Here is a 72,089-nt window from a genome sequence, read left to right as displayed (position 1 = left end):
AATCATTAATCTGAGCAATATTTCTTATGAAGAGGCTAAAGCAAATTGGAGTGTCAGAAATCTGGAAAGTGAATGACATTTTGAAATTTTCATGATTGATTTTACTGTTACGGAAGAACAAGTAATAAAGCAGCTCTAATTCTGACAAAAGAGTGGGGAGGGGAGGTAAGAGGAGATTGAGTGACTGTAGTAGAAAGATGGTGGCAGCAGAAAAGCAACTTCACATATTCAACTTTGGCTTGTAAGTAACTGATTTATTTCTCTATTATGAGAAGAGGGTTAATATTAGAATAGTGGCAGAACCTCATCTTTAAAATGAGAAAAATAATAAAATCTGTAGAGTGTTGATTTATCAAGTAAATGCAATGACTTCTCTAAAGGATAAAGGAGCTTTAAAAAATTTCTGCCTTTTTGTTTGTGAATTTTAAACTCATTCTTTATGGGTCAGTAATTCTAGATCTTCCTCTTAGGATCCAGTTATTTGATTTCTAATGAAATATTAGGTCTTAACTATTCATAGAAATTTCAGACATTCTAAAAGGTTTTAGAGATCCGATAGATTCTAAGCTATGGTATCTCTTCATTTTTCCCTTCTGAGCTGTTCTTTGCACCTGTCCCAGCCCCCTTCTTCCTCAGGACTCCCTGAGGTAAGAAAATCATTATCCCTACTCATTACCAGTCTCATTTTTTTTTAATTTAGAGGTAACACAGGATGTGTACATATGTCAATAAGATACCATTTGCCTTACGGGCACACATACATCTTTTTACCATAGTTATTCTGGCTTAGGAATCCCTCGTATTATGTTTTTGGTGGTTTGCCTATATTCTATCTCATGGGAACCACACTTGTAATAAAACAACCATATAATTTATAGTGGCAAATGTTACTTAAGATTGAGAAACATTCTTAAATTAAGGTAGATCATTATTTTAGTTGCCTAAGGTAAAGAATTCTTGCCAGAACTCTAAGATGTTTGGTTTGGATGACTTTTTTTTCTTTAGACACATGATTAGTTCACTGTTTCAATACAGTAAAAAGAGTTCTTTTTCCTAAGGATTATAGATCCCTGCTTATTCTCACAACCTCTTTTTCTAAAAATATAACAGAAGAAAACCAATAAAGCAGTATTGGATTTACTGAAACTTTTATTAAATTTTATTTGTTAAATCTTAAGGCATGAAATTCTAAAATAGAATTATTTTACTCTTTTCAATTTACTGTCATTGTTGCAATAAAACAATTGGGAGAAATAATTTTCTAAACTAAATGCTTTGTTTTTTAGTTATCCATGATTATTTTGTTGTTTGCCCTAAAGTAAATACTATTTTGTTTTGTTTTGTTTTTAACTATCAGTGATTATTTTTTTGCCTGTCCACAACTTTTAAAGCACTGTACTTCATTAGGGGTGGGAATAGGTAATCTTCATAAAAATATTTTTTCACAATTTAAAAGTAAATTTTGAAGTGCCAACTAAATGGTTTATGAATTTCAAGAATACGCTTGTAGAGCCAAGTATATTGCTATGGTAATAATAAAGTACTGTAACTTCATAATAATTGCTGTAATAACATACTCACTCTTGTCAGAACAAATGAAGGTAGTTCCTATAACCTATCAAATGAAATCATTATAGTTGTAGATATTAAACATAAGGTTTCTTATAAGTTGATTGGTTTCTATTTAAAAGGAACCATCTTGTTAACCTGAACATGCTTACATCATAATAATTATGATCCTTATTTATTTTCTAACATATCAGTCAATAAATGAATTACTGGTCACAATATTAGACAGGCAGATAATACAGCTCTTAAATTCAATTAGTATTTCTGTGGGCCCTTCTGCTTATAGTGTTTTAATTTAATTTAATTTAATTTAATTTAATTTAACTGAGACAGAGAGAAAACAGGGGAGGGCAGAGACAGAGGGAGAAGCAGACTCCCTGCTGAGCAGGGAGCCCGATGTGGGACTCGATCCCAGGACCCCGGGATCATGACCTGAGCCGAAGGCAGTTGCTTAACCAACTGAGCCACCCAGTCGCCCCTGCTCATGTGGTTTTAACATAGAAAATCTGATCACCATTTCCCTGTTGGACTTTTCCCTTTCTTCTTTAGATGATTTCCACAGTCCATTTCCACATAACATGGACTCAGATGTTAGACCTCTCTGATTCTTCCACTGGCTGCTTAATTCTTCCATCTCTTTATTCTCTGAGCTGGGAATTTCATTATTTTTCTCTCCTCATAGCCTTTCCTTCAGTAAGACGTGGCTTTTATTTTTTTCTGAGCCCGGTTAGACATCTTCATAATTTGGTGCCAGAAAAATGCCAACAACACTGTTTTGTTTTGTTTTGTTTTGCTGTAGAAGTTGCACTAGACAAGAAGTGTATAGATCTGATTCCCACCCACAACGTCTATTACACTTTGGTTGGATGATCATACTCTTGTTCAGGGATTTAGAATTGTCCTGTTAAATGGAGGAGGTGACATTGGTTGTCTTTAAAATCTTTGCAGCTTTATGTTCAGTCTACCAGTATCAGTAGGCCTCAATAGATTCCCATTTCGTCAAAGTGAATGTAATGGAACAAAGATTATTTATTCCTTGGACCACGTTTACTCTATGATAAATGAGTCTTTTAGGAAAATTCTCTAAATAGGGCTTCAGAACTGCTCCTCAGCCCCTACTCTGTAATTGTATTTTTCTTCTATTAGGCAGTCCTGGGAACTATATATATATATCACCACTTCAGCTAATTACCTTATTTCATGAACTACTACTATTCTCTCATAGCCTACTAAATAACATAAAAATCTTTCCTCTCTAAATTGTGAAGAATCATCTTTCCTGGCTTCAATAATTTCCTGGAATTTGTTTTTTCACACAATGCTGCATTTCATGCGACACTACATAGGTAACACTCACTCCTCACTCAACTTAGACTTCAGCATTTCTCAATTACAACATACAAGACCCAAGTTAATTTCATATATAAAATATGCAACAGAAAAAAAACTTGGTTGTTACTTATTCCCACTTGCCTCCTAAATAGATTATATTAATTGGATAAGTGTGACTAACACTGACATTTAAGTACTTCAGCATTAAAAAGTGGGCATATGGGAGTTAGTCAGTTAACGTTACAACTTGATGCAGTTAGTATTCTAATCAAGAACCCGGACCCAGGGGTGATGGGTTACCATTTTATCAGAAAGGTCTTAATTCATATTAAATTTTTATCCTGATGAAGCCAGATGCTTTGATAATTAGCATAATAATATTAATAGTTTGTTGAGCTATTATTAGCATAATGAATGTTAAAAATGGGTTTCCACGGGTGAAATTACAAGTATTCAAGATCTGTGGATTTGCTAAATTCTTTAGAGACACTTTCTTCGAATGAACAGTGTATAAGACTCCAGCCAGGTCTGGGGCCTTTGTCTAGGAAGGGAGGCCAAGGTTTCATTTCCCAAGTGGTTTTATGTCCTGCCATCATTAGAAGGACTCCTGGTTGCCTGGTGACAACTAGGTTAAAAGATTTCTCCTTCTGGCATAATTCTGAGTGAACTCTTTGGAATGATGTCAAGTGAACATGTCATGGAGACGACCTCTGAAAAAACAGGGGTATATCATGAATCTTGCCAAACAGTGTGAATGAAAGAGTTTTATGCCTGCACAATAATGCATGATTGTTTACCAAACGTCTATATGTGGCAGATATGATCCGAGAATCTGTTTACTTTCGTTATAAACTGGTCGTGATGCTACATGGCAGACTGAATTCTGACTACCACAAACTTCTTTGAGAGCGACTAATAAATGAACTAAGAGCTGTTGATGACTTTTTTGGCTTGGGTTGCTTGGCCACAGAGCCTCTGTGGGTGATCACCTTGAAAGGTGTGGCTGCAAGTTGAAGACAGAAGTAAGAAACATGAATTATACTGCAAAAAAAGGGGGAGCGTTTGAGAGTGGGAATGTTTAGAAAGAAAGAGACAGGGACAAGAGAAGTGGCCGCATGTGGCTATTGAGCACTTAAAGTGCAATTAAATTGTTTCCCTACTTCACCACTCATATTGAAATGTGAAATATACTTATCAGTATTAATAATTAAATGTTACTAATGAAAAAATTAAAATGCTGGAAGAATACTTTGTTGAATTAATAGAATTTTAGAGCCAGGCATAGCTTTTCCAAGCAAAACAAAACCAGATAATAATTTTTGACATTTTCAGTACATAAAAACATAAAAGAAAAGATACACAGTGTTTAAAAAAAAAAAAGGAGAAAATGTCAATTTGTATTGGCAGCATTGAGCAACCGAAATAGCATATAGCTCATTTTCTAAGTTAAATAGTATATATACACAAAGCCACAATAAAATAATATGATGCATACTGTAATTATAATCAGAAAAGACTAAGAAAGAGTAGCTTTCAAAAAAAAAAAACTATAGATGTACAAATAGATTTTCAACCTCATTCATACATAAAGATACAAAAATAAAGCATGAGATTCTATGTTTTTCCCATCAGATAGACATATATGAAAAGTGGTCTAATACCCAGTATTGGTGAGAGGGTAGGTAACTAAGAACTGCCACAAATTTTGGGTGGGGATGTAAAAGGATGTAAGGAAAGAAATTTGGCCATATCTATCAAAATGTATAATGCAGGTACTCTTTGTTCCAGCATTTCATATCTATTAATGTGATATTGGACAGACTCAGAAGAATTATCAAAACATATGTTCAAAACTATTCATTGCAGCATTATAATTTAAACAACTAGAAATAAAATCAATAACCAGTATTAAGTAGAAAACTGGTGAAATGAGTTATATGTGTCAATACCATGGCATATGATAAAGTTTTTATGCAGGCAAAAAAATGACTATCTATATTGACATAGACAGAGCTCATGTAAAAATTAAAACAGAATCATTGTAAGCATATTTGTATAGTTTTTTAAATATATTAATTAAATTATTTTAGTAGAATACATAAGAAACTCAATAGTGGTTAATTTTTTTAAAGATTTTATTTATTTATTTGAGAGAGAGAGAGAGTGAGAGATAGCATGAAAGCGGAGAGGGTCAGAGGGAGAAGCAGACTCCCCACTGAGCGGGGAGCCTGATGTGGGACTTGATCCTGGGACTCCAGGATCATGACCTGAGCTGAAGGCAGTCGCTTAACCAACTGAGCCACCCAGGCACCCAATAGTGGTTAATTTTTGAGAGAAGTCAGAGTAGGGCCAGGTAGGTGAAGTACTTTTACTTTCCATTTATAATGTCTGAATCACCTGAATGATATATGGTACTTTTATTTTAAAATAATAACAAACATGTGGTTGTTCTTTAAGTGTCCAATAATATAAATTACGAAGAAAATTTTAGGCATGAATACACATTTGATGAGCTTGAGGAATAATATTATTACAGGTAAATGTTTTAGGAGCTCTTATAGCCTGTTACAGCGTAGGCATTAGTTATCTGAGATATCAAATTACTTATTATTTGAATATTATCCCTAGTTAAAATAATAGTAAATATAAAAACGTATGAATTTTGGCCCTAAAATAACTTACAAAGACTATAATTACAGGAGTGGAATTTAGTGATTCATCACTTACATATAACACCCAGTGCTCAAATTCTACTCCCGAAGCCAATATTACACTATATGTTAACTAACTAGAATTTAAATAAAAAGTTGAAAAAAATATTAATATATACATATATATATTTTTAGAGGGGGGGCAGAGGGAGAGGGAGAGAGAAAATCTTAAGCAGGCTCCATGCCCAGCATGGAGCCTCATGTCACAACCCTGAGATCATGACCTGAGCTGAAATCAGGAATCAGGTGTTTAACTGACTGAGCCACCCAGGTGCCCCTAAAGTATTAATATATATAAAAAGAACTATAGTTACATGGTGGTTTAGGTGATTGGAAGAGATCTTTAGTTACTTTAAGAATAAAGTAAGTTGCTATTTATAAAATTACAAATCTTTCTTCATGGCTTTCATATTAAACAAAACTAAAACATTGGTTATAGTGAATACACATGAGAATTTTTTTTCTAGGTGTACAGTAGGTATAATTCAAGTTACACAGTATTTAGAAGAGAGAGAACCAGCAATTTTCTTTCATGGGACCATTGGATTTCTGGGACAGAGAAACCAATTTTTGGTATATTACTAATCTGGATTGGATTGTATAATTTGATTTATCAGGAGGAAAAGAGAATTATAGATATCTTTTAATTAGATTTGAATTGAGATGGGAATAATTATTTATTATCACATGTTTAGAAGATAAAAGGCATTCAATAAATATTTGTGGAAGGAATTAATAAATTACTGGGTGAATATATGACCTATAATACAAAACAGCAACTTAAAATTTCTTATTATGGATGACAAAAAAGGTATTTTATTCTAAATAAAACATTAGCACTCATCCATCTCCATTTAGGCCTAATAAACACACACACACACACGTGGGATGGACAAACAGGTTAGGTAAACTTGATATCATTATTTAGAATAAAATTAGCACATATAAGGTGAGTTGATGACCAAGTAGAGGATATACTAAAGATCTAAAGAATATAATAAATGGATAAAGAAGATGTGGTATATACATACAATGGAATATTATGCAGCCATCAAAAAAATGAAATCTTGCCATTTGCAATGACATGGATGGAACTAGAGGGTATTATGCTAAGCAAAATAAGTCAGTCAGAGAAAGACAAATATCATACGATCTCACTGATATGAGGAATTTGAGACACAAGACAGAGGATCATAGGGGAAGGAGGGAAAAGTGAAACAAGATGAAACTGAAGAGGGAGACAAACCATAAGAGACTTTTAATCTCAGGAAACAAACTGAAGGTTGCTGGAGTGGAGGGGGGTGGGAGGGATGGGGTGGCTGGGTGATGGACATTGAGGAGGGTATGTATTATGGCGAGCGCTGTGAATTGTGTAAGACTGATGAATCACAGACCTGTACCCCTGAAACAAATAATACATCATATGTTAATAAAAAAAATTTTTTTAAATAAATTGCTAAAAAAATAAAGAATACAATAACTGACTAAAAAATAAATAAATGATAAAATAGATATAATTTACTATCTGTCTCTATCTAAAAAAATGATGACTTAGCAATAATCATATTATTTTTGTCAATTTAGATGCAAAATTTAAAAAAAAGTAGAACCAACAGTTTCATCTGAATTTTTCCATATTGAATCTTTCAGGGATCAGATTAACTAAATTATTGCCATATATCCATTTACCCTGTGTAGAAAAGTTTATAAGTCACATATTTAGAGTTTTCAACCATATTTTATATAAAAATAGATCTATTTGGACAGAATTCATAATGCCACACTCTTTAGAAAGAAGACCAATGTGAATAAAAATCACATATTTGTACCCAGAACTCTTACTTAATTCCATGAATATATATTTCTTGAATGAGTTAGAAATATTAATTCAAATGAGTAGGCATTTTTTTTTTTGCTTTTTGTTTTCATTCCTTAAAGGTGGTATACCTCCATTAACATTCATCCTGATATCCTGCATGTTATAACAAGACAAGAACCATTGTTCAGCTGAATAAATGTTATCAAGGAATAATAATATTTTGATAAGCCTATATATGTTCTCTAGGGAAGAAAACATGTTTGAAGAAAACATCCCCTGTTTTCTAATTGTTAATAACTTATAACCTAAATCAGCTTTCTAAGTGGCTGCTCTGGAATAAAAATTCCCATAAAATACCTGTATAATCTCAGAACAGAGTATCACCGTCAGCCTAAATTAAAATGCAAGCAGCAGATTTAGTGTGTTAAAAATAAGAAGAAAAAGTAAATATGAGGATCAGAGCAGGCGGGGAACACTGAAATTTCATTTGTCTGGGCCATTTTCATCATGTCTGCCGGCCTTAGCAGTAGGAGACAACTTTTAAATCCAAGGTGTATACCTGCATACTCATTTAGGGAGATGTCATCACCTTTTCTTAATTGAAATACTTCTCTATTTAAGCTCAGTTCTTAAAAACTGAAATTTAGGAATTCATCTACTTGTGTGTTTAGCACATATTTGGATTTAGAAGGATATACTTATTTGTGAAAATATGACATGCCCAATCAGATGTGTGTTGAAAACAGATTAACAAACCATTCTAACTCTACTTATAGTTATATTACCTTCAAAAACTTATTGTTAGACCATTCTAAAACTTCCATAACTTAGTTACTACAGAACTGCCTAAGGGCATATAAAACAATTTACCAAATTGTGCAATATAGTTATTTATAATAAAATACAATTCAGGCATTTATTTAAATATCCAGGATACAAATCTAATTGTATTAGACTGTGATCAGGCTAAATGACTATTGGTATCAAACGTGGAGTATAATAAATGAGTATAATCAAGGCTAAAATAATAGTATAGATGAGGAAGGGAAATTGTACTGAATTATGTTGGGAAAAATCAGAGTGGTAACATTTGAGTTGTGTCTTAAAGAAATAAATTTGACTTTACTTTAAAAAACTATTCTAATTTTTTAGAAAGGCTTTTACCTTTTCATAGGTACTTATAGCCTTTATTATGAAAAGTAACTTTTAACATATTATGTTAAATATACCTATAAATAGCTAAACCTTTCAAGAGAGCACTATCTAGTTTTTTTCTAAATAATATCAACCCCGAAAAAAAAAGATGTTTCTCAAGATTCAACAAGATTCATGAAGGAGCATGTGTTTATTTCAAGGTCTATCATTCCTGAGAGATACAGGCCCAAGCCTGCTTGGTCTGTGACAGCTAATAATATCTCAGAATTGAAAAGAACTATTATTTTTATATTAGTTATGCCCTGTACCTGTACCTGTTTGACGAATTAAGTCCCAAGCTTTGAAAGTCTGACTTTACGAGCAAGTTCAACTTCTGGTCATCGAAGGCAATTTAGCTGCCGCACAACTAAAACAGCAGTGGTTGTCCTAAATCTGTTGGTGCCTGAGGAAAGGAGAATGAGACAGTTTCTAATCTGAATGGGACGTAGGTGGTGGGTGGTGGGCAGGCGTGCCGATGTCGAAGGATGAAGCTCTTTTGAAAATGTCATGTACACAACAGGAGTCTTAGAGGTTTTATTTGAGAGAGTGGAGTCTTAACTTGAAGGAGGGGCCAAATCACCTGTGTGCAAGAAGCCCATCTTCTGACTGTAGTCCTTCTTCACAGGAGAGCAACGTATTCATCTTCAAGGAAAGCCCAGTTGGGCAAGTTTTTTGGGAACAGTGTCCATGGTGCCCTAAAGTACCAAGGCATCCAGGTTGGGGAGCCCTGGCTTAAATCAGTGAGGCGGTTTCAACTGGAGAGGAACATAAAGAAAATGATGATCTAGTCCCTGGTGGCTGTTCAAAAGCTCTTTAAAGTTCATTGACATTATAAAACACCAAAGGCAAATTCACTCAGTTCATTTTAAACTTGAAAAGAAAGATGGGTGGGGGGGATAATTTGAGCACCTTCATCTCAGTGGGGAGTTGTAAATCACTCTAGTCCTTAAAACATGAAAGGAATTTATTTCACTGCAGAATGTCTCTTAATTTTGTCGTTCTGTGGATGAAAGGACTTTCCATAGAAACTGAAAAAGAATATTGTAATAGAGCCGCCAGCATAAAAGCATATAAAGTTAATTCTTTCATATGGCTTTTTAAACATACCAATAAAATTCTGTAGCTTTTGACGACCTTGTAAGCAACAGAATTACAAATGGGAGTAATTTGAGTTTTCATTATCTAGTCCTCCTGATCCTGAAAGGTAATAAAGGAGTAAGTTTTAGTGAAAAAGCCTATCGTAATAGGCCAGGCTTGAAACTTGCAATAAACATGATGGGACTGCATTGATGGCAAAGGATTCTTAGCAAGACGTAACAGGGTGGAATTAGTGTTGGAGCAATTATTTTAGCAGTATGCTCATTTTCTTTATGTAATGTATGACCTTAATCACTTGTAGGCAAATTCAATCATGAGGCAATGCTCCTGCTATTTACACTTAGTAACATGGCAGTGCACGGTGGATGAAAATTCTTCACACATGGCTTCTTCTTCCACAAAGGAAGTTTCCTATAGCTTTTTATTTGTTTTCAATTTTTCAACTCAACAAAAGGATGGGGATCTGGCTTTTGAAAATAAGCCCTTGGAAAGGAGCCACAGATAGGTGTCAACAAGCCTAGGCTTGCTTTCTCCTCCACAAAGCAATGCATTTCTTTTCTTTTGTGCTAAACAATATATGTGGGGAAATAGACCCCAGGTTCATGTGCAATTGAGACTGAACTTGATTGTTATTCAGCATTCTGAGTTATACCCAAGAATGTTCTGACCGTAGTGTACTAAGCCCAAGAACACAACCACAACAAAAATATAAAAGAAGGAGTTGATGAATATGGGTGTGGGTGGCAGTTTCATGTTGGTGGGCCAAGACGGGTCTGATGCAATGCTTCATGGAAGTGTTTGCCTCAAAACAGACTTTTCTATAGAATAAAAAAAGTTTCAGATAAAACTCTATATAAGTAGTATTAATTTGAGAACACTATAAATTTCTTTAGATTTAAATTCCAGCTGGCACATGCTTCAGGTCTTCTATATTCTCATAATATTTTATTTATATCTCTTACCATTCAGTACTACCTATTTCTGTTATTAGATGCTTACTTAGCTCCTTTAGGATAAGAACTAATTAGGGTTTATCTTTGTATCTCCAATATCTGCCCTATGCCTGGTACATACAATAGTTAACAAAAAATGACCTTAATATATGTAAGACATAATGAGTCCTTTGTTTGATAAATAAATGACTTAAGTCTTGAGAGACAGAGAGATATTTATTGTCAGACCATTCATAAATTAGACACCAGCTTTTATGATTATCCCAAACCTTCCACAGACTCTCCAGTTAAAGATACTCTAGAAACCTTATATTAAAACCGTTAGTCAAAATACTCGTCTCAACAAAACTAACTGACCAAAGATTTAGAGTTATGTGTTGAAGGGATTGGGGGAAATAGGGAAACAAGAGCATTCAGAGGATGGATTTAGCAAAGTATTTTCATCATACCTAAAGTATCTAGGTATGATATATAAATATCTAACATATTAGACATTTAATATATATGTGTATGTATATATATATATATATATCTAAAAATTCTAGAACATGCAGATTTATGGGATTATTGGACTCAAGTAAAGAGACTGCATAGCACGAATGGAGCAATCTGCAACATTGTTTATGGGATACTTACAGATAATACGTAAATGTGGAAAAGATGATAGTGCAGTTAAATGTAAGTGAATCAATCACTATACATAATGGATGTCAATTTGAAAAGAGGTTTCTAACATCATGACACAGGCTCTATCTTTGTTTTATTTCACATTTGTAATTATCATCGGTGATTCTAACTTATCAACATGCTTGAAAACACAATATTGGAAAGGATTGTAAGTACAGGATTTATGATGACATATAATATTGACTGATCAAACCTAACTATATTTCTCTCTCACACACACACACACACACACACACACACACAATACATATTGAAAAAGAAAATTAGGGTTTTATTGGAAGTTACTTCAATTTAAGTCGATAGTATGATGTCAAATGAGCTAACCCCGGTATGCTCCTGAACTTATACTCATCTATCCATTGGGGATATCTTAGTCCTCTTATCTAGTTAGGTTAGGATACCACTGCGTACACTATTTCTGAGTACCACACCAAGAAAGACATTGAAAAAGACAAATCTTGCTCAAAAGAGAGAATCTTGGATGAAAAGGAAACCATGCTATAGGAGATCGTTTAGTGGAGAAAAGGGGAACATCTAAAAGCTGTTCATAAAGGCAAACACTCTACTCTAGACTAGAAGCGAGAAACTCCCTCAAGTCTGACTCCAAAAGAATTAGAAGCCTCCAAGCCCCTATCTGAGCTTCTCTTGCTGAGACACCAGGAGATTCTGTGCCCAAGTTGATATTAGAGTTCAAACTTTACAGTCAGATCATTGCAACTTTACAATCCTGATCTTTACATCTTGATCACCACTTATTATGGAAACCTCTCGTTTATATACTATTTACCCAGTCTCACTCTCATACAAAGCTGTTCTTTCCTTCCCACCCCCCTTGCCACACCTTTTAAATATGCCTAATGAATTACTAGTCTAATATTTAAAAATATTTATAAAACAAAATAAAATGAAAAGCCAACTCTTTCTACCTCTCTTACTAGAAGAAAACTCTTAAATCTTTCCCCAAAAGAAAATATTTGTTTTTCCACATGCTCAAGGTCTGGAAGGATCATAGTCATTACTGATTCCCAAACGCTTATACTCTACTCTCATGTAATATCCTGAAACCTCTGTTTACAGAGATGCTGTTTACAGAGATGCTGACACCTTTGAGTCATCTTAGACCCTGCATTCGCCCTCACACCTAATTCATCACATCCTGCTAAATATGCTTTTGAACTATCTCTTCTTTTCTATAGCGACTGCCCTAGGTCCAGACTATCATTACAACTTAGGTGGACTATTAAAGTAACTATTTAATTGGGCTCCTTGCCTTCATTCCTACCTGTCTTTACTTCACCTTTGATACCCCTGCAAGTAACAGCACATGAAAGCATGTTTAATTTATATCAGTAGAGTGTGGTTTGACTATATTTGAAAGTAGCTTCAAGGAGCAATTAATCATATTGTTATACTTGGTGAATAATCTGGAATGTCATTCTTCAGGTCACCAAATATAGAATCTGATTTGCTTGTAAAATAATTAGTTCCTCACCCCCATAGCTATAGTCCTACAGACTGAGTCCTTGGAAATCTAGCTCTGTACAAATGCTCCCTCTGACTTGAAGGGGGGAGATACTTTCTGAGGTGTTTTTTAAAGGGTTATCATTATCTATTTGGCTAAGGCATGGCTCTAAGTGCATGTGTCCACCCCTCACCACCACTCCTGCAAGTGCAACTACTCCTGGCTTTCATCAGGGAATAAGTGATCCACTGACACAGAAAATCTGTTTAAACTCCCCTTCCACTCCCACCCTTGACTCTCTTTGACAGTAAAGAAATTTGTCCTGGCCCACGTGTCATAGGACTAAAAGAACTTCCGGGCATGGAAGTTAAGGAGGAAATAGAATGAGTTTCTGATCTTCAGAACTGGAAACAGCTTTGAATTTAATCTGGGCATTGGGCTCATAGTTGAAAACAGATAACGAATCCTTGTTTAGTGGTTAGAGAAGCAGAGAAAGGAGGTACAGCTTTGACTGGAAAGGACTGAGCTCAGGAAAGACACAGAATCAGAAATTCCTAAGTGTTCCCTCCTAAGTTGAATGAGTCTTGTAACTAGCTAAATCTTGAACCAGTATGTTGCCCATCAAAAGTTAATACCCTTAAAAAAGCAATCACATTGTTGAGTACCAGTGTGTTAATAAACTGCAATAAGCTGTACTGCTGAGAAAAAAAATCCTGAAAAAGATTAAATATCAAGGTCACATTCCAACACTAGATAAACTTTCAGGAAAAAAATTGCCCAAACTGACAAAGAAGAGTATTGGATATGCTTTTAGTGGACCCTCTGGGTTTTAACAGATTCTACCAGGGTGTGTAGCTTTAACTGGCTTTCTACACACCAGGGTATGTAGTTTTAACTGGCTTTCTGCTGATTAGGGCCATTTTAAATCTCTGTAAAAGTAGAAGATAACATTAAAAAAAATGTTAGTAGTACAAATCAGTATGGCCCAGAAAAAAAGATAAAATTTATTTCTGCCCTCTAGAAAACATAACACCAAATATTACCCATTATTGCTGTATGGAAGATTAAGCAGTTTTGCATCTAATTAATCTTGCAGGTTAATTCCAGCATTTCTGAAGGCCCAATTGCCAAAACCTCCTCTGAATTCATTATAGTATCTTATTGGTTCCCTCATCAATTCATGAGTTAAATAAAATTTTTGGCTCATATTCATTTTATGTGAGAGTTATGATTTTGCATTTTTGTATATTATAAATTAATAGCTGTATAGTTAGAAGGAAACCCTGGGAAGACCAATCAATAAATTCAGTGAACTCTCTGATAGGAAGGTACAAAGATTTTGTCACCTAGCCAACAAATAGTGGTTGACTGACTTATTTCATGCAGATGAAATCAAGAAGATGAAGTAGGAAAATCTTGCCAAGCAAAATAATTTTACACTTTAGCTATCTAGATGTGTAGTATGTCTAAACATAGAAAGCTTTAATTTAGAGTTGCCTAAAGGCAGCAGGTGCTGGATATTTCTCATCATTTGGTTTCTATGTGAATGTTTCTTGCCAACAATGAAACTCCCCATTTTCTACTAGAGTGGTGAAATTTTGGTAGAGGAATTTTTGTTAATCAAGGGTAATGTTGCTTGGCATATTCATTTCTAAATATAAATTGCTTGGACCTTTTAATGAATGTTGCAGTGTATAATCACAAAACAACAATTCCAATAAATACATCTTCCCTCTCTTCAAAATAGCTATCCTGTCATGAAATTTAATCAAATACAATTTGACTCAATAAACATTTTTTATGTACCTACTCTGATGAGTAAAGCAATGTATTATGTTCTGTCAGTGCTGAAAGAAATAGACAAGGCAGGTATTTAATCTACAGGAGCTCCAGATCAACTAGCAGAGAATGAAATGCATAACTGTATGTAGAATGCAAGGTAGAATATAAGAATCCCAATGCTATATACCTGCCTTTCATTTATGGATGATTAATTGATATGCTTTTTGAAATACTGTGGTGAGGGGTGCCTGGGTGGCTCAGTCGGTTAAGTGTCTGCCTTTGGCTCAGGTCATGACCCAGGGTCCTGGGATCGAGCCCTGCATCAGGCTCCCTGCTTGGCTGGAGCCTCCTTCTCCCTTTCCCTCTGCCCATGCCCCCCACCCTGCTTGTGATCTCGCTCTCATTCTCTCTCTCTCTCTCTCTCCCTCTGTGTCAAATAAATAAATAAAATCTTAAAAAAAAAAAAAAGAAACACTGTGGTGAGATGAGATGTATTCCTTTCTTTAAAATGTGTACTCAGATTAATAAGAGAAATTCAAAAACTAAGAGATCCCATCATTTGAGTATTAAGCATTTGTCCTTTGTAGGAACTCATTTCAGTATCCCTGCAAATAAAGGAAGCAAGATAAGTACTGAGCAAGATGACAGGTGACTTCCTAAGTGGAACTGACCTTCCCAAATGACACTGAATTCACATTGTTCAGATGCTTGGTTTATGAATGTAGAGTTATCCCAAGTTATTTTTTTCTTTTAATCTTTATTTTAGATTAAATCAAAACTAAAAAAAAAAAATCCTTTCATTTCAAAAGAAGATCTCTGATAACTGTTAAAAGGCCATCAACACAAAGGAAAAATGGGGCTCATCATACACAAAGCAAACAAGAATGTGTTGTTGCTATCGACTTGCTTCACCATAGTGAAAACACAACCAGATCAATGCCAGTATAATGTGAGAAAAAACTAAATATGAAAAATCATGGCAGTCATTTGAATATAAAAAGAAGTTTATAATGGAGAAGCAGGATAATAAATTCATGGTTATAGACTAATGCTGTCTGAAGTTTCACTTTTCTCTGTAAATATTAATATTTTATTCAGATTCATGTAACATGTAAAAAAACACAAAGGATTTTTTTCTTGGATTTCTATCATTTTTACTTCTTTTGACAAAATTCAACTTGATTAAAATTTTTTAATCACTTTGCAATTTTCAAGAATGCCTGTCATCTAAAAATTAATGAGTGGAGATGGCTTGTGATCAGAACTATGCTTTAGGTAGATTATATTGGCCAATTTTCAAAGGAGTTGTTATGGTAAGTCAAGATTAAAGCTGGAAAAGGAGAGATCGAGAAGGAAGGAGAGAAAAAGGTGTCCACAGATTACAGTACCTACAGCCAAGCTGCAGCCCAGCAAGGCTGCAGTGGATACACTGCCCAGTCCACTCAAGAACATGCACAGACCACCCAGGCATATGGGCAGCAAAGTTATGGAACCTATGGACAGCCCACTGATGTCAGCTATACCTGGGCTCAGGCCACTGTGACCTATGGGCAGACCACCTATGCAACTTCTTATGGACAGCATCCTGCTGGTTATACTACTCCAACTGCCCCCCTCCACCCACCCTAGGCATACAGTCAGTTTGTCCAGGGGGACGGCACTGGTGCTCATGATACCACCACTGCTACAGTCACTACCACCCAGGCCTCCTAGGCAGCTCAGTCTGCATATGGCACTCAGCCTGCTTACCCAGCCTATGGGCAGCAGCCGGCAGCCACTGAACCTGCAAAACTGCAGGATGGTAACAAATCTGCTGAGACTAGTCAACCTCAGTCTAGCACAGGAGGTTACAACCAGCACAGCCTAGGATACGGACAGAGTAACTATAGTTATCCCCAGATACCTGGGAGCTACCCCTTGCAGCCAGTCAGGGTACCACCATCTTATCTTCCTACCAGCTGTTCCTCTGCACAGCCAACTAGTTATGATCAGAGCAGTTACTCTCAGCAGAACACCTATGGACAGCCCAGCAGCTATGGACAGCAAGTAGCTATGGTCAACAAAGCAGCTAGGGGCAGCAGCTGCCCACTAATTATCCCTCCCAAACTGGATCCTACAGCCAGGCTCCAAGTCAGTATAGCCAACAGAGCAGCAGCTACGGGCAGCAGAGTTCATTCCAACAGGACCACCCCAGGAGCATGAGTGTTTATGGGCAGGAGTCTGGAGGATTTTCTGGACCAGGAGAGAATCAGAGTATGAGTGGCCCTGATAATGGGGCAGGGGAAGAGGGGGATTTGATTGTGGAGGCATGAGCAGAGGTGGGCAGGAAGGAGGATGCAGTGGAATGGGTGTTGGAGCAAAGTGGCTTCAATATGCCTGGTGGGCCCTTGGTTGAAGGACCAGATCTTGATCTAGGCCCACCTGTAGATCCAGATGAAGACTCTGACAACAGTGCAATTTATGTGCAAGGCTTAAACGACAATGGGACTCTAGATGATCTGGCAGACTTCATTAAGCAGTATGGAGTTGTTAAGATGAACAAGAGAAACGGACAACCCACGATCCAGATCTACTTGGACAAGGAAACAAGAAAGCCTCAAGGTGATGCTGCAGTGTCCTGTGAAGACCCACCAACTGCCAAGATTGCCATGGAGTGCTTTGATGGGAAAGATTTTCAAGGGAGCAAACTTAAGGTTTCTCTTGCTAGGAAGAAGCCTCTGATGCACAGCATGCAGGGTGGTATGCCTCCCCGTAAGGGCAGAGGGATGCCGCAGCAACTCCGTGGAGGTCCGGGGAGCCAAGGAGGTCCTGGGGGCCCCAGTGGGTCACATGGGAGGCCATGGAGGAAACAGGGGTGGCTTTCCCCCAAGAGGGCCCCAAGGTTCCAGAGGGAACCCAGCCGGAGGAGGAAACGTCCAGCACCGAGCTGGAGACCGGCAGTGCCCCAGTCCAGGGTGTGGAAACCAGAACTTCCCCTGGAGAACAGAATGCAACCAATGTTAAGGCTCCAAAGCTTGAAGGCTTCCTTCCAACCACCCTTTCCACCCCTGGGTGGTGACCATGGCAGAGGCAGCCCTGGTGGCATGCAGGGAGGAAGAGGTGGCCCCATGGACTGCGGTGGTTGGGGTGGGATGTTCAGAGGTGGTCATGGTGGAGACAAAGGGGGCTTCCATGGTGGCCGGGGCATGGACCGAGGTGGCTTTAGTGGAGGAAGATGGGGCGGCCCTGGTGGGCTCCCTGGACCTTTGATGGAACAGATGGGAGGAAGAAGAGGCAGTCATGGAGGACCTGGAAAAATGGATTAAAGTGAGCACTGTCAGGAACACAGAGACCAGCCCTACTAGACACAGAGACCCCGCACAGCTGTTTTGACTACAGATTTATTTTTAAACCAGAAAATGTTTTAAATTTATAGTTCCACATTTATAATGTTGGCCACAGCATTATGATTATTCCTTGTCTGTACTTCAGTATTTTTTACCATTTGTGAAGAAACATTAAAACAAGTGAAATGGTAGTGGGACAAGTTTTTTCTTCCTTCTTTTAAAGATGGTTGTTTAAGACTAAATAATGGGAACCCGTTGTGAGCACGCTCAGTATCATTGTAGAGACCCAAGAGGGCCTCTAACTGTAACAGTGGTGTTTGTGATGTTTTGTTTTGTTTTTAAATAAAATTCCAAATGTTCATAAACAATAATAAAAAAAATTGAAGCTGGAAAAAACCATTAGGAAGCTATTCAATGTATAAGTAAAAAGTAAAGAATATCCACTGTAGGAGAGATTTTGTGGAAACGAATAGACTTGTTTCCGAATGTGCAGTTGCTAGTATTTTTGTCTTTCAGAATTAAATATAATTGGTTACTTTTTACCTATAGACATTCTCCCAATAGTAAACTAGTATTTTTGAATGTCATTGTTCACTTAAGCCTGCTTCAATTTATAACACATCAAAAAGTTTGTCATATTTGGTTCTAAACAACTATACTGATTTTTACAATGGCCTTTTGAAATTGCAACTGCCATGTGTTTTGATTAAGGAACTTGTCATATGAACATCCTAATGCTTCCCTTCTACCATTTCATAGATCTGAAAATTAATGGAAGAGTAACTACCTGTAAAAAAGGCTTTGGGTCTCATTAAACTCTAAAAATATTCTTAATTAGAATTTTTATTTTTCATACTAACTTTCCCACTCTTCTGCATATAAATTTTAGTCATAGCTCAAATATCCCTCACATATAAATGTGCTGAAAGGCTAGTAAAAATCTTTTGTAGGTGAGGTCTAAAGTACGGCAAGCTAAAACTAAAAAAGATTTAAATAATCTACCTCTTACTTCCTCTTAATCTTATCCTCACCCCAGGGATACCTTGCTCCCTGGTGGTAGAGGTGCTCACTTTCATTATTCAGTAACCATTTCCTGAGTACTTACTAAGCATTAGGCACTTGATTTCATAGACGACCTGGTCTCAAGGACCTTATGGTCCAATAAAAGCTGCCATTTATTGGGGGCTCACTCTGTGCCAGCCTAACTGCTAAGCACCTCAAATGCATTACTCATTTAATCCTTACAACCACCCTAGGAAAGGGAAATTTTGCCCACTGACAAATGAGGAGACTGAGGTTTAGGATCCTTAAATAACTTGACAGAAAGCACACAACTTGAAAGTGGTAGAACTAGGTTCACACCAGTCTATGTGACTTTAAAGCCTGTGCTCTATCAGCTACCATCTACAGAACTGCATCATTGGTGGGAAAGAGAATTGAGTAGGAAAGAGGGCCACAGAGGTTAGGGCTGGATTTCCTCAGGATAGGTAGGATACTTGAGCTGAGCCTGACCCTTAAAGGTGAAGAAATTTTCTTCCAAACTGGGCAGAAATTTTGGTCATTCCAGGAAGCAGCAAGAGCACACTAAATGTGAAATAGTAACTTCTGGGAACTTTATGGAGCACCTCAGGAGACTAGACATGAGGAGCTGTGTATCCTGTTGAGCCTGGAGAGAAGTCAGAAGCTTCATATCCTGTTCTAAGGCATTCTCACTTTATCACAAAGGCCCTGGAAGTGTTCTGAGCAGGAAGTTATATGGTGAGATTGACCATATCCCTACCCTGTAAGAAGTTGTCATATAAGGGGGGAAGCATGCAAAAGAGGTTTGAAAATAATGAGCACTAATATATCAACAACATATTAATATGTTTGATTTAGTGTGCATCACACTGGGTACTTCAGTGCTCGAGGGAATGCATAGAAAGGATTGATTAAGGTCAGGTATGATTAATAAGGAAAGGTTACCTAGAAAAGCTTTGTTGGGAGCTTGAGTTTGATATGAGAAACACAAATAGATAAAATAAGGACAGAAAGAAACATCTAATTGGAAAACCAAAAAGTAAGAAGGAGCAAGTTACATGTGAGAAGGGGAGTGGGTTGTTAAAATAGGAGTTGGAATATAAGAATGCAAGATAAAATTATTTCCTGGTATCTAATTCATTGGGGAATGATGGAGAAAATGGTTGTTATTTCAATACAGAAACAGCAATGTTTCCAGAGAGATTTTAATTAATCTTATAATCACATTACTATATCAGTTAGCCCCTTGAGAAAATTCTCACTTAAAATGCACATGTAAGGGTGCCTGGGTGGTGCAGTCGATTAAGGGTTTGACTCTTAGTTTTGTCTCAGTTCGTGATCTCAGGGTCGTGGGATCCAGCCCCCTGTAGGGCTCCACACTCAGTGCGGAGTTGGCTTGACACTCTCTCTCCATCTCCCTCTGACCTTCCCCTTCACTCCCCTCCCTTTACGCGTGCAGGCGCCTGGGCGCACTCTCTCTCAAATAAATAAATCTTTTTTTTTTTTTTTTTTTTAAAGATTTTATTTATTTGACAGAGAGAGACACAGCGAGAGAGGGAATACAAGCAGGGGGAGTGGGAGAGGGAGAAGCAGGCTTCCCGCTGAGCAGGGAGCCCAATGCGGGGCTCGATCCCAGGGCCCTGGGATCACGACCTGAGCCGAAGGCAGACGCTTAACGACTGAGCCACCCAGGCGCCCCAATAAATAAATCTTTTAAAAAAGATGCATATGTAAACACATTAACAAAAACCTGTTAAGTGATTTCAGTCCTTTGTGAGATGTAAGATGATTAAAACAGATCCTGATTTGTACAGAAAAAATAGTATTGTTTCCTGGAGAAAAGACTTATAATTAGCACTAGGGATTTTCTTTGAAGTACAGAGAGTTGGTTATATAAACTTTCCCCACAGCTTATTGGGAAAGGTGTTATCTTCTAAGAAATTCTTATCTGAGATAAGGAGGAATCTGCCAAAACCTAGAAAAAGCTCAAGCTGTTTCCTTCTGCTGAGTCATGAGAAAATGGGTGATAGCTCAGAAAGGAACATGAATTATATCTCTAGTAACTTTAAGCCTGAAGGATTTGGGGCAGGGGGTTTGGATCATACAGGTGCAGTTGTCATCTCTTTAACTGAAAAAATAATTTTGGAGACAAAGATACACTTGGAATTAAGTCCTTCTAGATGATATCAAAAAGCTTAATTGTGTTTTCTGGGCTACAGCTCCTCATTTCAGAATGATGGACGTGAGGGAAGGAAGAGGGAACAAGAGAAAATGAAAAGATCTAAAGTTCAGGTTTTTCCATACGCTGCTTCCTATAGAAAGGCATTCAATTCATTTTTATCATCTTTACCATTTTAGATTATTTTTAGTTTGAGTGAAAAGAGGGAAAGCATACATTTATACCTGAAAATACCACAAACACAAAAATGGAAAGAGTTGATAGGCTATGGATTCAATTGTATTGTTTGAAAAGAAGAGCTTAATTAATAGGATGGAATGTAAGAGGTATTAATGTAAACTCTTACACCTAGGTTCAGAAATTAGTTGGACAAGCACAGAATGATCGAAAACTGGCTTAACTGCTTTTTAGGTAAAAACAAACACCTGGGTGGATAAAGTTGGTTTCACAATTCTATGCAAGCCAACTGTGTGATGTGGCAGCCAAAAATATCTAATGAATCCTCAAACTGTACTAGCAAAATTATAGTGGCCAGGGAAAGAAAATTAATAATTCTCTGACTCCTTGCTTTAGCCAGACCACATCTGGAGTTACGTGTTAATGTCTAGACCCCATTGACAGTTAATTACAGTACAGCCCAGGAATAAGATCAGTTGTTAAAGACTATGGAAACCCTCAGATATGAACAGTTAGAAGGAACTGTGTTCAACCTAGGAGAAAAGACACTCGCAGAAGCTTCCTTAAAGTCTGAATGACTGTCATATGGCAAAGGGTTCCTATTTACATTGTATAGCTTTTGAATTGTGATTAATGCCAATTCAGGGACAGATTTTGTGGGAAAATATGTTGGGCCAACATAAGAGATTTTTTTAAAAAAAAAAAAACTTGAACTGTCCATCAATACATGGGCTACTCCGTGAAGTAGTTACAGGTAATTTAAAATATTCCAAATAGAGATAGTTGAATATCTGCGGCATGTGCCTGAGTGAGCAGCTACCAGCGTGTGAAAGCCTATTCTTAAATATTCAGGAATTTTGCCAGCTGGTTTGGTAACTTGAAATCAACAAACTGGGAATATTTACACTAGAGAAATTGGCAAACAGTATAAATTAGTATTTTTTTTTTCTTTTGAGATCCAGTATACCAGCACACCACTGGATTTTTATAGATGATGTCAGTGTAATAGATAAGAGTTTTCACTCTTCTAAATCTAAAAGCTTATGGATGTATTAATATGTAACAGAACATAAGATGAATTTAGAAAAAAAATAAAAACAAAGTCATATGGGTAGTAAACTCAGGGAAATTTGTAAAAGAGGTTGGAGGTAAAATGTCAAGAATAAAAGAAGAATAAATACTAGGGAAGTGGGTCATATTCTATTGGGACAGGGAAAAACAGAGTTAGCGAAAACTTTCCAAATATTTTGAATTTATGAGATTTGTCATACTGGGGAGAAAAGCATATCTTAGGCATATCTGTTTTTTTTTCTCTTCTAGAAATAGATATTTTAAGGAACAAATGAATAAAATTTATACTCAGAAATTGCCAAGTGGATTAACTATGAATTTTGAGTCAAGAATAATTAGACCAGCTTTCAAAAATGCAAATGTATTTCACTGTGTTTTTTATAGTTAAATGTAAATGCTACCTGGGATCATTGCTTCTGTAACATGAATTTATATTCTTCATTCTATAATTTAGGGATGGGCTAATTATTCCTACATTTAATCATAAACAAAAATTACCTTAATTCCCGGGGTATTTAAGATTCTTTTCATATGGATGACCCTTTTGATATATAGCTAATTAGTGTTTGGTTTGGATGTTTTTTGTTGAAATAACCATAATACAATGTTCAATAAAAACAAAGTTCTGTAGTCCCTCATGTTATAAAAATTTAACCATTTCATGTTAAAAGTGAAATAGCTTTGAAATTAAAAAAAGATACCTCCAAAATGTCCTTAGTTGCCGTATGAAATTTTAATAGACTCTTACAGATACTTTATTTCAAAACAGAAAGAAAACTTTTCCAATTTGAAAAAAATTTCCTTTCTCTTCTCACAGCAGTACAATAAGGAGATAAAAACACAAAACTCTGTATTTCTCTCTCCTTTCTTTGAGTAGCTATGACACTATGTATATGCTCCTGGTAGACTAATGACTGAGCTAACAGTATGACTCACATATTATAATTATTTTTACATTAAATAAAATTCAAATATTTATTAGGGCTTTAAGAGCAATGTCTGTGTCTCATTCATTTTTGTGTACATACAAACACACAGAACAATTTACAAAAACATGCACACAGTACATATTTAAAAAATATTTTTGAATGAGGAGGTTAGTCTACTCAAGTTTCTGTTAAATAACACAAGCAACATGCTGGGTTTTTTTTGTGGATATATTCAGAGGCAACATAAGTCCATTCCTCTCTTATTTCCTCAAAGTCTTTCAGTGCTAATTTTCTGTTGTCTTCATTAAAAGTGCTGATTTAAATTTTTTTTTTTTTTTTTAAGAATTTATTTATTTATTTATTTATTTGACAGAGAGAGACACAGCGAGAGAGGAAGCACAAGCAGGGGGAGTAGAAGAGGGAGAAGCAGGCTTCCCACTGAGCAGGGAGCCTGATGTGGGGCTCGATCCTAGGACCCTGGGATCATGACCTGAGCCGAAGGCAGTTGCTTAACCAACTGAGCCACCCAGGCGCCCCAAAAGTGCTGATTTAAAATTTATAGATATAAGTTAAGCCATGATTTTTTTGTAGAATGGAATTTTGAAAGAATAAATATTATGTTTTTTTTTTTTTAAAGATTTTTATTTATTCATTTGACAGAGAGAGAGTCAGCGAAAGAGGGAACACAAGCAGGGGGAGTGGGGGAGGGAGAAGCAGGCTTCCCGCGGCGCAGGGAGCCCGATGCGGGGCTCGATCCCAGGATCCTGGGATCATGACCTGAGCTGAAGGCAGATGCTTAACGACTGAGCCACCCAGGCGCCCCTAAATATTATGTTTTTAATAAGATCCAAAATAATATATTTGCAATCAGTCCACCAAAAGAATAAATTGTAATACAAATAATGCACATACATACATACATGTACACATATATATGTATGCATATGTATACATAACCACACACATACATATATATATAAAAGTATTTATTCATTCAACGAATATTTAAAGAGTGCCTACTGTAAGCCAGCTTCTGTTTTGAGGAACACTGATACATAAGTCAACAAAAAAGAGAGAAAGATGCTGCCCTAGTGGAACTTTCATTTTGGTAGAAGAGATAGCCATTGAAGAATAAAATATAATTTTTAGAAAGTGACTAATATTTTTTTTGTAAGAAGGTAATGTTTATCATGAAAGAAAAAAGAATGGTAAAAGGGTAAGGTAGAAATAAGAGTATCAATTTTGTAACTCTTTCAGATAGTAGTTTGGACCTAGTAAAAAGGTCAGATTCCACATATATTTTTGGGTAGAGTGAGCAAGATTCCTGGCAGAATAAATGTGAAGTGTGGGCAAAGGACTCATGAATGATGCTAATGTTTTTGGCCAGAACAACAATAAAGTGATAGTGTTACTGTCAACTGAGCTGTGGAAAGCTACACTCGTAGAAAGTTTGGGAGGGAAGTACATTGAGAGCATGAATTAGGAAATTCCAAAATAGATGTGATCAAGAATAAGCCCACTACGCAGGGAAAATGACTCAGACTTTAGACCACAGAATGAATTTAAGAGCTAACAGACTTTGTCCCAGTGAATTTTTAAAGAGTGTTCTTCTCCTTGGTTACCACAAAATAGTAACTAACATGTATTTAATATTAATTTACAAAAATTATAGAATGTCTGACAACATTTCTCTTTGTAGTTTTTAAAATATGACACATATTACACATGCAGTTAAGAAGCTATTCTTTTTATCGCATAAAATTCCAAGAGGAAAGCATTCTTCAGAAGGGTTGAATATTTTTATGGTGTTAGAGTTAAGGATTCAGTGTATCTACCATTTAACTGTGCTCTTTCCAACTTCTGTTGGTTTTCAGGTTTGTATGAGCTGTGAATTTTCCACACTGGGTAATAAAATGTCATTAGTTTTCGTCTTAATTGAGTGAAATTTGTGACTTTATTGACTGAAATTGGGATTAAGCTGACCTTTATACTGTCAACATAAAATGACTTGTTGAGCAAATGAATTCCATACCAAGAACAAAGAATCTTTTCAATCTACTGAAGGGAGCAAAAGTTTCTCGAGTACCTTACAGTCCACAACTACATACAGGTAAAAGTATACCTTGTTCCAAGCAGTGCAAGGATACGAAAAGTAAACACACCCTGATTCTAACCCCCCTAATTGCTCACAGTCAGAGGAGATTAGGTAGTCAAGAGGAAACCCAAGGAAGACTGTGCTAAATAAGAGCTTTATAGGATGAATAACCTACACTGGGGGGTCAGAGGGAGTGATTAATTCTGACAATGTGATTGTAATAGCAGAGCATAGCTCAGGTAAGCCTGGGCTTTTCTTTATTAAAATTATATCTCTGCTAGACATTTATTCTTGCTTGAGTTCCTATATTATAAAACCAATGAATTGAACCAGGTAGACTAGGCTGGGCACAGGTCGCACAACTCTATTCTTTTTCACCTCTACCAAAAGGTGAAAGAATTCTTTTCAGGTTTGAAAAGAATCTAAAAAGAATTCCAAAAAGAATCCAAAAAGAATCTAAAAAGAATTCTTTTCAGCTTGAAAAGAATCTAAAAAGATTTTTTTTTTTTTTTAGATTTTTACTTTCTTTTTCTAAGTAATCTCCACATCCAATGTGGGGCTCGAACTCATAACCCTGAAATCAAGAGGCACATGTTCAACCAACTGAGCCAGCCAGGCACTCCAGCATTTACCTGAAGATTTGTTGGATTCTATCTGAAGATTTGTTGTTTTGGTTTCCTTTTCCTAGATGAAGTTGGGTAGATTCCATGGTTTTTAGAAAATATTTAAATAACCAAAAAATGTAGGCCTTTCTCATAAAAATACAGACCACTATCCAATTTAAATTTCTCTCCTACTTAAGCTCACACATGTCACAGGCTGCACTGGGGAAGAAAGTCATGATTGAGTTCATTCCTTTTTTTTTTTCTTTTGATACACTTCTTACCTCACTCTCTGGCACTTCTTACTTCACATTTCTGGTCGCCACAGTGTCAGGTACTGGGGAGTAGAGGATTGGTGAAAGGGCAAAAAAAGGCCTTACTTGATGGATTTGGTTGTAACTTAATGTTGGGTCTTTGTATCAGATGCTGGCTTTTTTCCTCCATGGGATGCTTTTTCCTCTGACAGCATCCCCTGCTGGCGCTTTATACAGGAATGCAGCTTGGGGCTAGGGCTCAAGAAAGCAGACTGCGTGGATCTCCAATTCTGTGTTCAGTGACTGCATGGTGGTAACTTGAAATCCACCACAGTGGGAATATTTACATAGTGGAAATGGGCAAATGCTACAAATCAGAGCTTTTAAAAAATTTGGGGGGAGGCAGGACCAGGAGTAGGGGTAGTGTCTGGTGATATTAAATTATACTAGCACACCAACTTATATATTGCTTCCTCAGGCTTCTCCAGCTAGTCTTTTGTTCAAAAGCTCTTTTTGAGAGTGATGGTACATACCAATCATGGTTCTCTTCAGAAATATAATGTAAACTGTCAGAGTTCTTTTAAAGAGTCCCTCGCTTTGGAAGAGTGGAAAGGGAAATAGAATTCTAGCACACATAATGTCAAATCTTTCCCCTAAATCTCTCACTACCAGAAACTGATGTTGATAAACTAATGGACTGATGTTCAATTGCATTTTCTTGGGCATTTCTTATAATAGATAGACTTCTGTTTTTTTATTTCCCTCTAGTGCCTGTTTTAATTTTAGTGGGGTTTTAGAAGGGCAGAGAGATAAACCATATTATCAAATTGCCATTCTTATTCTGTAAGCCTCAATTCTGTTGCTTTAAAAATTAGAATTATCAATCTGCCTTCTGTGCATGCTGGGAAGATTAAAAGCTAAAATTCATATAAAGAACTTAGCACCACGCCTGAAACGGCATAAAACTAGCCTGGAAATGACTTATTTTACAATGCTGAGCAGTGGAAATTATGGTTGTTGCTTTTTGTTTTAGTCGTGGCTAGTAATACTGTTTCTGAGGCAAATAACACTATATTATTATTATTATTATCACATTTATATTGCTCCCATATATATTATATATATATAAAACTATATTAATAGTTTGTTTTAAATCTCTGAAGAGTTATTTTAATAACAATTGCTATCTGCTAAAAGTTTTAAAAAGTACTTTATCTAATAGGAAAAAAATGAATGATAGTTAAATTTCTTTATAGGGCAGTTAATTAATTTATTTTATAAAGTACTACAACTAACCATGACTGGAATGCTTATCATATTTTTACAATTCACCATGGTGCTTTGGCAGGAACTGGCTATAAACCTTTTTATCCTCTTTATAGAATCCCATATACATTAGATTTTCACTACACAATTCATAATAAATTAATTAATATTAAAAATTGAGAACACCTGAAAAATTTATATATGAACTATATAAATATAGTTAAAATAAAAGACAGAGTATATAATTAACCATCCTAATATTTGAAAAGTAATATCTGACATCTATTGAGTGCTTACCATATGCCAGGAACTGTTCTAAGTTCATAGCATTTCTTTTTATGGAATATTCTAGTACAGAGTTTCAAATATTATGCTTCTGCTGCCAGCTTCTGATTCATAAAATTTTAAATTATCTACTTGCTTAATAACTGGTTAGTTTTTTTACTCCTCCCTCCCCACCCATGTGCTTAGCTCCTCTCCATCATACACTACACTCTGACAGGATCTGTGATGGTTAATTTTTTGTGTCAATTTGACTTGGCCACAGTGTACCCAGATATTTGGTGAAATACCTCCTATTTTGACTGCTTTCAGGCTGGAACGTTAGGTTTTTCCTACCTTTAGACTTTAGATTTCAGCTGAAAAACTGGCTCTTCCTGGGTCTTGAAACTTTCAGCCTTCAGACTGGAACTTTATCATTGGCTCTCCTAGGTGTCCAGCTTACTGACTTTGCACATCTTGAGATTTGTCAGTCTCTATAATTGCGAGCCAATTGCTGATAAAAATATGTCATATATGTGCAATATATAAATCTCCATCCTACTGGCTCTGTTTCTCTAGAGAACCCACACTAATACCAGAATCCAATGTAGTTCTAGAATAATTATGTTTAAATAAGCATTCAGCATTTGCATTATTAGGACTATGTAACTATTGTTCCCTGGCAAAAGCCTGGTTTCTAGAACAGAACTGGGTAGAAGGAGAAGATATTACCACTGTGTACATATACTTTCTTTTTCCTCCCTAGTTTTAATTTAATTTAATTTAATTTTTCTGAGAGGAGACTTTATTTTTATTTTCTTCATTTTCTTTTTTTTTAAATTTGTATTTAAATTGTAGTTAGTTAATATATAGTGTAATATTGGTTTCAGGAGTAGAATTTAGTGATTCACCACTTACATATAACCCAGTGTTCAACACAAGTGCCTTTCTTAATACCCAACACCCATTTAGCCCATCCCCCACCCACCTCTCCTCCATCAACCCTCAGTTCCCTGTAGTTAAGAATCTCTTATGGTTTGCTTCCATCTCTTTATCTTTTCTTCCCCTTCCCCTAGGTTCATCTGTTTTGTTTCTTAAATTCCACATATGAGTGAAATCATATGGTATTTGTCTTTGACTTAGTTCACTTAGCATAATATACTCTAGCTCCATCCATATCACTGCAAACGGCAAGATTTCATTGTTTTTGATGGCTGAGTAATCACTTCTTCTTTATCCATTCATCAGTCAATGGGCATTTGAGCTCTTTTCCATAATTTGGCTATTGTTGATAATGCTGCTATAAATATTAGGTGCATATGGTCATTTGAATCAGTATTTTTGTATCCTTTGGGTAAATATCTAGTAGTACAATTGCTAAATCATAGGATAGTTCTATATTTAATTTTTTGAGGAAACCCCATACTGTTTTCCATAGTAGCTGCACCAATTTGCAATCCCACCAACAGTGTAAGAGGGTTCTCCTTTCTCCACATCCTTGCTAACACGTGTTGTTTCCTATGTTGTTAATTTTAGCCATTCTGACAGTGTGAGGTGGTATCTCATCATGGTTTTGATTTGCATTTCCCTGATGATGAGTGATATTGAGCATCTTTTCCCTTGTCTGTTGGCCATACATCCTGTCTTCTTTGGAAAAATGTCTATTCATGTCTTCTGCCCATTTCTTAGGTTAAGAACCATATGATCCTTTCAATAGATGCAGTAAAAGCATTTGACAAAATACCCCTGGCTAGGGGTTTATCAATTTTATTAGTTCAACTTCCAGGATTCTTCTCCTGGAATACCACATCATTTTTAAATGAAACATGGGGATGAGAAGGAAGAGAGACTGAAAATACTCTCCTATTCCTTTTCAGCCCACCATGGATTTATGCACTTATTCAACAAACAATTACTGAGCTCTTATTCTATATCAGACATTGTGCTATGTATTGTGAGGGATACAAAGATGTCCTTAAAAAACTGAGCCTAAAACCCAGTCAGGAAATGGCATTGCATGAATGCCAGTTCAATCAAGAAATACCCTTCCATAAATGCAGAATTTAACTCAGGAACTAAGTCATCATTGGGGAATGTAAAAAAAAAAATTTAATTATATATCTGTATCTATACGTACATATAGGTATCTTTTAAAACAATACAATGTTCAAACCATGAATATTTTTAAATTAGTTATTATCTGAAAAGTCCATAGATTACTACAGTTTAATGTCAGCCTGTGCAACTAGTTCTTAACTGTTAATTCTTTTAAGAAACGGAGGGCCAGGGGCGCCTGGGTGGCTCAGTCGTTAAGCGTCTGCCTTCTGCTCAGGTCGTGATCCCAGGGTCCTGGGATCGAGCCCCGCATCGGGCTCCCCGCTCAGCGGGAAGCCTGCTTCTCCCTCTCCCACTCCCCCTGCTTGTGTTCCCTCTCTCGCTGTGTCTCTCTCTGTCAAATAAATAAATCTTTAAAAAAAAAAAAAGAAAGAAACGGAGGGCCAGACATTGTTATGCTAATTATCTACACTATTTGCAAAGATTTTTTTTTTTGTAAGATTGTTAGAATTTAGGGCAACAGAACAATGCTAAGGAAATGTCAAAATCATGAACCAAAAAAAAAAAGCCTTTAAATGTAGAGGATGAATAGTTATTCCAAAGATACTGATAAAATTTATATAAAAGAGGACAGCCACATGCAGAAGAATGAAACTGGACCATTTCCTTACACCACACACAAAAATAGACTCCAAATGGTTGAAAGACCTCAATGTGAGACAGGAGTCCATCAAAATCCTAAAGGAGAACACAGGCAGCAACCTCTTCGACCTCAGCCGCAGCAACTTCTTCCTAGAAACATCGCCAAAGGCAAGGGAAGCAAGGGCAAAAATGAACTATTGGGACTTCATCAAGATAAAAAGCTTTTGCAAAGCAAAGGGAACAGTCAACAAAACCAAAAGACAACTGACAGAATGGGAGAAGATATTTGCAAATGACATATCAGATAAAGGGCTAGTATCCAAAATCTATAAAGAACTCATCAAACTCAACACCAAAAGAACAAAGAATCCAATCAAGAAATGGGCAGAAGACATGAATAGACATTTTTCCAAAGAAGACATCCAAATGGCCAACAGACACATGAAAAAGTGTTCAATATCGCTCGGCATCAGGGAAATCCAAATCAAAACCTCAATGAGATACCACCTCACACCAGTCAGAATGGCTAAAATTAACAAGTCAGGAAATGACAGATGTTGGCGGGGATGCGGAGAAAGGGGAACCCTCCTACACTGTTGGTGGGAATGCAAGCTGGTGCAGCCACTCTGGAAAACAGTATGGAGGTTCCTCAAAAAGTTGAAAATAGAGCTACCATATGATCCAGCAATTGCACTACTGGGTATTTACCCCAAAGATACAAAAGTAGGGACCCGAAAGGCTACGTGCACCCCGATGTTTATAGCAGCAATGTCCACAATAGCCAAACTGTGGAAAGAGCCAAGATGTCCATCAACAGATGAATGGATAAAGAAGATGTGGTATATATATACAATGGAATATTATGCAGCCATCAAAAGGAATAAGATCTTGCCATTTGCAACGACGTGGATGGAACTGGAGGGTATTACGCTGAGCGAAATAAGTCAAACAGAGAAAGACATGTATCATATGACCTCACTGATATGAGGAATTCTTAATCTCAGGAAACAAACTGAGGGTTGCTGGAGTGGGGGGTGGGGTGGGAGGGATGGGGTGACTGGGTGATGGACACTGGGGAGGGTATGTGTTCTGGTAAGCGCTGTGAATTGTGCAAGACTGTTGAATCTCAGATCTGTACCTCTGAAACAAATAATGCAATATATGTTAAGAAAGAAAAAAAGAAGAAGAAGAATGTAGCAGGAGGGGAAGAATGAAGGGGGGGAAATCGGAGGGGGAGAAGAACCATGAGAGACAATGGACTCTGAAAAACAAACTGAGGGTTCTAGAGGGGAGGGGGTTGGGAGGATGGGTTAGCCTGGTGATGGGTATTGAGGAGGGCACGTTCTGCATGGAGCACTGGGTGTTATGCACAAACAATGAATCATGGAACACTATATCTAAAACTAATGATGTAATGTATGGGGATTAACATAACAATAAAAAAATTAAAAAAAAAAAAAAAAGTGAACCATTTAAGTCCTGTGAAATCATGAGTAGTTCATGAAGAGCAAAAAAATAGAAGTAAAACAAAGAACACCAATGTTTTTAAGGAAGTCTTTTATACTGTTTCCCCTAGTGTTTATCCTCATTTACTCATTGCCAAGAATAGCTGCTTTTGTGGGCTGTCTTTCCAAAGGTCCCACAGGAAAGAACCAAGAGAGGTCTTTAGATTTGCCTGGATCACAGTGACTTTCAAAAAGCACTTCCGTTGGAGCGGTGACAGTAGACAAGGAAGGGACAAACAGAATGTGGTTACCGTGGCTGACATCTGGCATGATCCTTTCTTCATGAAGTTCAATACAAACAGAAAAGGGAGAAGTTAAATATTCCAAGACACGATGATATTAATGCAAGTATTGAGTTTATTTATTTTAAATACAAAAGAAACCTGGTTGTTTGGAAAGCAGCTGAAAAGTCAGTGAAGTGGGAGAGATGGAAGATACTTGAAAGGGAGGAGAGAATTATAAGACAAGAGCCTATGCCAAGTCATCAGGTCAAAGATCAGGCGAGAAGCCAGCTGAGTTAGGGACGGATTGAAGTGCTGAGACATAGAGATTGGATAATGTGGAATAAGCACAGAGAGCGATGTGGAGAAGTGGTAAAGGGTGTGGACCCTGGTGCCAGACAGCCTGGGTCTGAAGCTGAGCTCCTCCAGTTTTTAACTATGCTCTCCCAGGACAATCGTTTCACTTCTCTGTGCCTTCATTTCCTCACATGTAAAATAGGGATACTATCAATATCAATAGCTTCATCATAGCCTCTTTGTGAGAAGGAAATGTGTGAATACTTAGCACTCAGAATAGAGCCTGGCACATGATAAACTCTAAATGCTAGCTATTCTTATTTTTAAAAATTATCTGCTGCACTGGGAGGGTAGAAGAAGGGAAACTGAAGTCTTTAAAGAGAGAAAAGTCTCGATAATGGTCTATAGTGTTATCCACACATGATAAATCCTATTACCAGGGTAACACTGAACGTAACACCAAGTAACCAACAGGGTGCTTGCTCTTTCCAGCGCTTGTTTATTCCTTACACATTCACAACAAACCTTTGCGGTAGGTCCTATAATTATCCCTTGTTTGCAGATGAGGAAACATACAGATTAAATAACAAAATGGGCATCAGATATAAAATGAGCTCTGGAAGATTATTCTGAACTGCCCTGAGATATAATAAACTCTATAGCCTTTATAATTTGTTTCAAATCTTATTCATATATGAGGGTGTTCAGGGAAAGCTGTGAGCAAATTACAGCATTAGCCACACACCACAGAGGTGACATATTTATTCATAAGTTTGTATAATTGGTATGGGTTAATGATGAGATGAGAAAAAACAACCCACTAGGATCAGCAGAGAAGAAAGGAAAACTAAGCCAAGGAGTACAGCTTGACCGTGTACGCAGAGGGGAGCCATCCAGAGAACGAAATGTTAAGATATTCTCAGCGGTGAACGCAAGATGAGTCTCTCCCTGTCTCATTACAGAACTCTGTGTCCACGCTGCACTCTTCTGATGCTGTGCACATTATGCAGTAACAAAATCATCAAATCCATTTATTCTCTCCTCGGGGAAGAGTAACAAGCCCAGACCACCTGCCATATTAACCTTTCCTTTCCTCTCTCTCTCTCTCTTTTTTTTTTTTGTATTAAAGTTTTTGCCTCCCGTTCACTTTTCCTTTCCTCCTCGCTCATAAACATTCAATCTCCATAGGCTTTGCTGAAATTGACAAGTTTCCCCAGAGCTGCAATCCCAGTTGGTGTAGCACTAGCTTTTTTTCTCCACTTATTTGTGATATGCAAGTAACCATCTGCTGTTTGCAGTTGCGTTGTTGCCAGCATAAACTAGGAAGATTCAAATCTTTTACTCCTTTGCAGAGGAGAAAACCTGTTTTAAATATTCCTAAAGGTTGCTTTTTATCAAACACTTGACTTATTTCCATCTGAAGGAGTTAAAAAAGGCCTAGGATTGAGAAATACCGATAACACTACCTATAGGCAGCCGGCCTTAGAGATAAGTAGCTCACTGGAAAATGTGTTGTTATTGTTGGTTATAAGGCTCTGAAGTTATACAATAGAAGGAACTCGGTAATTGCAGTTTTGTTATTTTTTTGTGTGTTCACGATTCTAATCAAAGCGATTCTTTGTGATTGTTTCATGTAACATCTTATTGCATGTTATGTATTAGTTTCATCATTATTTTTCCAGAGCAGCTTTCACTTTATGTTTTTCTTAATAGCTAGAGGTGACCAGTTGGCCCAATAAGTGGTTTAAATTTGGAATCTTTAAAAAGAGGATGCTCTTTAGACCAGGCTTTGAGGTGTATGGATGGAAGGGTTATTCTTACCCAGTTGACCCGACTAGACTACAGTCAAAGACAATGCCCTTCTTAGGTCAGATCACAACTGTCACTGAAACTACAAAGCGTATATCAACTGCAGCAAGCATACAAAAGTGATCATTATAGTTTATCATATAAAAGTTCTGAGAGAGGCGCCTGGGTGGCTCAGTCGGTTAAGCGTCTGCCTTTGGCTCAGGTCATGATCCGAGGGTCCTGGGATCGAGCCCCTCATCAGGCTGCCTGATCAGTGGGGAGCCTGCTTCTCCCTCTCCCCCTTTAGCTCCCCCTGCTTGTGCTCTCTCTCTCTGTCAAAAAAATAAATAAAACCTTTAAAAAAAAAAAAAAAGATCTGAGATTTAGGACCCAAATTACTTCTTACCAAAGATTAAATAGGTGATTGCCATTTTTAAAACTGTATTTGGGAGAAATCTATCCCTTTGAGAAGCAGAAAGGAAAAGACAGCATGCAGTCTTGGAGTCTGGGGCAGTGATGAAGATAAAGTTGATTAAAATAAAGCGAATCTGCTTTGAGATTCTTTGTATGTTTGATGTGTGTGTAATTTACAGAGATTTAGGGTATGACTGCTGGAGCCAGGTCAAGGGCAGTGCTGCACAACTGAGTGTCCTCACTGGTCAAGATACCCCGGGGCTATTTTGGAGTGGCTCTGCTTCCTATCTCCTCTGATGAACAGGATGTTGAGGGGCATAAGATTCGCTCATCTGTGTAATTTTGCTAAAAGTATACCAAGATATATCCAGCTATACTCTCATGGAGAGTTAAAAATTTTATTCCCAGAGTAGAAGGAAAGAAGAATGTGATCCTGAGGCTCTCCACTCACTGCCTTGGAAGACATGTGACATACAGTAGGTGCTCAAAATCTTTGTTGGATGCATTATTGAATGAATGGATATGCCAGGTGGTATCAAAAGCAGTTTCAAAGGCATAATGGGAATGAAGATCTGAGTATAGTGAATTAAAGAAAACATAAAAAGAATAGAAGGGGAGAGAGCAAAGAAGGCAACACTGCTGAAGAGTTTTGCTGTAAAAGGCATGAAAGAGATGGGATAGGAGCTCAAAAGGAAGGTAGAGTGAATTGGATTTTTTTTTAAGTAAATTACTTGTTATTTTAGGTGGATATACTACAATCTGTTTGTGCTTTGATAAGAATGATCCAGTGGAGGGGAGAGAATTGATAGTGAGGGAGAAGGAGAAATTACTGAAGCAATGTCCTTCAGTGGACAAGAAAGGCTGGCCATGAACAAGACAGGCTCTTCCTTTGTCCATTGGTTACAGGGAACCGAAGCCTATTCAAGCAGATGGATGCAGGCTAGCAGATGCTGGAGTGTAAAATCACTCTTCTGATTCCTTCCATCTCCTAAGTGGAAAAGGAATCAATGTCATCAGCACAAAATGAGGCAAGAAGTATTTTCAATTTAAGAAAAAAGAAAAGGGTATGAAATAGTCCAGGAGGGTAGGAGGTTGAATGGACCATACAAACATCCTGAAATTACCAGGTAGCTCTAATAAAATTCTTGGAGTCTTCCTTAAAGTTTATTTGCTGATCTTCTCTACCCCCGAGGTTTATTTAGAACTTGAGACTAGGTTTACAAGGAAAAACTTCCTAAGAAAAAAATCCTATCACATGTTTGACTGGTAATGTTTAAAAGTTATACATTCTTGGGAATGTATTTATCACTATAGTCTTTCACAATCATATTAATCTTTTATAAATATGACAGAACTGGTATATTTAGTTAAGCTTTATATTATTGTTTCTATAGATGAGCAGCTATTTTCAGAACTAGGACTTTGCCCTGACTTCAGGCTATATAAATCAGTGAAATAGTGTGCAGACTTCAATTCAATTCAATCATAATAATATGGTACTGCAATGTATTATCAATTTACAATTTTGGACAACTTTGTATATATTTTGATGTTAGCATCTTTCTTGTGAATATAAAAATAGAGGCTCAAAAATATCATAACAAGAGAAATAAAATCTGGGAACAGGGGATGTTTGGGAGTCTTGGGCTTCTAGGAGTGAATTAACTGAATTACCTGAAAGCATTTCGGTTAAATTTTATTAGTTTGCTCCTCATACCTCCTGAGGTATCTGAAGAGATTATGGCTAAAAAATCCTTTATATAGGAAAAATGGTGCTACCCAGGGAATTATTTTATATATTGTTACATAAAAATATCAACTATAAAATTTTTCTTATCTGCTCAAAATTATTTTATGAAAATTTGGGGAGCTGTAAAAAGGTAGATAGGGTAACCAAATTTCACAGATAAAGTTAAAACAAAACAAAACAAACAAACAAAATCTTTCTTCAGACTGAAATTGCCTCTGGTAATTTCTGGCTACAAGAACTGCAATTCTTTTGGAGATTCTGTATGGTATTCATAGAGAATATAATTATGATTTTCACTAGTATGTGGAATGCACAGAGAATTTATAACAAACTTTCATATGTTCAAAGTCATTAGCATCATTAGTTCTGTATGACATACTCTTTCAGGAATGTTAACACCTCACGTGAAGAAACTGAGGCATAAAACTTGTTGAGGCAGTGAATGGCAAGACAAACAGTGAATAACTGCTTCGTTCTGCAATCTTGATCCCTGGGAAAAAGAGTTCATGGGCGTTATTTTATCTCTGCTAATCCATTATCTTTGATTCCTGTTCTTTGTCTAAGGCACTGAGGTATTTTATTTATTTATTTATTTATTTATTTATTTATTTTAAAGATTTTTATTTATTTATTTGACAGAGAGAGAATGAGAGAGAAAGCACATGAGAGGGGGAGGGTCAGAGGGAGAAGCAGACTCCCTGCCGAGCAGGGAGCCCGATGCGGGACTCGATCCAGGGACTCCAGGATCATGACCTGAGCCGAAGGCAGTCGCTTAACCAACTGAGCCACCCAGGCGCCCGGCACTGAGGTATTTTAGAAAAGACTCAGTCCTGGGACACATGCTGGGATGGTCCTATAAATGCCTCTGAGAATTCTGGCCTCAGTACAGCCTGACATACATCAGTCAGGCAAGTGACAGGCTGACATGTACTGAACATGAAATGGCTCACTGACTCTATCTTAAGGCACAGTTTCAGGGAGAGACTGAGCGTCCATTGGCTTTCGTGTCATTGTACTGCAACAGTTATTAAGTCTTCTCACTGGGAGAAATGGCAGTGGCCTAATAAGAGATTTTCTTCTTATTATCCCCTTCTACAAGTAGGAGCCAAGAACATTTTCTCCCTTAAGAAGAGTGGGAATCAGAGGGCGGCAGGGAGACTCAGCAAAGGGAACTCTAAAAAGGGAGTTCAAAAGAGTTTCATGTTGCATATTGCAAAGGAGAAGGTTATAAAACTCAGGGAAACACCGGATGAGATAATGTCCTGGTTGCACATGCAGTAGAATGGGGCTAAACACAAGGCCGTGGCAAACATGCATAAATTAGCTGAAATATTTGAGTGGGGATGCAGATTAGAAGAGGTTATTCCCTGTAGGGATATATTATTTGATCAGGTTGATAAGTCGCTATGCTGGGAAACTGTGAAGGTAAACATTTATAAATCAGTCCAATCCAATGACTTTGGCATGTGTAGTGGAGTGTGATTTATATGATATATGGATTCAGGCATTTCAACGTGACATATGATTATTGATGATAACTTGATCATCTAATTCCAAAGTAAACATGGTTGGCATTATTAGACGTTCAGAAATATTTATTGCTTGGTGTTCGGGTTGATGTGTGAAGATCATTCTTTCAGAGCTTTTTTTATGAGAGAAGAATAGGGAGGGAGCAGAAAACATGAGTTATTATCTCTGTTATGAATTGAATCATCTCCAAAATTCATATGTTTAAGCCCTAAACACCAATACCTCAGAATATGACTTTCTGGAAATAGGGCCTTTAAAGATGTGATTAAGCTTCAATGAGGTCATTAGGGTGGGCCCTAATCCAATAAGACTTGTGTCCTTATAAGGAGAGGCGATCAGAACACAGACAACACAGACAAAGAGACAAGGAGAGGAAGATAGAAAAGGCAGCCATCTGCAAGCCAAGAAGAGAGGCCTCAGAAGAAACCAAACATGTTGACACCTTGATTTTGGACTTCTAGCCTCCAGAAATATGAGAAAATGCACTTCTACTGTTGAAGCTACCCAGTCTGGGATTTTGTAGCCCTAGAGAACTACCAATCTTTCCTCTGTATCCTCTCTTCTCAAATTTAGAGATAATACTTAAGGACTATTTTCTTTAACAACTGATTGAGGTTTCATTTACATAAAATGTACATATTAAAGGTAACTTGTCACTATAGGCAATCATTTATCTGCTCTTTGTTACTATCCATTACTTTGCACTTTCCAGAATTTTATGTAAATGTATATGCCCTCTTTTTTTTGCCTGACTTTTTTTCACCCAACATAATGAACTTGACAGTCATCCAATTTTGGGTGCATCAGCAGTTTGTTTTCTTTTTAGAGCTGAGTGTGTTCCACTGTATGGATATATCTTAACTTATGTTGTTTATTTACCTGTTGATGGGCATTTTGTGTATGTTTTTTTTCCTCTTGTTTGAGACTATTACAAATCAAGCTATATTCAAAAGTTATTTTTCCATAATCAGCAAATATTGATTTCAGCAAAGGCACTGTAGATTGATAGTTCAAATCTTGTCACTATAAATTTTTGTATACATTGTCCAAGTTTCTTATTAGTGCTTGAAGTATCCTGTGTGTTGTTTTTCTTTTTTTTTTTTTTTTTTGTCAAAACCAGAAGAATAATTAGTAATTAGAAGTGAATTTCTTTGGTAGAATGAATAATGTTCAAGATACGTAGACTGTGAAGAAATCTTCTGTAGGAACATATGTCCTTGCATGAACGGATAAAAGAATGTAACATATCTGATAGTCTGTACCCATCAGAATGATACCGCAGAATGGGAAGACTGCTGGCCTTATGTCAAGACACTTAATAGAGGATTTTTCTCATTGACTCCCACTGGGAGATTAGCTGATTTCTGTTACTTTGCCTGTAATATGGCTGCTTCGGCCTTGAATGACACGTTCATGATATGTGCTGTCAGAGTGCTTAAAAGAATAGAGAGCTGAGATTTCATCAAGCATACGTAACAGGTGGTATGACTGTTTTTGTACCTATTTGCTGTTAACTACGAGACAAAATTCACTTGGAGACTTGAGTTCATTATAATTCATGCCACCTGTATCAAAGTTGATTCTCAATGATATTTAATTATAGCAACCTAAAACAATTTAATAATTGTGAAAAATCAAATTGATGTGGTTTGGTTCACAACAGTTACCTCCTGCATAAGATGGGGGTCATAATGGTGCTGAACAGAGTCTTTGTGAAAATTAAAGGAATAATATATATAATGTGTTCAGAACGGTGCCTGGAATTTGGCAAGGGTAACAAAAAATGATATGGGTATCTATCTATATATCTTAGGACTCTTTCAGGCTGAAAATTTTATAAATACCAGAACGTTGATCAGAATAAAAGCTTTAAACTGAAAGGATAAATCTCTCTGTAGGAAAATCTAATATTAGCAGATGCTAACACCTGAGACAATGGTGTGGGTTGAATTGTGTCCCCCAAAAAAGATAAGTTGCAGTCCTAACTCCCTGTACGCGTGAATGTGACCTTATTTAGGAATTGGATATTTGCAGTTGTAATCAAGAAGTCATCCTGGATTAGGATAGACCCTAATCCAAAGACCAGTGTCTTTGCAAAAAGAAGAAATTTGGGGTACAAAGACATTACAGACACAGGGGGAAAGGTCATGTAAAGACTGAGGCAAAGATTGGAATTATGGTGCCACCAACAAAGGAATGCCAAGGATCGCTGGCAACCACCAGAAGCTAGAAAAGGCAAGGAAATACTCTTCTAGACCCTTTGCAGGAAGCGCAGCCTTGTGGACACTGCCATTTCAGGCTTCTATAGATTCCAGAACTGTGAGAAAATAAATTTCTGTTGTTAACCACCTAGTTTGTGGTACTTAATATTCATTAACTTCAAATTATTTAAATAAATAAATAAATAAATAAATAAAATCTCTGGTCTTAGAAATCTGTGATTCTGATGGAACTAATCCAGAAACACACAAAATTTCTATTCAACAGACTGAATTCTTATATATTTCCTCATTCTTTGTGTCATCTCCTCTCTTTGTCTAATCACGCTTAGATGACAAAAATGGAAGATCATGTTTTACTTAAATTTTAAATATTTCATGTAAAATTTTTATCCCCTCAGGAATCATACCATTAAAATAACCAGATTTTTATTATGTATTTATTTATTTATTTATTTAAGATTTTATTTATTTATTTGAGAGAGAGTGAGCACAAGCGGGGAAAGGGGCAGAGAGAGAGGGAGAAGCAGACTTCCTGCTGAGCAGGGAGCCTGACACAGGCTGATCTCATGACATTAGGATCATGACCTGAGCCAAAGGCAGTCGCTTAACCAACTGAGCCACCTATGGGCCCCACAATAATCAGACTTTTAAAAAGAAAGAAAATTTTCTCAGAGTATTTCTTTATTTATGACAGAAAGTAAGGAACTAAATTTTGGAAATATCATTTTCAGTCAGTGTCTCAGTGTCTCCACCAAGCATTTTGACTGTACTTCTATTTAAGCAGTTTATCCTACTTTTGAATTCCTTTCTTGGTCTCAAATATAAAACTCAAAGAAATATCTGATTAGGATTGATAACTTTAGAAAGTTACATTCAAGCAGGTATTTTGTTCTTTTTTTCTTTAAAAAAACTTAACAAGGATTGAGAAGTTCAGATAAACGCTCCATAAAAGAATAACAAAAGAAAGATAAATGCATATCTAGTTAGTGTAAGAAGAAAAGCAATGCCATTAATTAAAAAAAAAATCTCCCAGCTGATTAATGTTGAAAGTGTCACAGTGAGTTATCTTTTTTCATGGATATTAAGAGACTGAATATGCAAATGGACAATGGCCAGACCATATATAAAAATAGAATTCTGATCCACAATCTGCAGCAACAAGCCCAGGAAACCAACCCATTCTCTACAGGAACAGCTCCGGAAGCCAGCCTGCTCTCTATAAATCAGACTTGTAGAAAGTCAGACCACCACCAGTAGCAATCTCAGCAGATGAATAATCCCCGTAACAATTGGCCCCAAATGGCCAGCCCTTGATTAATAACTGACAACTTCCCTAATTTTTATCCCCGCTTCTAATTTAAAGATCAACCAGAGAAAGCCAAATACGCACCTGTAACTAATCACATAGGATTTTCAGCTTCCAGTTAGCCCACCTGTAGCTTCCCCTTGCCAACGGACTAATCAGGGCATACCTGAGGGCTTCTCTTTTCTACGGAACTTTCGCCACTCCTCTGTCTGCCTTTCAGTCTCTGCCAAAATGCAAGCGATGGTGCTGACTCTCTTGCTATAGCAAGCTCTAAATAAATAATCTTTGTTTATTCTCATATAAACCTTTTAGGTAAAAGAGCCAAATAGAGGATAAACTCCTTAAAACTACCTGCTATTTCTATGAGGGTTCTACCCACAGGTGAGTGTGCAACCGCAGTGCTCAAGATACGTAACTGCCGACAAATTTATTTACAATGGGATTCTAAGCTCAAATTACCTCTATTCATTTATTTGTAGAATTAAGGTAGGTGGCATAGGGTATATTCAATGATGAGCAATAATTGAGGTGTGTGAACATGTTCAGTTTGGCACAGATTGAAGACTTAGCAATCTTATTCTCTAAAGACAAAAAATAGCTGTGACATTTTATTCTACTCATATAAGGTGTGGCAGTGATTGGTGAATAATTACAAGTGTGTCATGTATGCATTCAGTCCATGGGGACTAAAGTTCACCTGCAAAGTCAAACCGGCAAATTGCATTTCTCGCTTAGCTTGGTTCAGGAAATAACATTGGATTCACAAATTATCAGATGAAGCACTTTAATTAAGAGCTTATATATAATAATATATATAACATCTTATATATATTTAGTATTTATATATATATATACATATATATATAAAAAATACACCTTATACATAAATGGTATGTTTGGTTTGTTAGGTTTAACACTGAAGTTTTAACTCAAAAAATTGTGTTTTTCTAAGATTGTCTCCTTTCTTACAACACTAGAATCTTTTTATTTTTTTATTTTTTTATGTATGCTCCATGCCCAGTGGTGGAGGCCAAAGCAGGGCTTGAACTCAGGACCCTGAGATCAAGACCTGAGCTGAGGTCAAGACCTGAGCCGAGATCAAGAGTCAGAGGCTTAACTGACTGAGCCACCCAGGTGCCCCTTAGAGTAGAATTTTTCAAAAAGATTTGAAAACTTGCTTCAAGTCATACTCTGTTCTTGCTATGACTATCACTGCAACTGGAAAGGGCTGAATATTGAGCAAGTGAAGTTTAACCGGGTCAACATTGGATTACTCAGCAGCTGATTATCTCACTTGTAAATTTTACACACCCTGCTCTTTTCTGTATCTGCCTAGCATTTCATAATGTTTCTCGTTCTAAGGCTGCCTTTGTGACTTCAAATTTCTCCATCTAGAGCTGCACTAACTGGTACGGGAACCAGGAGCCACGTGTTGCTATTCACCCCTTAAACCGCAGCTGGTGTGACTGGAAACTGAAATGTTACTTCTAGTTAATTAAAATTAAAATACCGATACTCAACTCAGTTATTAGAGAACTGTTTAGAATAGCATTAAGTATGTAAATCCATTTTTTTAACTGTAAATTTTATGACATGTACATGCAGAACATATATTCCTGATAGAAACTTAGTGTCTCAATTGACGTGGTCTGTAAGTGAAAGATAAACTCCACATTCAAAGATTTAGTATGAAAAAATATAAAATATCTCATTAATAATTTTATATTGAATACATATAGATATGATGCTATTTTGGACATATGAGTTAAAAATTATTAAAATTGAGTTCACTTGCTTCTTTTTTACTTTTTTAACATCACTACAGAAATGTTTAAAATTTTTTAGTTGGTTTGAATTCTATTTCTACAGGACAGTGCTGGTCTAACATATTCCAGGCTCTTTCTCAATTCTCTCTGGATAACAGATTTGCCTTTTCTAGACTCAGCCTACTGTCACTTTGCACATCTTAGAGAAATCCCACGAACCTCTCAAACATCCTAGCATTTCCCTCAGACTCTTTCATTTAATCTCCATTAAAGAAAACTCAAAATCCATGTCTGTACCTAGAAAACCCTCTATGCTATTCCTTTTGTATTAGTTAAGGCTCTGATTATAAATACCATAACCCAACTTAGGCTATCATACATGGAATGGGGATGAGTATTAGGATAAAAACTCAAGGGGTACCTAACTGGCTTAGTTGGTACAGCATGTGACTCTTGATCTTGGGGGTCATGAGTTCATATACCACATGGAATTTAGAGGTTACTTAGAAAAAACTCAATTACTTCAGGGCACCTGGATGATTCAGTTAGTTAAGTGTCTGCCTTCGGCTCAGGTCATGATCCAGGGGCCCTGGGATCGAGTGATCATCAGGCTCCAATTCAGTGGGGAGTCTGCTTCTCCCTCTCTCTGCCCCTGTCTCTGCTCATGCTCACTCTCTCTCTCTCTCTCAAATAAATAAATAAAATCTTAAAAAAAACCCTCAATTACTTTATCAAATGAATGAATAAATACATATTATAAGTTATTAATGGTAGAACATATAATGCTTAAGTGAATTGAACTAATTATTTGCCTTTTTAAAAAGATTTATTTATTTGAGAAAGAGAGAGAGAGCATGCACAAACAAGAGGGAGAGGCAGAGAAAGAGGGAGAGAAGATCTCAAGTAGACTCCGAGCTCAGTGTGGAGCTCCATGAGGGGCTCGAGCTCATGACCCTGAGATCACAACAAGGGCCAAAAACCAGAGTCCCACACTTAACTGACTGTGCCACCCAGGTGCCCCCTAATTACTTGCCTTTTTTTAAATTTCAGTTTTCCTTGCTTAGTTTTCATTTTGGTGCATAATAAGGACAATCAAGGTGGAAAAAAAGGCAAATTAACCACATGACAGTAACTTACTCATTTTACTGTTACCTAATTATACCAGAAGGACCCCAATAGTAATTACAGTGCCTATTTACTTATAGATTGTTCTTAGACATATTTTTGACTGTAAGAAACTAGTCATTTAAACTCAGTTCAGGGATTAGGTGAACAGAGGCCTTTTTTTTTTTTTTAAGATTTTATTTATCTATTTGGCAGAGAGAGAGACATAGCGAGAGAGGGAACACAAGCAGGGGGAGTGGGAGAGGGAGAAGCAGGTTTCCCACGGAGCAGGGAGCCTGATGTGGGGCTCGATCCCAGGACCCTGGGATCATGACCTGAGCCGAAGGCAGACACTTAAGGACTGAACCACCCAGGCACCCGGAACAAAGGCCTTTAACAAAAGGTTTTAATATTAATGCTAATGATTCAGAATTACTAACTCCCCTTTATCAAACAAACCTCCAAAGCAACAACTTTAATGATTGCTTTTAAAAATCAGCAGCTGATTCAAATGAAAATAAATGCTCACAATTGCCAAGAAATAAATCAGTTAGGAGTTAGAGGATAAGAATGCTTCTCTAATTAATTCAACAAATATCTGCTGAATGCCACCTGTCTGAGGGAATGCTCTATGAGACTATATAAATAAAACACTATCCTTGATCTTGAGGATTAAGAATTTAGTGACTAGGATGAGTTATTATGTACTTGGGGGGATTATAAAGACAAAAAATACCATTTTTCATGTGTTGTGTTTTTCCTTTCCAAAACTCAAAGAATCTCCTTTCCCCCTATCAGTATTAAGTCCTTCAAAAATCCAAATACTAGGTAATACCAAATCTTTTTCCTTAGTAACAATCCCTAATTTGTTACAGGCCCACTGCTGGAGGAGGAAAGCTGGATGCCACCAGAAAGTTAGGAAAGTGGGCTTTGAGGTGAGGGATGAGAATGTCTCTGCCTGTGAACTAAAATCCACAAGAGGGAGAGAGTGCAGGGATCAAAACCCCATTTCAATGCTATGCGTCCCAGCGTGGTGGGATCTCTGGATAGGACTAGCTCCATCCATGGCACAACAACTGTAGAGGCTCTAGAGAGAGAAGGCAGGGGAGGTGGGTAGGAGAAGCAAGGGAGAAATGGAGAGACAGTGTGAGCCCATCTCCCCTCCACACTGAGACTGAGATGAATTGCCTGCCTAGCCCAAGAGTTGGAATTGAACCTGATCTATCTGATTTTAGAAAAAACTGAAGACATGGAACAGTGCTCACATCTGAGGCCGAGAAGAAATTTCATACTGTCACAGGCTGATAAGCAAGACTGAGGGTCAGCCAGCAGGCATTGGTTTGGCCTATTAATGGACAGCTGCTGGGCCAAGCCCACGGAGTTTACTTTCCACTGCTTCAGCTACCCTGCTTCAGGTTACACTTCTTCAGAATCCCCAGATTTTTCTCAATACAGCAACTAAAGAGATAATATTTAGCACATCGGGAGTCCCAGGACGCCACTTCAACATTAAAGCAATCATCTTTTGATCTGCCGCATCCATTTACAGTCTTAATATTGTGATATCTGCCCTGTTTATAACCGATCAAACCTGGCAACAATTGGGTTACCAGGAATTACTTAGACAATTAAAAAAAATAAGTCTGCTGGGGCACCTGGGTGGTGCAGTCTGTTAAGCGTCTGACACTTGGTTCCACTGGGGCCATGATCTCAGGGTCCTGAGATTGAGCCTCATGCCAGGCTCCCGCTCAGGGTGGAGTCTGCTTAAGACTCTCTCCCCATCCCTCTACCCCTCCCCCCATGCTTTCTCCCTCCCTCTCTCTCTCTCTCATAAATAAATAAATCTTTAAAAAAATGTCTATTTCATTATTTAAACATGAGAAATAGTATAGATTATTCTCATTTTGAATATTGTCACCTTGAAATTCATTTTTTCCACCTTGTGTTTTACTTACATTGAAGTTTACTAGAGCATATACTTAAAAGAGAGTGAAATGATAACTAAACACTGTTTAAAAATCAATAATTAGTGTGGTAATTAATAATAGCAATAGCTGATTCACTGTATTATTGCTACTCAGGTTTTTTTTTGTTTTGTTTTTGCTATTTTGTTTTCTAAGGTGTACCAGTATGTATAGTGAGAGAATATTTTTGATACATGAACAAATTTATCCCTCTAATTCTTTTATTATTATCTATTTTATACCATGAGTCTCTCCCCCTATTAAAACTAAACCTCCAAGTTAGAATATGCATAGTTCCTACATGGTGCGCATAAAAAGAATATTTAACATCTAGCTCTGGGTGCCAAAATAGTCTCTTAAAACTTAAACCAGAGATAATAATCTTGAGAGTAAATTTCTCATTTGCAAGGGTTGGGTATTTTGGAGCTCAAAGGCTAAGCCTTGATGGGAGCAGGGCATAATATTATGCCAAATACAACAAATTATAAAAGCAATAACAAAAGAACCAAGCCACCCAACCTAAGGGCTGCCCAGGCTAAGGCAAGGAGAGAAAAGAAGAAATGAGACTAAGGAAAGGGGTTTGTGGTGGGGGGACCACACCTGAAAATCCTAATAGTCAGCATTGAGAGCTGTCAAGTCTCCACATGAGGCGTGCCAGGGAGCACCTGTGTAAACAGAGCCCACCTCAGGGGACCACCCTCACACCATTCCACTGAGTATAGCACAGCATCCCAGGCCGGAACATACGAATTCTCGCATTTCTAAGTGCCAAGTACAGTCAGCTAGTGAGTTAAGCAGGAAAGACGTCGATGTCCAATCCTACCTTGTGGGAAACACTGATGTACTCGACCTCTTCTATCAATGTCTTAGAGCCCTCCCCACTCCACCCCTGCACCTCCCACCAAACAGAAAGGCTGGCTACTCAGAAAGGCAGTGATGGTACAAAAGACAAGGGGTGGTGTGGAAAGGAAAACTGTCAGCACCTTTACTTGCTTGGGGGAGCAAGGAACGAGTTCACAGTTACCACCTTTCTTAATCTGAATATAGACGTAACTTTCTGTTTTAATACTGAATACCTAAAAATAACTGAACTTTCAGTAAAAATATCTTTCAATGCCTAAATTTACCTGAGAAATGAAAGATGTCCTATTACCAAAGATAAAAAAAGTCACCAGACACTGGGTTAGAATTTTATTCCTCAGAGATATGCCTTAGCAATTTTTTTTTTTTTGCCTCTAAAGTTCTATCTTCAGTTGCTCATTAATGTCTTTCACTAAGATAATGGAGATGAGAATTATTCAAAGCTTTTTAAAATGTGTTCTAACTATTGGGAAATAGCTGTCTCATATTTTAAATTAGAGAGTCACTCTTTAGTTCAACAAAGTAATGTGAAAAAAAACCCTGATTTTTAGAATTTTATTTTACGATTTATTTATTTATTTATTGTCAAAAGGTGTATCCTCATCATCTCTCAGCAGGCCTGAAAAGGCAACAGATGTTTCCTATTATGCGTTTCCTCTCAGTCTTCAGTTAGTTTTTGACAGGCTGAAACCACAGTATTTATCACTGTTGGTGTGCTCGCTCAGTAATTGCTATTTGTCAAATTCACAAAAACATCTTTTAAAGAGATCTAGCACCATTTAAACTAGGGCTATCTAATTTGACTATCATGACAACTTGTAGTCAAAATCTCAATCAAATAAGCATATAGAATAAACCCACTTTCTACAATATACGCATGCTCAAATTAGCTATTCACAAGGATTTAAATGTTCAACATTTAAGATGTTTTATAATAACGAATTTAAGGAAGTTTCCAAGTATATGTAAAAACAAAAATAAAGCATAATGAAAAAGAAAAAAATAAATGAAATCCTTTAAGTAAATACAATCTGGAAGGCATGCAATATTATTGTTAATATTATTATAACAGAAATGGTCATAATTGTAAATCATATTTTAATGTATTCTATAATTTAATAAGAATTCATAAGTTTAATGCTTATCCTACAATTCTCTCAAGACAATCTGATGAGTTAAATTGGACATTATTAGTCATTATTTTATCAATGAAAAAAGAAAGGAAAAGAAAGGTGAAGAGATCCAGCTAGGTTCATACTAAGAAAAGCGTTTTTAATTTTGTGCTGATATTTTAGCATATTAAAATTAGTGACTGGGGTTCCTGGATGGCACAGTCTACTGAGTCTCTGACTCAGTTTCAGCTCAGGTCATGATCTCAGGGTCCTGGGAGAGAGGCCCTGCCAGGCTCCCGCTCAGCATGGAATCTGCTGGAGATTCTCTCTCTCCCTCTGCCACTCCCACTCGTTCTCTCTCTCTCTCAAATAAATAAATCTTTTTTAAAAAAATTAGTGGTGGGCAACCATCTTGGGTCCCCTCCATCTTTGGGAGCTTTGAACTATCATTCAATAAATCTTGCTTTGCTGCCCCCCCAAAAAAATTAGTGGCATCTTCTCATTTGAAGCAAATCATGCCATTCATATATATGCCACAAACCCAGATGGACAGGCAGGCGAAGCACTCCACAGTGCTGAGAAAGCAGCCAAAGCAAACTCACCCTTATTATATACTCTTATAACACCTGCTTCAACAGACACTCTGTAATTGGGGTCCTGACATTTATTTGATGCGAATTATTTCTAAGTTTCTTATTATCAGAATGACCGATCTCTATTTTGGGGAGGAAATGTGTTGTGGGGCTGATCTTCAAGGCTGAACTGTTTTTCATTCCAAATAGTAGTTTTAAAATAAAATCAAGTATCCCATTGATACCTTCAACCATCGGGTTCTATTCTTTTCAAGTCTGTTTAAAAGTAGATTTTAAAATGAAGAGGGTCTTCCCCCCTCCCCTCAGTTTTGATTACAAGAATTTCTTGAGGTATCGAGACAGCAACATCAGGTAGATCTGGTTTTTGCACATATTTCTAGGTGAAAACAATACATTATCTTGGGGAGTTTAGAGTCTTATGAACTGATGAAAACCCAATCTTTAATTGATAAGGATAATCCTATTAATTCTATATAACATAGCCAACCCCCTCACCCCAACTTTACCTTCTCATGTTCCACAAAGACAGGGATCTTGTCAATCTTGTTTACTGATTTACCCTCAGGATCTATGGGATGCTTGATTTTATTAAAAAAAAAAACACACACTACTATTTGGGATGAAAAATATAGTTGGACCTTCAAGATCAGCCCCGATCACATTTCCTACCAAAAATAAAGATGAGTCATTCTGGTAATAAGAAACTTAGAAGCAGTAGGATCTATAACAATGCTGACACGTGGCAGGTGCTAAATAATACATATTGAATGAAAAAAAAATGAGTGAATAAGCCCTGAATTGGAAAAATATGTCCTACAACTAAATAATTAATCTGGCTTTAGGTGATATGAACTATAGCCTTGCTTAGACAGGTAAGTAGACACAATCATGTATCCTCATTAAAATTTTAGGCATTTTAGCTCCCTGGTTATTAGGAGAGCAATTATGATAGCAGAACTACATACTGTCCACTTGTCCCTGGGCCCTGAGCAGAAACATATTGAATAAAGGAGCTACTGAAGGAGTCTAGGAAGGTGTAGCCAGAAAGAAAAAGAAAAGAAGCTTGGCTTGGGATAGGACTGGGGAAAGCAGATGCATGTCCTGAATACATGGGAAAGGAACTGTTTACAGGCTGCAGCGAACAACCATGATGAGTACTGATCAAAGTGTTCATTGCCTTTGACAATGTGGAGACTGAGTCAGAGGCTGGATTGGAGGATCGAAGAGTGATAGGCAATTAGAAAATAAATTTGCCATATGTTTTTTTTAGACCCCTGTTTTTTAAGGAGTTTAGAAACTCAGGGGAGCAGAGAAATGGTACAGTTTCTGGAGGGAGTTGTGGGGTCAAAAGGAATGTTTTTTAATGGGAGATGATATCAGAGATTGGTTGAATGTTCATCAGAATAATTGATTAGAGAAGGATAGCTTGAAGGCTCAGGAGAAAAAGAATATAACAATGAAAAAACTTCTTGACAGGGTGAGAAGCAATGGGATCCATGCCATGAATGGGGATATTAGCCAGCAGAGACACTTGCAAGAAACGGGAATTCGAACAAGATTGAGTCAGGTACAAATAAGTTTATAGAGTTGCTGATGGAAAAAGAAGGAAATTCCTATTTAATAATTTCTATTTTACAATAAAAGATGAGGAGTGTTATCAGCTGATAGGAGAATGGTACAAAATTTAAGGGGAAAGGTATGCAATAGCTCTTAAAGAGACATGTTCTTATCGTTAACTTTTAAAGTTGATCACTGCATTTAGAGCTAGCCATGGGTGGAGATTTCCATGACAGATTTGGTGGCATGTTATAGAAGTCTCTTCTTTTAGAAAATATGACATTAGAGAAATACTTCCCTGTGAGATACATTTTTAGAGACCAAGGTCTTATTTAAGTGCATATTTCCTGAGTCATTTGTTCGTAGAATAAGAGATTGTGGGGGAAAAATGTCTACTTCTAATGATCAGCTTGCAGTTTCTCTGGTGTTTTAACACTGGACCTTGCTGTCTCAAAATCCATCAGCATATGGATTAGACTGAGGAAGTCAGGCCTGAGCAGTCAAGTGATCTGAAAGGGTTTCAACCTAATCTATGCTCGATGGTTTTTTTATTAGCTATTATTTTTTTAACAGACTGTCTATAACTCCATCTCAAGTACCTTAAAGATAATGTTTGCCTGTTTTTCATAAACCATGATGTTGTAGATAAGTTTAAACATCTTTAAATCATTTATATTTCACCTACATAGAATCTAAATACTCTCCCTCAAATATCTTCCCTAAATTTGATCGTTTGCTCTCTCAGCCTTAATGTACTTCATGGCCTCTGCTTGTTCATGGTTAACCTATCATAGTCCAATGCAAATATTACCCACAATATGAAATCATCTTTGAATCCACTGGTACACACCGGCTTTTCTAAATTATTGGTTATACCTCTTTTATTGCCATTATTTCCTTCTGACCTTTCAGTTTACTGAGGAGACTTTTCAACAGAGATTATGAGTTTGCTGAAGATAAGAATATTGCTTATCTTTCTATATGTTGCCCTTGTATCCTTCACAGCCCAAGCAAAGTTAGTGACTTTTATATGTTAGTGACTTCTACCAAAAATGCAAACTTTTTTTGAATGAGTGAATGAACTTCCTGGTCATACAGATTTCAGGGACATACCTGACTAAATTCACCTTTAACAAGTATTGCTTGTATGAGATTTTAAAACATCAATACAGGAAATATAAAAACCACTTGTTCTATTTATGGTTTACTATTTATGAAAATTAAATGTACTGCTGTCTTCATGGCATTTGTGTATGACTATAAAAATTGATTTCTCTCTCTGAAAAGGGGAATAAATTGAATTTATTTATTGAATTGAACTGTTTCTAAGGAACATCAAATCCAGGCCTCCAACTGACTATCTGAATAAACAAGGAAAATAGAATCTTGCAACCCTAACAGCTTATAACTGGGCAGTATATCTGTGATCAGTGATCACTAAAATGTTCTTTCAATATTTGAAGGCTAGAGGCCACATTATCCTAAAAATAAGTATGGATTATAGTTGCCAAATCACTACCCATTTCCTTAAATATTCATTACTGTATTCAGGCAGGGAATGGAAGACATGATACCAAGATATGATATAGAGAGAAGCAAATATATTTTTAATTTAGATATCCACTACATAAATGCAAAATTTTGATTTTTTAAAGCTATGTTTTTTCAGTTTTATTGAGATGTAACTGACATATAACATTGTATAAGTTTAAGGTTTATAACATAATGATTTGATATATACATATATTGGGAAACAATCACCACAATAAGTTTAGTTAATATCTATCACCTCATATAATTACAGATTTTTTCCTTGGATGAAACTTTAAATATTTACTCTTTTAGCAACTTTCAAATATATAATGCCGTATTATTAACTACAGTCACCATGCTGTACATTACATACCTAGAACTTATTTATTTTATAACTGGAAATTTGAACCTTTTGACCACTCTCACCCAATTCCCCTCCCCACCCCACCCCCGCCCCCCCATGTCTGGCAACCACAAATCTGATCTCTGTTTTTATAAGTTTCTATGATTTCTGCTTCTGAGTTTTCTATGACTTTCAGTGAAGTTTTGTTTTAGATTCTACATATAAGTGAGATCATACAGTATTTGTGGTTTTTTAAAATTTACTTCACTTAGTGTAAAGCTCTCAAGGTCCATCCATGTTGTCATAAATGGCAGGATATCCTTTTTTTAATGGCTGAATTGTGCTCCACTATATATAAATCACATTTTAGTCATTCACCCATTGTTGGACACCTAGGTTTTTCCACATCATGGCCACTATAAATAGTGCTGCAGTGAACATGAGGGTATGGATATGTATGGATATGTCTTTGGGATAGTGCTTTTATTTTCTTTGGAATTTCTGGACCATATGGTTCTATTTTTGATGTTTGGAGGAACCTCCATACTGTTTTCCCACAGTGGTCGCACCAATTGACTTTTCCACCAACAGCGCATACTGGTTCCCTCTCCTCCACGCCTATGCCAGCATTTATCTCTTGTCTTTTTGATGATAGCCATTCTAATAGAAAAAAGCCATAAAAAAAATAGAAAACACTTTTAATTAATAAACAATTAAATTCATGTTTTTGCCCATATCACTTGTTATAGTTTCAGTTTTTCTTATTCTTATCATGTTAATCATCTTTTAGTTTTGAGAACTTAGTTTTTAAGGTTGGTACAAGTAAATATGGGTCCTTGCTTTTAACTTGAACTCCATGAGAGAAGGGATTTTGTCTATCTTATCCATTACTGTATGTCCAGCATCCAGTCTACATTTAAAGGATGCTATATCATTTCACATATAAGAGGATAAAAATATTCTTCCATGTCTGCTCTCCTATCCTTTTTTTATATGAATACTTCTACATATATAATAAACTCTTACACTACATTGTTCTTATTTAAATAATCAATTATATCTTTAAAAGGTTTGTAGTATGAAAAAAGTTATACATAGTTACCACCTCTGGTACTCATCATTGTTTTCTGAAGATTCATATCTCCATGTGTTATCTTTTTCCTTCTGTCTGAAAAATTCCCATTAACAGTTCTCATGCAGATCTACTGCAGATGCATTATTTCACCTTTTGTCTATCTTTAAATGTCTACATTTTGCCTTCATATTTGAAAGACATTTTCTGTGGTAGAATTCTCAGTTGATAGTTATTTGTTTTCATTTTTTATTTCATGACATTCAAGATGCTGCTTTATTGCCTCTTTGCTTTCATTGTTTCCTCATCTTTGTACCTTGTTAGGATGTCTTTTTTCCCCCACTTCTGGTTGTTTTTAAAATTTTCTCTTTATCACTAGCCTCGAGTAAATTGCCTATGATGTGCATTGCAGTTTTCTTCATGTTTCTTGTGCTTGAGTTTCACTGAACTTCCTGGATATGCAGGTTTATAGTTTTCACCAAATTTGCAAGATTTGGGGCCATTATTTCTTCAAATATTTTTTCTGTTCCCCTCTATCTCCTGTCCTACATGGACTTGAATTGCATGTGTATCAGACCACTTTAAGTTGTCCCACAACTTGCTGAAGATATTCTTATATTTTCAAGTATTTTGTTGTGTGTTTCAATTTATCTACTTTCAACTGCTAGTTTCCAAATTCCCTAATCTTTTCTTTTCCAGCATCTCATTTATCTTCTTTCCTGTTCAGCGTATTTTTCATCTCAGACAGTATAGTTTTTAATCTTGAGGTCTGATTTGAGTGTATTTTTACATCTTTCATATTTCTACTTAACATTTCAAACTCTCCTCTAGCTTTTTTAAACATTTGTAAGATAATTATAATTGTTTTAATATCTTTGCCATTTATGAGATTTGTGTTAGTCCTGTGTCTACTTTGGCTGATTGACTTTTCTCCTCATTACGTGTTGCATTTTCCTGCTTCTTTGCACATCTCATCACTCCTTTATTGGATGCCAAACATTGCAAATTTTACCTTGTTAGAAGCTAAATATTTTTGTTACTCCACAAAAATGATTGAAATTTGTTCTGGGATAAAGTTAAATTAGTTGGAAACAGTTATTTTTAGTTTTGCTTTTCAGATAATGTTAGACAGGACTAGAGTTTTGGACTAAATATTCCCACCACTCAGGCAAGATCCTTCTGAATATTCTTTGTAATGTTCCATGAATTATGAGATTTCCCAGTCTGGCTAATGATAAAAGAAATTATTTTCCATCCAGTGTGAGCATTAGATAATGTTCCCTCTGATCCTTGCAGATGAATCATCCCCAGCCATACCAGCTTCCCACTCAGGAGAGCCTATCAGTACTCTGCAGTACCCAAAGAGGGCCTCTACAGATCTTCAGGGTTCTCTGCGAGCAACTCTCTTCTTTCTGGTACTCTGCCCTGTGAATTCTAGCCACCTTATTCTTCTCAGACTCTCAGTTCTATCTCCTCAACTCAGGATATCTGTTGTAGCCTCCTGATTTCCCCCCTCCCTGCACCAGCCAGGAATCTCTCTGAAGGTAGCAAGCTGGTATAATAATAGGGCTCATCCCATTTGCTTCCCATCTTCACAGGAATTACCATCTTTTATAAAGAATATCCAATATCTTGACGGCATTTTTAATCATTTATTTCATATGAATTTAGTTTTTTGAGGTTGGAGGTTTGCCTTGGAGAGAAGTTGAAAGCCTAAGAGACTTCCCTTCTTGAGATACTCTCATTTGTCTTTCATAGCATTATATATTCTGTTTTTACCTGTTACCTCTCTAGCCATCCTTCTCCATCTTTCAATTTGGGAGTCCCTAAAGAATTAGTGCTAGCCTTTTGTTCTTTGAAGTCTAATAGGAGTCAATACACATTGAATGTTTAGTTAGGAACTCCTCTAAGTGTTTTACATTTTATTATTACATTTAATCCTTGAAAAAATACTAAGACAAGGACCCAAACTAACCTTCACTAATTTTACATAGCTAGTAGGTAATAGAGAGGTTTTGAAGGTAGAATTTCTGATTTCAGTGGTCATGTTTTTAACAACTATGCTTCATGGCTTTTTCTTGCATTATTCTTTCTTTCTAGGTGGTCTCATCCATATGCATTATTTCAATTGCCATTTACATATTAATGGCCCTCAAGATCTGGCCTTCTCAATCTGATCTGTCCTTCAACCTCTCAAGTTCTGATACCAATGATCCATATTACTGAAAGATGTTCTTGGCTGGATGTAAGTAATTAAAACTTTCCATTTTGTCAAAGTCCTTGGCTATTAGTCAGAAGTAAATCTCTGTATACACACACACAAATATGGATATAGATATAAACGTAGGTATAGAGATATACGCACACACATACATACATATACATATACACTAAACAGACACAGTATCAGTTCTCAAGAATTCTACAACTGAGATTGTAATGAACAAATAATTCCAACAATAAATTAAACATGAGTGCACAAAGCATTATTAAAAAGTAACATCATATTGGGCTATAAAAGAGGAGAATGTGTGCAGTACTATAGATCAGGAAAAGCTTTTCTAAGAAATAACGATTGAAATAAAACATGCAAACACACAGACACAAAACTTTAAAAGAGCTGCCTTTTAACTGATAAGAAGACAGAATTTTGGTAGATATGGTAATATTTATTTCAATCTGTAAACCATTTTCCTGGTAACTAAAAAATCTTATTTTGGAGAGAGTATCATTATTATGTTTCTAAAAGGCTCTACTTATCAAGTCTGATAAAAAATGTGATTCTGAAATAACTCCTGATGAGTATACCTGAAGTATCATCAACTATATTGAAAGATTTTTTATTTTAATTAGGATTTTCTTTTCAATTAGTTAAAAATATTTATTGTATATTTACTCAAACACCTCTTATAAGGGCTAAAAGGTGTATAGTATGTAAAATTAGAGTCCTTGTATTATCACCATCATCAACAAACATTTATTAAGTTAGTTTGGGGTTGCTTAGTATAGTAGGTACTAGAAAGACAAACAGTTTTCCTTGCCAATGAGCAAAATACAGTAATAATTTCCCTAATATATATTTTTTATTTTTAAGGGAAATCTCCATTGATTATAATAGATAATTAATAAATCTTTTTTTTAAAGTTTTTGTTTAAATTCCAGGCAGTTAACATACAGTGTAATATTAGTTTCAGGTGTATAATATAGTGATTCAAAACTTCCATCCAACACCCAGTGCTCACCAAAGTGAGTGCACTCCTTAATCCCCATCACCTATTTCTTCCATCCACCCCCATCTTACCTCTGGTAACCATCAGTTACCATTAGTTAGGAGTCTGTTTCTTGGTTTTCCTCTCTCTCACTTTTATTCCCTTTGCTGGTTTGTTTTGTTTCTTAAATTTCACATATGAGTGAAATCATATGCTGTTTGTCTTTCTCTGATTGACTTATTTTGCTTAGCATAGTATTGTCTAGCTCCATCCATGTCATTGCAAATGGTTAGATTTCATTCTTTTTTTGGCTGAGTAATATTCCATTGTGTATATATACACCATTTCTTTATCCATTCATCAGTCAGTGGGCACTTGGGCTTTTCCATAGTTTAGCTATTGTAGATAATGCTGCTATAAACATCGGGGTGCATGAATCCCTTTGAATTAGAATATTTGTGTTCTTTGGGTAAATACCTAGTAGTGCAACTGCTAGGTCATAGGATAGTTCTATTTTTAATTTTGGGGGGAACCTCCATATTGTTTTCCACAGTGGCTGTACTAGTTTGCATTCCCACCAACAGTCCAAGAGGGTTCCCCTTTCTCCACATCTTCTCCAACACGCATTGTTTCTTGTGTTGTTGATTTTAGCGATTCTGACAGATATGAGGTAGTATTTCATTGTGGTTTTGATTTGCATTTCCCTGATGATCAGGGCTGTTGAGCATCTTTTCATGTGTCTGTTGCCATCTATGGGTCTTCTTTGGAAAAATGTCTATCCGTGTCTTCTGCCCATTTTTAAATGGATTATTCATTTCTTGGTGTTGAGTTTTTTAAGTTCTTTATATATTTTGGATACTAACCTTCTATCAGTTATGTCATTTACAAATATCTTCTCCCATTCCGTAGGTTGCCTTTTAGTTTTGTTGATTGTTTCCTTCACTGTGAAGAGCTTTTAATTTTGATGTAGTTCCAATAGTTTATTTTTCCTTTTGTTTCCCTTGCTTGTTTTGCTTATTTGCTTTATCTAGAGCAATCCAGATAGAAGGAGGCATATCTAGAAAGAAGTTGCTATAGCCAATGTCAAAGAAGATACTTAATAAATCTTAATTTTCTTGCTCCTTGTTTTTCTGCCTTGTCACTTTTGCAAGGATATTGCCAAAAGAGACAATGAGGGAAAACATTCATATGTTGTTCATGGATACACTTAAAAGTAATTTAATAGAAAACACTTCCAAAGCAAGAAGAACCAGAGATTCACCAAAGAAACTAAAATTTTCAATTTAAAAATATGTTAAATACCTTCAGTATAGGTCTTATTTTATAATATATAACCCTATATTTGTAAATTTTTGTTTATTTATCTGTCTTAGTTAAGTATGTATGTCTGTGCTGAATCGGGCAGATAGAAGGGCTGTAGTTCAAATGAATGTGTGAAATAAAATATGATGGTATATGCGTTAGACTGGTAGGGCCACCATAACAGATACTACAAGATACTACAGAAAGGGGTGCCTGGGTGGCTCAGTTGTTAAGCGTCTGCCTTCGGCTCAGGTCATGATCCCGGGGTTCTGGGATCGAGCCCTCCATCGGGCTCCCTGCTTGGCAGGAAGCCTGCTGCTCCCTCTCCCACTCCCCCTGCTTGTGTTCCCTCTCTCGCTGTGTCTCTCTCTGTCAAATAAATAAAATCTTAAAAAAAAAAAAAAAGATACTACAGATGGAGTGACTTACACAACAGAAATTAATTTTCTCACAATCTGAAGGCTGGAAGTCTAAGATCAAGGTGCCAGAAGGTCGGTTTCTGGTGAGAAACCAGAAACCTGGCGTCTCTTATTCTTCTTATACAGACACTAGTTCTATGGGATTAGTGTTAAACCCTTATGACCTCATTTAATTGCAATTACCTCCTTAAAGGCCCTATTTCCAAATACAGTCACATTGGGGTACAGGGCTTCAACATATAAATTTGGGGGGAAAACAATCCCATCCATAACAGTACATGTAATTTTATTATAATGTCTCAAGTGATTCCTGAACATTAAGTATCTCAGGGCAAAACCAAACCAAAACAAAACTTGGAATTTTAAATCTATTCAAAGTACAAGAGATTTAATTTGTACATGCATACATGTGTATGTAAGCAATATCTTATGACTGCACTTAAAGAAAAGATATGGGATTAATTTAGCTTTACTATATGAAGTATTTGGTTTCTTAAATCTGTGTCTGAATTAAGATGATAAATTTCAATAATAAAAAAGGTTGAGTTCTCTTTTTTAAGTTGCACATTTGCCTAATATACTGTTATATATTCTGTAAAGCTCTTACAAATCGTTCAACCATTTTATCCTTTAGCAACTAGAATTTTGTCATTAATTTTGTACTTGAGAGAAGAGTAGGACTGATTTAATCAAGACATAATTATAGTACTTGGCAATATAATTGTATTGTTACACTGATGGGATGTAATCATATATTTATTTCTTAAATTTGACATAAAGTCTCTTAATGACATGAATGTTTCTTTTTTTCTTATCTCCCTCTAATTTTAGCTTCCTTTCCTCTATCTCTCCATTTCCTCTATTACATACTATTCTCTCTCTGCTTTATTCTTTGAACTTCCTTTTTACATATCCAACAATTTTTATTTTATTTGAATATTATAATTTTTTGGTTGTGATTCATCTTCCTATAATAGGATTGCTAGCATGAACCTTATAAATTGATCTGCCTGGTATTACCAAAAGTGCTTTTGTATGAAAGTATGAAAATATAATATTTAAGATGTCCTGAAACTGTTGTAGCCATTGGCAACAATGTCTACAGGCTATCTACTTTCTCAGCCTTATCAACTCTGGAACAGTTGTTTACCTGATTTTGATAGCTCCTGTAAAAGACCATTCTCAGGAAATATCTCCTAACCATAGTAACCATAATGCACAAACACAGACAGACACTCTTGTAGAGTGTTGTACTCAAACACTGTTGGAAATATTGAGACTGCATAGCTTGGGGTGGATTTGGGGAAAATGTCATGACTCAATCAGGTTGTAAAGGATTAATGGAAGCTATTATGAGCAAATTAGAAGGGAAAAAAATTATTCCACCCCTGAATGTAATAGGAACAATTCTGGATGGTGAGCATTCTCTTCAAGCCACAGGTAGCCACTGTTACCGCTTATTCTATGTGTCTGTCACTTTTCTATTTTTACCTACACAAGAAACTTTGGGATATTATATTGAGCAATTTATTATTTCCCCATCATTTCACCTTTGGACTCAAAAGCTAAAAAGAAAATTTTCACTTGGCAGGTTTTGTGGCCTAATCACTTCTTTCTCTATAAAACATACAGACCTGAGTTTATGCATTTATTCATCCAACAAATATTGTTTGAGCCAGGGACTGCACTAGCTACAAAAGCTGATACCTTCCTTTCTTCCTTGTAGACTTCCCTACTGGAGTAAACAGGTATCAGTCAACTAATCACACAAATCACTGGCAAATTTCAACTCTAACAAGTGTTGCAAAAAAGAGGTACAGAGTGCTAGGAAACCTTTAAAATGAGAGACTGACCTAAAATGGAAATTCAATGAAGTCTCCCCTGTGGAAGTACCACTTGAGTCAAGATCTGAAGGATAAGTAGCAGACAAGAAGGTGAAACAGGGAAAGAAAAGCACTTTTGGTAAAGGGACCAGTTTGGTGTCATGATACAGCATGTCAAGTATAAAGGAATAAAATCATCCGTGTGACTGTAGTACAAACTTGAGAGAGTGCAAGGTGTGAAATCTGATTAAAGAGGGAACTGGAAGCCAGTCTCCACTTTAGGAAGATACAGAGGAAGAGTTGCATTTTGAAAAGGTGACTCTGGTTGCAGGTGTAGAAATTGATTGGGTTGCGCAGATGCAAACAAACCAGTTAGAAGTCAAAGAGGGAGTTCAAAGTGATGCTGTGATGAAGTGGGGAGAACTATCTTGACTTAAGGAATATTTAGGAATTAAAATCAATAAGACTTCGTGATAAACTATATATGAAGGGTCAGAGAGGGCAAGATATCAATGCTGACTCAGATTTCTGAGGTTTGCTCCTAGATGGTTGGTGGTAACATTTTTTTTTAATGCAGAGCATTAGAAAAGGACAAATCCGGAGTGAGAGATACATTATTTTGACATTAGGTACATCTTCATGGAGATTTCAGTCCAAAGAAGGAAAGAGACACTAACAGATATTAATCATAATTGTGGTGAGCACTATCAGGGAAGAGCATAAGATGTTCAGAGAGAAAAACAGGTAGAGAAGACATCATCATCTAAGTGAATAGACATCTCAGCAGAATGAAAACAAGACCAAACCTGAAACTAAAATGTAGAATGATCGTTATGACATTAATGGCTTCCGTTCCTTAACTGATACAGACTTTTACTGGATTTTTTTAATTCTTAATTTTTTTCTCTTATTTTCTTTTCTATGAATATTCCACATGGTACAATATAAAATAATGGCCTAACATTTTCCTTAACTTCAATTCTTCAATTTCAAATTGGATGATGCCCTTTTCCGTAGATCATAACAAAATATAGAAATCAACTATTCTCCTTTGTTTAAAAATGTGCTTTGTATTCATTTGAGAAGTTTTTTTTAAAGAGTTTATTTATTCCAGAGAGAGAAAAAGAGTGTAAGGGGAGGAGCAGAGGGAGAGAGACAAGCTGACTCTGCGCTGAGCACGGAGCCCGACGTGCGGCTCAAGCCCAAGACCCTGAGATCATGACCTGATGTAACCAAGAATCAGACGCTTCACCGACTGAGCCACCCAGGTGCCCTCATTTGAGAAATTTTAAAGCTGTCACTTAATATTTAGCTTTTGTTTCTCTCCCTCTCAATCTCTCTTTCTCTGATAGCTGGTAGATAGATGATAGATAAGCACAAAAGCACGTAGTAGATCTCCTGAATATCCATAGGTTTTAGCCTTTGTCAACTCTGGAACAGGGCTCAGCATTTTTTTTTATCCTCAGAAGAAAGTCCATTTTAAAAACATCAAGCAGTTTGTGAGAAAATTTTGTATAGAAGACAGAAGAGGGAGAGGGCAGTTACATCCCAAGACTCAGCTTTTCACCCCCGAAATATTTTTTACTCTAATGTAGCCTTTCTCTCTCTCCACTCTCTCCCTACCTCCCTAGGCCTCTTCTTTCCTTGCTTCCTCCCTAGGTTCTTTTCCCCATGTACCCTCCAGGCCCCTCCCCTCCCAGACAGGATCCCCACCACAAACAAATCCCTCTGCTTTCATATATTGACAAATGTGTTTCATTACCAGTTTTGTCCAATCCTTCATCCTTTAACCATCTATGTATCAAGTTTGTGCTCAGCTCTCAGGCTTAAGAGGTTTGTGTGACCCGCAAGTAAAAAAACCCACAGTTGTTAAGATTCTAGGATTTCCACTCCTTAGATGATGATAGAAATCATAAATTTCTACATTTTCTGTTACAAATTTCATACACATAATCACAAACCTAAGCTGACTGATATGTACTTTTTTAAAAATATATTTATTTATTTATTTATTTATTTAAGAGAGAAAGAGCATAAGTGGGAGGGGCAGAGGGAGAGGGGAGAGAATCTCAAGCTGACTCCCCACCGAGCACAGAGCCCCTTGATCTCACAGCCCTGAGATCACGACCTGAGCCAAACCAAAAGTCTGTTGCTTAACTGACTGAGCCACCCAGTCATCCTTGGTATGTATTTTAACTATTAATTCAAATATCTTCAGTAATCCAAAATTAACTTCTGCTACCATAACATCAATTAAATAATTGGATATGCTAGAAAACTGTGATATATTTTGTAATTATTTTTTCTTGAATTGCATTTACTTGGATGATTGGTCATGTAGAAGAAAGGGAGGGTTCCCTTAATATCTCATGTTAGTACCTCATGACTACTTTTTTTATCCCCATGGTGTATACTTAGACTCATGCCTTGAATAATCCCAGGAAGGAAGTAGAGGCACATTGGGAACCTTTGTTCCACTTTGACTTCAATCCTTTGATAACTTTAGTTTGGAATTTTGGATATTTCTAGACCTTTATAGAAAGTTGTTCTGCCCAGAATGATCATGTAGCAGAGGGCTACATAGAATATACTGAAAGTTTGCAGTTTGTTCAAAAAATGGTCGAGAAACTGGGTGTTATATGAAAACAATGAATCATGGAACACTACATCAAAAACTAATGATGTAATGTATGGTGATTAACATAACATAATAAAAAAAATTTAAAAAAATTGTCGAGAAACATAAATCCAATCTGTGTTATGAGAGTCATTAAAGATCCAAAACTTAAAATCAAGCCAGATAACTAGAAAATGGGTAGCTTTTAAAGTAAAAATATTTCACCTAATTTTCAATACAACATTAAAAACTCTAAAAGTAATGTTTTCTGACGAATTGGTTATTAAATAAATATCAGGACAAAGTTAATGTATTTTCTTGTGACAATGCTGTAACTTTGAAAGTTCTGAATCTCCAGAATATTAAAATCAGCCTAAAATACAATAAAATATTTACTCATTACCTGTAAGTTTGCTGAATTTTATGCTTAAACAGGTCAGATAGTTACTACAAGGCAAGAATATAAAATCTGTCAATATTCAATGCGGCATAATTTTATTGTACCTACAGATATGGGTTAGCACATCAATACTTCACAATCATCACCTTCTCCAAGAAGCCATCAGCACTGATTAAAATGTCTTTGGGAATACTATTGGATCTTTTAAATTTTCTTGGAATTATAATAACTATAAATTTGTGTTTAACTTGCCAAGTGAATTCCCCACAGCTCTTTCAATTGCAAATTTCTGATGATGTGAAAATTATTAAATTTCTAATAATGTGATCTGAATCTCTATCTGTATTTCCATGAGTAATAGTTTAAAATGCTATTCTTTTGTAAATTACCATAATCTGATATTGCTTTCTTTCATCACTAATGAATTAACACAGTGAGAAAAGTGCTACATAGTACTTTGAAGGAACGTATTTTCAAGAACTGATCTATTTAAGATAGGCAATCTGCATATTTGCTTTCTTAATTATGAAGATATTTGATAGCAAAGATGATAACTGTGCAATTTATTTTGTATTTGTTTTGTTTTTTAGATAATGGCTGAGAACAGACTTATAGAAATCACTTGAAGGGGTGCCTGGGTGGCTCAGTTGGTTAAGCAACTGCCTTCGGCTCAGGTCATGATCCTGGAGTCCCGGGATCGAGTCCCGCATCGGGCTCCCTGCTCAGCGGGGAGTCTGCTTCTCCCTCTGACCCTCCTCCCTCTCATGCTCTCTGTCTCTCATTCTCTCTCAAATAAATAAATAAATAAATCTTAAAAAAAAAAAAAAAAGAAAAAGAAATCACTTGAAGTACCATGACTGCTTTCATAATGCTAACAAAGACTGGTAAATAACAACAAGGAAGAATATCCTGTCACAACTTTTTTTCCCCCTTTATTGAATACTTGTTATTGGAAAGGATGTTATTCTGTATAGAAAGGGAGAAAAAAAGAAAATGGACATTTCTCACTATTTTTCAACTCCTAAATCTCAGATCATAAAAGTAAAAAAATAATAATAATAAAAAGCCTTTTTAAAATAAGTTGAATGTGGAAGCAAGCTGGTAAAAGAAAAAAAAGTAAAAATGCAACTTTAGAGTCATTTGGTATGTTTCACGTCTAGCCATCCAAATTACATTCTTATCAGGTGTGTGGTGAGAAAACACTGAGGTGAACTGCTAAAAAAACATTTGCATTCAAGATGGTCTTATGGGGACCGATCAGAAATGTTGAACCACCTAGATTTTTGTATACAGAAGATGAGACTCTTCTACACATGGTTTGCCAAATTTTCATTGTACGATGCTTATTAGATATTTCAGAAAGCTTCTCCTAAAATTTTCCAGATTAGCATATGTGCCATCATTTAGTAACCGTGCAATTCATCATCCAAATTCTGACAGTTTTGAGAGTGAAATGGAGAGCCATTAATTAAAGTGACAAGAAGTGTAAGGTAGGTCTGTCCCAGGCACACATGGGTATTTACTCACAATAGCCATGGCCATTTTGCGACTATATTCAACCCATCATGAAATTACCTTCTAGGATCTATAATTACATGAGTTATTGTTTGTTTGTTACTACACTCTGTCATATGGACACCCATTGCTCTTTATTTGTGCTTCCTTCATCTTTTGACTTTCCTATTTGTCTGACGTATTATTATTACTTAAAAGCCATAATACCAATATTTATACTATATGTAAGATTATTGTATTTAATATATAATAAGCACTGGACTAAATTACATATAGATTATTTCACAGCAGTATTACAAAACAGGCATTACTCAAAAACAGGGGTTCTGAAAAATTATGTACATTACTTAAGGACACCTTACCTTTGTCAACAAGAGGACCCATATTCTAACCAGGGTGGGTTTTTTGTTTTGTTTTGTTTTGTTTTTTTGACACAAAAGACTATGCTTTTAGCCACTAGCTGCCTGTCTCATTCTTTCAATTCATCTAGAATTATAGATTTAGCTCTGCTGAGTGATCTTCTGTATCAATAAACTTACTTCTCTGTATTTCAGATTTATTTTATCTGTTACAATCAGGCCAGAAAACAAAACCGTGTTGTAGCCAGAATGAAAACCGTCCCCGAGAGTTGGCTGGGTTATCTGAAGGAAAGAATGCCTAGCCAAAATGGTGACGGTTGCATTCACTCACGGATTCATTCAATTCATCCAAGCAACATTCTAAAGCATAGGAAAGTATTAGTTAACTCAAACTATTTAATACGAGGTAACAAGTCCGCAAAGAAGAATAAAACATACTTTCTGCCCTTACAGAACTCATTGTCTGTGTGAGACTACAACTCACAATTAGAAACCATGTGTTAAGTGTAACGATAGGAAATATGGGAGAATAAAGAAGAGGTGTGTCTGAGGGCAGGAGAGAGGATGATGGGCATGGCCAGTGAAAAAGAGAGGTCACGGAACAATTTCTAGAAGAATTGATACCTAAATTTAATCTTGGATTCACTTGCTTTGGCTTTCATATACACGGAACTGGCAACTCTTTAGTCAGAGGTTAACTAAGGAATTCCCCTGAGTTCACCTGAAGCACAGCCCTGTTTTCATCTCCCCCCAAATTTAGTTATAACATACATCAACAACAAATAACTTAATGTATATGAATTGCTTAACTACTACTGTAATTCCTTTTCTTTGATTTTTATTTGATTATTTTTAAAGTGATGAAGAAGGCATGTTCTTTGCCCTGAGGAAAATTCTAATCAGAGTAAGTACAAAAATGAGTCAGAGCAGAAGAATGTGATTTTGCCATTCTTGTCAAGCAAGCCATTCAGATCACTGCAAGTGTGTGAACTTCATGTACCACAAAATAAAGATGGTTCAATGATAGAGGTTGAATCGGGCACTGTCTTTGGGGAGTTCCATTAATATTTCAGGCCAATGAAAAAATAAGAACTATTTCACACATATCTGACTTCTAGATTTGCTCACAGGTTATGAGGGCAGTATATGTATTCTGCACCAACCTACTTGAAATAGCATGGTCACAAAGAAATGGGGACGGGAGTAAGAACTCTATGAATTATAAACTCTATATTACCTCTTTTGTGTCTAAAATGAAAAAATGAATCATCTTCAGAAAAAAAAAATCCTATGTTTGCTTTCAAACAATTTTAAAAGGTCAACTCAATGTGTAGGTAAAAGGCGTGTGGGTGGTGAGTAGAATGAACATTACACTTCATCACTTTGAGAAAAAGTTCAATGTACAAGGAAAGTCAATATATTTCTATAGCAATCTATACTCTCTCTTTAATTACACTCACTTGTCCTAAGTCACCTGAGGGCAGAAAATTCCTTCCTTTTTTCTTGCTGTGTCATTAGTACTAACAAGGTATGACCAATACAAAGTCAGCACTCAATCAAGATTTATTGAATGAACTAAGAATATAGTTATAAAGAGTCCCCAATTGCTTTTTGTGTGTTTTTTAAGAAAAAAATTTGCAAATTCAAAGATACTATTGACAAAGTATTCCTAACTTTAGAATTCTAAATGCCTAATAGATTCAATTTGTTCTAATAGCTCCCTAAATTGAATATCAAAAGATTTATAAGTGTTTAGAAGTTAGAATTTTAGTAAATGTTATTAAGAATATAGGTCTTGTATATAAAACATTTTTATATTACTTTATTTTGTAAAATAAACTATATAGGAAAATAAATCTATTTGTCTAAATGTTTTTAGGTTTTCTTTTTTTCCTTAGGTTTTAGTGAGTTAAACAATATCTTATCATTATTAACTGTAGAATTAAGTTAGTCACTTTTGTAGGCATGTAAAGAGAAGATTACTAAGAGAAGTTCACAGAGAGAGGCACCTGGGTGGCTCAGTTGGTTAAGCAACTGCCTTGGGCTCAGGTCATGATCCTGGAGTCCCGGGATCGAGTCCCTCATTGGGCTCCCTGCTCAGCAGGGAGTCTGCCTCTCCCTCTGACCCTCCCCCCTCCATGCTCTCTCTCTCATTCTCTCTCTCAAATATATACATAAAATCTTTTAAAAAAGAGAGAGAGAGAAATACACAGAGAATATAAAAATGCTAAGATGTTTTTATGTCTAAAAATATTTGTATAAGAACAACATTGCTATCAAGGCAAATTTCAAATGTTTTATCTCATAATGCATGCTATTTAAAGATATAATTTGCCTTCCTTTTAGAAATTTAGTACTATCTAATTTGGGAAAAGCAGAGTGGGGGGTGTTTTCCTATCCCAAGGTAGACAGAATTTTCACAGGGAAAGGAAACATGCTTTCACTCACTGCTATGCAGAAATAATCCTCTTTATAAAAGGAATGGTCTTGGCAGCTTGTTCAGGTGGCTGTAGAGACTGATCTTGTGTTTCCTTACCAAATCAGAACAAAAGAGAAGAAAACACATTTTAGCCATTATGCTGCAGATAACTGAAATGAAAAATTACAAAGAGAATTGTTTTTGGCAATACAGTTTCCTCCCCAGAATTGAATATCAAAATGTTGTTTCCATTTTTCCACTAACATGTCATAAGTTCCACTCTAGGTGACGTCTGAGATCCTGATTCAGGATGTGGACTAGGAGGGTCCAGGTCACAGTGACAGTAACCAAGGTTGTTAGATTTATTAACGTATTAGTCATCTTGCTAAATAAAGTTATATAAAATTGGTCTATAGTCTTAATTTCTATTTTATTATCCTAATGTCAGTTCAATTACATAATCTACTTTGATTGAACTTAAGAACAAAAATTAAAGAATAGTTACAATTTTCATTTGAGTAGATAAGGAAAAGGAAGAAAAAAGATTCTTGAGAGGCCAGTGGAAACTGTGGAAACTTGTAAAAATTCAACTTTCAAAATTTAACAATCTTGAACTTCAACGTACCTCTAAGCTTTGCTTTATGAACAAAAGAAATGATAACCATATGTTAATCAGGGCTGTGCTCTAGTTTTTAGCATCTCTGCCCTCTATAGTTCCTTACATCAAAATTTTTTTATCTCCAAGTTTATTTATCTTTCAACTATCATTAGATTGAAACATATTAGTAAGAGAGTCTGACAGGAGTGCAATGGGAGACTACTTTAATTATGAAACATTACACAAAAGCAAAACCAAAAAAAATAAATAAATAAGGCTAACAGTCATATATATCCAAGTTTGTTTAGTCTAAAGAGACTATCAATAGATTAAAATAGTTTAATCAAATAGACTTCTGGTGCCCAGTGAGATGTTACTTTAATCAGAAAGCATTATATGAAAGGAAAAATGATAAAAGTAGTAAGGCAAGCTGATGCAAAAATAAATTATTAGGTCAAGATATTTTTTATTTTTATTTATTTATTTATTTTTTTTTTTTTTAAAGATTTTTATTTATTTTTTGACAGAGAGGGACACAGCGAGAGAGGGAACACAAGCTGGGGGAGTGGAGAGGGAGAAGCAAGCTTCCCGCGGAGCAGGGAGCCCGATGCGGGGCTCGATCCCAGGACCCTGGGATCATGACCTGAGCTGAAGGCAGACGCTTAACGACTGAGCCACCCAGGCGCCCCAGGTCAAGATATTTTTTAAAAGCACTGCTACTATTTAAAACAACAGCCGATGCCCATTTAATCAACATAAGATAATCTTCACTTGTAATGACTAAAATCTAATTCTGCTACCAAAATTATGAGTTTTTGAAAAAAAATGACTAACATAGGCTTCCAGTAAATAGTTTCCATTGCAGTTTTTGCAATGCCAACAGAACATTCTTGGCTCACTGTAGACATTTCCTATACTATAGGAAAACACATGAAGTGACATCCTATGGCACAAGAATTACAGTAAAAATTCCAGTGAGATATATAATTCATGGTACAGATATAAAACTGTAAGGCCTTGACATGGATTTGGAAAGGTGTAGAGCATTGTGAGCCATTTTAAGGCTTCCTTTGTCCTGAGTAAAAGGGTAAACTGTTGCAGAGGAAAATCTGGTTTGATGTATGCTTTAATAGAATCACCCTGACTGCTGTCTTGAGACTCCAGACAATTCAGTGAGAATAGGGCAACAAGCTTGTAGCTGTGGATGTGATGAGAAATGGTCAGATTATGTATTTACCTGTATTTTTAAATAAGAGTGAGGGCTTCCTAACCAGAAGTCAAAGATGACAATAATGTCTTGGGCTGAGCTATGGAAACATGGTGTTACCTTTGAGAGCAATAAGGAAGGCCATGGCAGAATAGGTTTGGGGGCAAAAATTAAGAGTGCAGTTTTAGGTTGAGGTTGAGATGGTAATTTGGTATTCAACGTATGCATGCTTTCTAAAACCACTGTAGCTGTAGTTTGTTGTAGTCGACTACTGCTCTTTGTGTTCATCAGTCTGTCCCCCGCCCCTTCTCTTGTTTTTCATTTGCCTGATTACTCTTTATTGTTTGCTATGTTCAATATACAAATATGTAAAGAGATATTCAAGGTCTAAAAGAATTTTATTTCCTCTGAAGCAGATTTGTGTTTGCTTCTATAAGTGGCTCGGGTCATCAACAAACCAGAACTACCTTACTACTGGCAGAGATTGAAGTTAGGAGTCTCACTTCTTATTTTACCCTTATTTCAAGGGTGTAGACCATTTGGATTTTAATCAAAATCTAGAGTGATTTACCAATGCTCCCTTTTGACCGCCAAACCCAATTTTAATTTTGATTCTTGTATATTTTTCAAAAACTCTCATCAGCTTCTTAACCTTTCAATCATCTCTTCCAGAATTGCCAGATCCCACAAAAGGAAAAGTGGAGGCAAATAGCAGACTCACATCTCTAGGTCTTATTTCTTTTCCTCTGGAATCTGGCCCTGTTATTGCCTTGTTAGCATCCCAACGTGATACACACACACACACACTCGCTTTCTTAATCCTGTTCTGGACAGGGGATTGAAACAAATCACCACCACCACTCCTGGAAGCAAAAGCCCTAGTCCATTGTATTTTTAAAGCAACTTTAAATCCATATTTTATACCTAATACTAATAAAAAGGTTGAGATAAAGGTTTAACAAGTGCATAAACTGAAGGTGTTTCTTTTATTCAAAATCTTGTTTTCAATCTGTTCTAAGTGGCAGGAGATAGCAAGGAACAGATAGCCACGATACCTACTTTCCTGGAATTTCCATTCTCTTGGGGAAAAACAGAAAAGGCAAACATAACTGTTACCCTATCACCAGTGCTGTGATGGACTTGAAGGAGCATCCTGTCATCTAGAACAGATAGCGGCTACTTCACATTAAAGGGAAGGATTCTCTGTGGAGAGAACACCAAAGTTAAGAAATGAAAGACAGCGGGGCGCCTGGGTGGCTCAGTCGTTAAGCATCTGCCTTCGGCTCAGGTCATGGTCCCAGGGTCCTGGGATCGAGCCCCACATCGGGCTCTCTGCTTGGCGGGAAGCCTGCTTCTCCCTCTCCCACTCCCCCTGCTTGTGTTCCCTCTCTCCCTGTGTCTCTCTCTGTCAAATAAATAAAATCTTAAAAAAAAAAAAAAAAAAGAAATGAAAGACAAGAAGGAACAAATCACAGGATGATCTTGTGTGAAGTGCTGAGCAAAGTTGAATATGCTTGAGGAATAAAGAGCAAGTGCATCTGTACTATGCTAATCACAGACGAGAACTGGAGAAGGGGTTGAGAGGTCAAGTAAGAGCAAATTCATATAGAGCGTTAGAGGTCAGGATAAGAAATGTAGTAAGCACAATGTATGCCTGTTAAGGTTTAAGACACCCAATTCCCAATGATGAAAAGAACAAGAAATGTAAACTCTTGCCTGTTGGAAATTCATCAAATTACAATGAGAAAGGTTTTAATTTTTTTTATTTTTAAAATTATTTTTTTTAACTAGGGAATCATTACAGGATATACATGTTGCAGGGTCCTTCCTTCTAGAGACCTGGCTACCTCTTCCATCAATATATATGGATCTGAAAATTGGCTCAGGCCCAGGAACTAAGCAAGTAACTATGATTTTTTTTCTTCACTATTTTTTTCTTAATCTTTCGCCTCAAACATCTCTTCATTCCCTCTCCTAAGGCCTTCTGAGCTTGATATCAGGCTAAAGCAGGGGGCTGATGATTCATGTTTATATTTTTTTCTCTCTTGGAACCAAAATAAAAGGAGAGGAAATAAAAAGGCCTAAATCTATAAGTAGCAAATCACCATTTAAGATCTTTGATGTAATAACTGATTTAGGCAAGATTATCCATGCCTGCTAAAAGTAAAAAGTTGCTACAAAGAGAAGTACTTTTATGTTTAAGATAACTGGCAGCTGTCATATAGCAAGAACTGAATTTTCCAGATCTGGCAAATATTTACCATGCATGTGTTGTCAATGGAGCTCCGTGTTCCATTAGGATCCCTGAAGATCAAGAGAACCACATTAAAACATGCGATATGTCTTCTCTTCCTGTGTGCCCCGTACTTCAGAAACATTTTTATTCTTGATAAATTGAGCTAGAACATTTATTTAATCTTAGAATGTTCTGTGTGTGTGTGTGTGTGTGTTACGTGTGATCTCTTCCTCCCAAGTAGTCACATACCTAGTTAGAATACACTGTTTTAGTAAGCAGAGAAAGGGGGAATAAAGGATACCCAATGTCACAATGGCAAGTGGCAATTAAGAAAAAAAATAGTATTAAATTGTAATATGACAAAAATAATGAAATGGCTAGGGCTAGGCTGCACATCTAGCAAGATGCATCCAGGCTTAACAGCTGTGTAATCCAGAACTGTCTGGAGCTTGGTTGAGATTTGGTGCCATCTAATGGCAGTTCTCTGCTATGGCCCAGCCATCGGTGCAGAGGATTCTGGGTGCCCGAGGGGAGGAACCATGGCTCCCTCAAGCTTAAGGGGC

At 36.4% G+C, this 72,089-nt stretch overlaps 1 long non-coding RNA gene and 1 pseudogene across 1 annotated transcript; both read left to right on the top strand.

Annotated features, from left to right (window-relative positions):
- Positions 1-11,275: 11,275 nt before the first annotated feature.
- On the top strand, positions 11,276-17,951 carry LOC118547454 (RNA-binding protein EWS pseudogene; annotated as a pseudogene).
- Positions 17,952-32,211: 14,260 nt separating this feature from the next.
- Positions 32,212-64,009, top strand: LOC144382153 (uncharacterized). Its single transcript, XR_013448588.1, has 4 exons — positions 32,212-32,333; positions 55,523-55,667; positions 61,290-61,443; positions 63,783-64,009. It is a non-coding gene; the product is annotated as an uncharacterized LOC144382153 (long non-coding RNA).
- Positions 64,010-72,089: the final 8,080 nt, after the last annotated feature.

The sequence above is a fragment of the Halichoerus grypus genome, chromosome 6 (assembly GCF_964656455.1).
Source record: "Halichoerus grypus chromosome 6, mHalGry1.hap1.1, whole genome shotgun sequence".
In the NCBI taxonomy this organism is placed as follows: Eukaryota; Metazoa; Chordata; class Mammalia; order Carnivora; family Phocidae; genus Halichoerus; species Halichoerus grypus.
The sequence above is the reverse complement of the archived record's forward strand: the minus strand, read 5'-3'. Positions and strand labels throughout refer to the sequence as shown.